This window comes from Carassius carassius, chromosome 19 (genome assembly GCF_963082965.1).
Source record: "Carassius carassius chromosome 19, fCarCar2.1, whole genome shotgun sequence".
Classification (NCBI taxonomy): Eukaryota; Metazoa; Chordata; class Actinopteri; order Cypriniformes; family Cyprinidae; genus Carassius; species Carassius carassius.
The window spans coordinates 1,896,306-1,968,394 of record NC_081773.1 but is presented as its reverse complement, the minus strand read 5'-3'; the positions used below and the strand labels follow the sequence as shown (position 1 = coordinate 1,968,394).

At 39.0% G+C, this 72,089-nt stretch overlaps 3 protein-coding genes across 4 annotated transcripts; 2 read left to right on the top strand and 1 right to left on the bottom strand.

Annotated features, from left to right (window-relative positions):
• The first annotated feature begins 9,552 nt into the window (after nt 1-9,552).
• LOC132094851 (homeobox protein Dlx1a) lies at nt 9,553-11,728 on the top strand. Its single transcript, XM_059499483.1, has 3 exons — nt 9,553-10,285; nt 10,542-10,741; nt 11,008-11,728. Exons 1-3 carry the CDS (start codon nt 9,973-9,975, stop codon nt 11,251-11,253), a joined length of 759 nt encoding a protein of 252 aa, XP_059355466.1. The 5' UTR covers nt 9,553-9,972; the 3' UTR covers nt 11,254-11,728.
• Nucleotides 11,729-17,178: 5,450 nt separating this feature from the next.
• Nucleotides 17,179-19,567, bottom strand: LOC132094635 (homeobox protein Dlx2a-like). The gene is made up of 3 exons (XM_059499309.1): nt 19,103-19,567; nt 18,526-18,710; nt 17,179-18,191 (listed from the first exon to the last, which is right to left on the bottom strand). The coding sequence occupies exons 1-3, from the start codon at nt 19,422-19,424 to the stop codon at nt 17,910-17,912; spliced, it is 789 nt and encodes a 262-aa protein (XP_059355292.1). The 5' UTR covers nt 19,425-19,567; the 3' UTR covers nt 17,179-17,909.
• Nucleotides 19,568-42,068: 22,501 nt separating this feature from the next.
• Nucleotides 42,069-66,721, top strand: LOC132094850 (integrin alpha-6-like). Of its 2 annotated transcripts, XM_059499482.1 has the most exons (26): nt 42,069-42,354; nt 53,712-53,839; nt 53,953-54,032; nt 54,129-54,390; nt 55,985-56,116; nt 56,193-56,406; nt 57,626-57,819; nt 57,913-58,007; nt 58,951-59,078; nt 59,167-59,256; nt 59,340-59,401; nt 59,715-59,884; nt 61,202-61,345; nt 61,455-61,570; nt 61,816-61,966; nt 62,211-62,294; nt 62,363-62,442; nt 62,524-62,601; nt 63,676-63,778; nt 63,865-64,044; nt 64,144-64,245; nt 64,344-64,454; nt 64,547-64,645; nt 64,759-64,884; nt 65,713-65,828; nt 66,105-66,233. In XM_059499482.1, the coding sequence occupies exons 1-25, from the start codon at nt 42,173-42,175 to the stop codon at nt 65,812-65,814; spliced, it is 3,213 nt and encodes a 1,070-aa protein (XP_059355465.1). In that variant the 5' UTR covers nt 42,069-42,172; the 3' UTR covers nt 65,815-65,828; nt 66,105-66,233. The 2 variants fall into 2 exon arrangements, with proteins under 2 accessions (XP_059355465.1, XP_059355464.1); XM_059499481.1 differs by lacking the exon at nt 65,713-65,828 and having other exon boundaries at nt 66,105-66,721.
• Nucleotides 66,722-72,089: the final 5,368 nt, after the last annotated feature.

The window sequence follows — 72,089 nt, the reverse complement described above, 5'->3', positions numbered from 1 at the left end:
GGGGGGGAAATCACAGATTTTCTATGTGCCTTTTGCCCTCACTGTATGCAGACTTTTGATATCTTTTGATGGGGCTAGTTTTATTTTTATTTTTTTTGCATGACCGGTATTGCCAGGAAAAACAGAGTGAGAATGAGGAATGTGTGTTGTTTGCTCTGGCAGCTGGTTAGTAACTCCCGTCTCGTTTTATTTCACCTCTCTCGTTATTCTGTCCTTCCTTCCCTACGTTTCTCAAATCCCACTGCCCCCAGGCGCGCTCCCATCAGCCCAGCGAGCGTCGTGGACAGAGAGAAATGGAGAAAGAAGCAGGAATGGAGGGAGAGATATACGTGAGCAGTGTGACTCTGCCGAGGAGTGTTAATAGTTATTGATCCGCTGTGTTTTTAATGTGCAGCGTGGGCTGACTGCCACAGCGAGGCGAGGGAGGCAGACACGATCACGGGAAAGCTAACACACAGAGAGCCGGTGTAATAGAAATCTCGCTCCCCTGTTTTTTGCGCCACGTTCCTCCCCTCTCTTCCATCTCTCTCTCTATCTCAGGCTGTAGATTGATCTTCCTCTTCCTGCTGTTTGGGGCTCTGTCATTACCCTCTCTGTCATTAGAGAGGAGTCAGCAGCCGGGCCGCCCTACCTGCATCAGTCTACACAGACAGCTCGACTCATCCCTCACACTGACTCTACATTTATAACAGCAGCTGACACACACACACACACACACACATGCATCCAGACCAGAGGATCTCGAACCCTTCACTTGTGCTCCAGGGGTCTGAGGGTTTTACCAACACACTGACAGCACTGTGATCTTCAAAACACAGATGAACTAAAGACACACCTATTGATTTTTTTCTTTAACATCTACATTTTGCACGCTTGCTTTAACAGTATTCACCAACCTTGCTGTCTAAAAACTAGTATCAGTTCTCATGAGATTTGCTTCATTAAAAATATTATCCCAGTGCTTTTTGTTTGACATGGTAGACCTGCTACAGTTATTGGCAATACCATTATATTTATTTCAATGAATACAGCATTATTTATTTTTTTTATTTTTTTTTAAATATGGCACTTCATTTAGTAAAATAACTTCCACTGATGGGAAGTAATAGTTTTGATTTCACATAAAGCATTTTAGCCTTCCTGAAAAAAACAAAATATACATTTATATTAAAGTAATACAATAGTAGCACAGCATCTTTTTGTTTAGGATGCAGATATACTGTGTTATACAAAGATTCAACAGCCATCCAGTCTGATAATATTTGAACACTATTTAATATTTGTTTCAATTGGTGGTTTTTATTGTGCATAATGGCTGCATATTGGTACATATAACACAGTAATGCCTTATTCTGCATGATCATGTTATAGATGTCTTAATCCTGCCTAAATTTTACAAACCATTAATAAGCAGTAAGGGAACACTCTTAGTTAATACCTTAGTTTCCATTTTACATTTTAATGATTTAATTATTTGTTAGCTTTCATAAACTCAGAAACCCACTGAAGCTCCCTCATGTTCAACCCATTATGGCCTCCATTTCTGGCAAATGTGAAAACATATAATACTGCATTCAGTAAGATCCACCGTCCAATCAAATACAATGTTTGTACCTTTTTTCATTATGTACTGTATGATTTCCATTATGCAAATCTGTTTGAGTTGATTTCTAACTTGAATGCTTTTTGACCCCAGTTAAGAGTATTGATTTTTCATTTTTTTAATCCTTCTCAAGGCAATGTTATAAATCTCATAAACAGACCGTCTGCAGCGCAGGAACATAATCAGCATTAAATACAGGGTACTGTGTTTTTTATTGAGCACTTTGGCACATAAAATATGGCTCTTTAGAAATGCCAGTAAATCAAACATTTGATTAATGCTCTGTTCATTTATTCATACATTTAAGGCTATATTTGCAGGTGTTTTGTGCTGTTGTGTCTGCTTTTGTTATGCTTATTAAGGTCTTTATTAAGCTGACACATGCAATGCAAATGAAGTTATTACTTATCATAATTGTTGTTTTGTTGTTGTTAGCGGCTGAAGGGCAGTGATATCTGTCTGTTCTTTTCTTTCTGACGGAGATGTTAAATGTTCCAGATGAAAACACATTCAGGGTCTTAGGAACCATTCTGGCAATGACAACTGGTCGGTCATTACTAGTAGCAGTGTATTTCACATCTGATGGGAATCTGAAGTCCATCGACTGATTCTGATCTGAATGCTTGAGCTCCCAGTGGCCTTGATTTCTGTGGGCCCCCACACCGGGGGTCAAACCCCCTACATGTGGGAGCAGTTTGGGGAAGAAGTAAGAGGACACCTGAGGATGCATTGCGTGGTTTGCGTGGAAGCCATCAAGGAGCAAATCTTGAGGGCCAGACACATATGACCGCTTTATTTGTTTGAACAAGAGGGTTCAACAGATCTCAGTCTGTGTACATTTCCTCTTTAGAAGCGTAAATATTTGACTACTTTCACTTTGCCCCCGTAAGAAGCAAATTTCATCGCAGAATATTAAAATGGAATGTCAGGTTATGAATATGAATCGCTTGGCATTTACATGTATCATTTGTGAAATGACGCAGAATGATTTTTTCTTCGCAGTGAGCGAGACAAATTACAGGCTGAGCTCTTTGAATATCCTTAAGCATTGTGAGGAAATGTTTAATCTGTCTCCCGCTGGGAAACAGAAACCTAATGTAGTATCTCAGTACCTCTGCTGTCCGGCCGCAGAATGCCGGAGACATTTTAATGCATTTCAGAGTTCTTCTCTAGGTACGAGATGATGGACGGAGGAACCTTATATTTGCGAACACCCAGGGTTTAATGCACTCAGCGCCGCTCGCGCCTTGTCTTCCAGCCAACAAAACATGTTCCGTGGAATAAAAGAAAAAGCAGAGCACAAAATTATTCTCCCTGCCTTCTATCAAGCTCCTGCATTCAGCAGCGCGTCTGAAGGGCGCGTCAGTCCGCCTGCTCTCTCAGAGAGGTAATTATCCTTTTTCCTGTCACAGGGCTCCAAATGATCTCTAACCACTGGGGAGCTTTTTTAGGGGCTCAGCTTTGTCAATAGGAAGTCGAAAGAGCTTTAATTTTCAGACAGCTGCACATGGACTTTCATCTCGGCATTATTCCCCTGTAGCGGTCATCCATCCGAGAGCGCGCGCGCGCGCTCCTTTTGTTTGTGACGTGGGGCCGAGCGCGTGTGCACGGCCTCGCTGCATTAACATATTTATTTATAGACTTACACTTTTCTTACAGTCATTTTTGTGTAACGATTTTCACACTCGACATTGTCTGTGTAATTTCCCTTTCAGTGTCTCTCTGTTTTCTCCTCTCTTTCCTTCCCTTTCAGAAAGAGCCATGAATGGATGGAAAATTATCACAATTACTCACATAATTGAGTCGTCTTTGTGGCAAGTGCGGCTCGAGGAGCCCTTTTTCCATCAGCCAAAATGGTTTCATTATAGGGGTTTTCATATTCCCTGACACAGGGCACGGGGGGGGGGGGTGGGGGGTGCTGAAGTCGATGGGGGAGAAGGGCGGATCGTTAAGGTCACAGTGGGGATAATTATCTTGACTATGGAAAGAGCATCCAGCACCTTTTCCCTCTTCGCCACCAAAAAAGCACCGTCCCTGGCCTTTCGGCACAAAGAACTTTGAAATAAATGGCGCTTCCACCTACAACTTGTTCACAAAGAGAGAGAGACGTGTATCAACATGACAATTTTCCATTATTAAGACTAATGGCGGTCTGCCTTGGGAGATCAAGGGGAGAGGGGAACGTGTTCAGGTGTGCTGGAGGACTGACCTCTCCCCCGTCTCTGTTTGGGACTTAACTCCGAACAAAACCCCGAAAGGGGATGGAGAACCCCCTCCGCCGCGCCTCATTATTTAATTACAGAATTTGCATGTTGCCAGTCTTTGTGGGGTCATTAATTGGACAATGGGAAGTGTATTTGCGACGGTGTAATCAAACCTGGTTTCAACACGCGTAAGGGAGCAGTCTAAATGACGCAACGCTGCACGTGATGAAGACGCAGCTGTGAAATCATCATCCACAGGCCTCGGCGGCTCCGAGAGCTTCTGCTTTGCCAGGCTATGACTTTTATTGAATTTAATTTGCTGCGTAGTTTGAAGATTTGATGACTGCCTGTCTCGAGCCTGGAGACACAACAAGCAGAAATACCACACGAGTCGTGACAATTCCGCAGTCGTTTCTTTTCCTCCTCATCGATGCGTTAAGTAGGCCTAACCGTCCCAGTAGCACCTAACTCGGGTAATTGGTCATTTTTGGAGGGCAATTTTGGGGCAGGTGTGGGGATGCTGGGCAGACTGTTCTGACCCCTGCTGCTGTGGTAATGATGGGGAGGCTGGCGGGCTCTGCTCACCCTCACCTGCGGCCCAGGTGAGTGATGGGTGTAGCAGAGGATTCCGAGCTCATCCCGTACAGGCGCCCACAAACTGCTGCCGAATCACAGCCGTGTGTTTTGGTAATCGCGTGACACGCACACCTGTCATTTGCTGCTACATTTCATATTTTAGAAAATGAATGGTCTTTTAAAGGCCCCGTGATCTTTCACTAAATGAAGCCTGCTCAGAAACCATAATGATGGGTAGATTTAACACAGCAGTTTGTTTATTTCAGCAAACATGACATCAAAATGATTCAAAGGTTTGTATGTTATTTAATATCAATGCGGGCTAATATTATATTTACTGTCCATAAAATAGCAGAGACCTGCAAACAGAACCCGTGTGATAATGTGTGCATGCCCCAAAACAGAACAAGAGGCGATGACACCCATCAGCTGAAGCCAAAAAAAAGGACTGAAAATAATCGAAGGAATCCGTGAGCTTAATACATATGGTATGCAAAAACAGGTGAAATATCTAAAAAAAATCTATTTTAAAGTTTAAACCAAAATTCGACTGAATCTGGTCTGAATTTATCTATGTTATATATGCTCTTTCAAAGGTTATTTTTAGAAATGTACACACACTAATAATGGTTAAGAGCACAAAATTCTAAAGGGTTTGAATTACAAAGTAATTATTTTTAGATTTTTTAAACAGAAAAAAAAACCTGTCCCAGAACTGTGAAATTCTGAGAATATCAGAACAGTTGTGCATTTATTGTTTACAAATATGGTAACACTTTATTTTAAGGTGTCCATGTTACATGTAATTACTATTATAATATCAATAAATTATGCATAATTACATGCAAATAACCCTAATCCCAACCCTTATGTATTAAGTACATGTATTTCATTAATATTACTCATTACTTAAATGTATAATTACACTGTAACAAGGACACCTTAAAAATAAAGTGTTGCCCAAAACTATTAAATTCACAATTCAGAAAAAAAGGAATTGGTTTAATTTTGCCCAAAACCTCTCAGTCTTTGATGTTCTAGTGGAAACAAAATGTTACAAACCCTGCAACTGCATTATTTTAACAGCACACCTAACTTTTCCACACTGATTGACACAGTAATCTGTGGTTACACCTCAGTGTCCTCTCTCTCTCTCTCTCTCTCTCTCTCTCTCTCTCTCTCTCTCACACACACACACACACACACACACACGTTGCTCTTGGTCTCAACAAATACTCTCACAGTGTCTCTTTGTCCATTGGAATTCAGTGGAGCAGCAAATTGAAGGTGCTGCCTGCTTAAAACCCTCCAAGAGAAAACCCACAGCTGTTTTACCATCATCAGGATTGATCATATTCTCTGAAATGGGATCATTACATCTGATCGAATCTGGCGCTGTGTGTCTTTGCTGCTGAAGGAAAGCACAGGGGTGAATTCATATGAGCGGGTGTAAACAAGCTGTAATTGTAAGTCCCTGGGTAAAGACTGGGCCAATATACATCCCCAAACACAGAGCACAGACGCATTCGGCTGAGATGTCAATGTTAATGCTCTCTTAATAACATTTTAAACAGCTCCACTTAAACCTGATTTGTTTAGTCCAAATATGTGGTGGAGGAAATTTAAACTGAGTCTAGGGCTTTTTTACACTGTCATTTTCAGTGGGAATATGTGTGTGTGTTATTCTAATATGATAATGGGATCAAATTCTGTTTCATAAGTGTTGTGTCTCTTTAATTTGAAATAGCCCTCCATCATAATGCAGGGTCTGTCAGAAGGATGCACTCTCACATGAGGCAAACACATGAAGTGTAGACTGAATTAGAGATTATATAGTGCAATACAACTTATTTCAGACATAACTTATCTACTGCAAAGCACACCCAATGCAAAATTAAGCTTGAAAGCTAATGCAAACAAATTGAGTTCACATTTGATTCCATTAAACAGCTGTATCTAGATTTACCCTAGAAAGCCAGAACATGTAGACCATGAGTGTTATTAACAGATCCAAACCCAAAACTGTGCTCTTCTGACAATAAATAAACGTGCATTTACACATTCTGTAATATCTCATTACACCATGAAACTCTACCAATTTCATTGTGATTGATTCTCAGTTCCATTGTGATGTTGTCTTACAATCTGTTAGCAATTTTTTAAATAATTAGACATCTGTCCGGATTTGGGCTTTGGTTCTCAGGAACACTTTATCAACGGGATGTCTCATGGGTCACACTGACCAGAGAGCTGGTACGAGAGCTTCATATTGAAACAATTAAAAAAGAATCCTGTGCCACCAAAAACAGAAACTAATCAGAGACTTCGCTTTCAATTTTCTCCGGACGCAAACTCGGAAGTCCCTTTACAGTTGAGAATCAGACCCTGCTGAAAGGACGGATGAGGCCATAAACCCAAATGTCTCTATTTGAAGCAGTTTGTCAGCTCATGTCTGGATCAGAAGCACACACACACACACACACACACACACACACACACACACACACTGAGTGGCCCTGAACTGGTGTGGTGCACTAAATCAGGGCAGCATAGCAGGTGTTTGACTCTCATTCTTGATGATCCTCTTCTGTGGAAAGTGCTCTAACTCATCATCTCACATGCTGCTTTATTTGCTGTGGTTTCATCCTGACACGGTGGGCAGTGGGACTTAGCTGTGTAATTATGATGGGACTGACCACATGGACAGTAAGAAACTGTTCTGTGATGTCAATATTTCATTTAAGAGAGACAATGGTGTTCGGTCGTCCTTTTAAATTAAAACCACTCTTGTTCTAAAAGGGTTCTAAATAAATCAGATTTGGTTTTTAAGTTGTAAGACTAGCAAAATTGAAAAAAAAAAGATTTAAGAGAAATTTAAGCCTAGAAATTTAAGCCTAGTGCAAGAGAAAAAAAACTATTCTAAAGTTAACTTTTATTCATATCTTTAAATAATTTGCAAGAGAAACTTTCTTTTTAGAGTTTTATTAAACGACAATTTTGATGATTTCTCACAGGGATTTTTTTTGTTTTTACTTTAGATCTGGATATTTAACTAATAAATGTATTATTGGTGCTGTGCTAAAATGTTACAAATCGATTATATTCAATAATAATAATAATAATGACATTGCATTATTATAAAGCATTGATATACAATGAGAGCATTTGCTAAATAAATAATTTTACACGTGTAATTGTAAAAATTGAAGCCAGTCTTGTTACATGAAATTTGCTGTCCTTATAAGACTTTATATATGTGTATCTCATAAATTCAGAATAATCAAGACAATAAACACGTGTAACTTGTTCAGTTTGTTCTGAATGGTGATAATTATTGGCATTATTTTCGCTAATTATGAGGATCCTCGAGGTTGATTGCGAATGTCATCTGAAATACAAATTGCTTTAAATTGGACCATTTTGAGGATGGTGGCTATCTAACAGGTATTTGTCAGATGTGGTCTTCAGTCCATATCATCTGGACTGGGCATCGTGTTAGTTCCAGTGACATTTCTGTGCAATATTCAGGAGTTTTTTTTCTCGTTCGAGGTTTTTCTGATTTCACTGTATTTTATTATGACGGAATGTAAGCGAACACATGTGGAGATTATGACAGTTTCGAGGAGGACTGCGACGGAGAGCTAGAAATGAGAGGAGGATGTGGAGGTGTGATCCGCGCTGGGACGAGCAGTCCTGTGAAAATCAGAGGTGTTATTTTTCTCTTCTCTTGGCATGTTAGTTATCTTGAAAACGGATATATCCCCAGCTCGCGATGTTATCGAATATCTCAACAAAACGTTTGATTGAATTGCTGTGTCTTTCATGAAACGTGTTTCTGAAGAGCTACACACGGAGGAAAAAAATGTTACAATCGTTTAGAGAAACTTCATGCGTCGCCGTTTATAATTTTACACCAATATTTTAATGTCACAGTTATCCAAACCGTATAACAAAATGCTGAAAATATTTTACAGATTATAGTAAATGAGTGATAGGCCTACTATTTAAATAATGAAATCCGTGAGCAAAGAGTAAGGCCCATGCTCAGTTTACTTGCAGACAGAACGAGATAATTCTGCGCCACAATTCGACTGATGGTCAAATTTATTTCAATTCATTTCCAATAATAAATAATAATAACATGAATACGATCGCATGATTTTTAACTTGGGTGGTTTCGGATATTGCTTCCTTAATCTCAGATGCAGAGATATTTACAAACATACGATTTATTTATTTAAAAAAATATATTTAGAAACAAATAAATAAACAATTAAAGTTTTTTACGGATCAGTAAGTAGATAAATATAGCTGCAAGCGTGTGCATTTTTTTGTGATAATAGCTAAGGTGGTGCTGTGTGAACTTATAAATATAGGTAGCAATATATTGCTCTGGTGTAGATGTTTTATTTGTTGATTTGTTTTGATGTGTTTTTTTTTTATTTAACTTTTCCTGCATTATTGGGTCTGCCACATGTGGACGGATCGCATCTTAAAACTAAAACCTGCAGATAATTTTAAAATAGCTGTACAATAAAAACCAAAACACTGCGACGTCAACCGAATCTGACAGGAGTGAGCCAGATAACAGGAGCTGTTACCGACACCGACCCGTTTCTCTGATCCTCACGCGCAATGATTCAACCCACGCGCGCGTGCACAACGTCGCAAGTGTTAAATACATAGCTAATTATGCGTATGAAATTTAAACAACAGTGTTATGCTAATTTAGCTGGATTCAGCTGTGTCTTCAAGCACTCGAGACTAGCATTTTAACCAAATGAATCATCAAAGTAATTCATCTTTGCGTGGAGACCCACATTTATACCTGTACTTAATCATATCTGTTAGGTGTTAAATGCTTTGCTCACGAAGCCGTGACCAGCAGAAAATTCAAGAGCATGCTAAAATTGTTCATCTGATCAAACTTTTTTTTTCTATTGTTAGGTCAAATAATTTTGTTTGCTGTTGTTATTACTTAGGCTATGTATATTCAATTTGCACTTTAATAAAATAATAGCATTACGCACTGATCATGTGAAAAATTGTTTTTTGAAAGAACATGTTGATTATTCGTTTTAATGTGTAGTATTATGTGTTAGGGAACACGGTTTGAAACCAAATCTCAAATATCAAAACCAAACATCAAAATCTGATGATATTTTACGTTGTGTGTGGTAAATGTTGTGGCTCTGCGGAAAGGTGTTTGAGCCCTCCACACACGGCCTATGCGTCTCGGTCCATTCCCTAAATTTCTACATTAGCATTGCACAATAGAGTCACAGGTTGGTCTTGTTTCTTGAGTTTATCAGGTCCGTCGGACCCGACCCTCGGATTACCAATCCGCGTCGCTCTTGGAGGGAGTGGACCAATCAGAGAGCACCTTGGATAAATATTCATAATTCCCTGATTCAAACCTTTGAGCGAGTTTGTGTGGATCCACAGCATCGTACCTAGACTTTTCACAGAGACAAACTACATTTTCTTATGAATGGAAAGTGAAAAAATCAGTTGCGCTTAAATTGGGCTCCATCCTTCACTCGGATCATAGAAGAAAACAAAAAAGCAGGTAGAGAGAGAGCGAGAGACATGACCATGTCTACAATACCAGAGAGTCTTAACAGCCCAGTCTCAGGAAAGAGCGTGTTCATGGAATTTGGGCCACCAAGTCAGCAAATGTCGCCTTCATCTATGAGCCACGGACATTATTCAATGCACTGTTTACACTCGTCCGGACACCCGCAGCACGACAGCGCGTACAGCCCGGCTCCGTCCTTCCCCAGATCTCTGCCTTATGCATACGTCAACTCGGTCGGTAGCCATTCCTCCAGTCCGTACCTCAGCACCGTGCAGACTTACCCAAACAACTCGGCTTTGACGCAGACGAGGCTGGAGGACCCAGGTAAGAAACACTGCGTGCATGTCTTTGGTCTTCCCTGGTCGATGCGTTTGTCGGCGCACTGCGAGAATGTTGGACTGGAGTAGCCCAGATGTGTTGTTATTAGGCTTGGTAATTATTTATTGCGTAATGCTATAAACAATGTATGCAATTAAGGGTAATTATACCTAAAGTGCCGCCTGTAAAACTTGTGCACAGTGATGTGAGCCGCGCTGCATGAACAGTCGGTGAGACAGCTTCTTTTCTCTCTCCCTCCCAGCGCCGGAGTCAGAGAAAAACACTGTGGTGGAGGGAGGAGAGGTTCGTTTCAACGGGAAAGGCAAAAAGATCCGCAAACCCCGGACCATCTACTCCAGCCTCCAGCTGCAGGCTCTGAACAGGAGGTTCCAGCAGACTCAGTATCTGGCTCTACCGGAGAGAGCCGAGCTCGCCGCGTCCCTGGGGCTCACGCAGACACAGGCATGTGCTCAGCCTTTACGCGTTTTCTATAAACCAATTCGATTTTGTGCACGAATTTATACAACCATTCAATGCTTTAGTAATTGCATCTTCTCATGTTTGTTTTGAATTCTCGGGCCTGTATAGCTAATCAAGGGTTGCGATTGTTTGGGGGACATTTTTAAAGAGAATTAAAATCATGCGTAAAACCATTCGATTGCATGCGATATAGATAACAGAAACAGATGCTGTCGCTCGTTCTGACTTCCCTACCCCTTTTTTTCTAGGTGAAGATCTGGTTTCAGAATAAACGCTCCAAGTTTAAGAAACTGATGAAGCAAGGCGGAGGAACAATAGACACGAACGCTTTGGCAAACGGGCGCGGACTGTCCACCGGGTCTCCATCCGTAGCGACCGTCTGGAACTCAACAGCCAGCGTCAAAACATCCACACCGACCTCGTATATTCCCAGTTACACCTCGTGGTATCCCACAGCACACCAGGACACTATGCAGCAGCCGCAGCTCATGTGAACCAGCACTGCTGACACAACCCCGCCCCTCTCTCCACCAGTGGCCCAGATCAGGGGACCCAGCACGGGCCACTCACCCTGCGGCCTTACACACACACTGGCCCTCCGCAGCCCAGACCAGATGCGAGCCGGAGACGCTCTCTGAAAGACACCTGCTGACACACCGGCCAGCGTGGACTGAGCGAGGCTCGTCTGCACCGGAGAGGAAACACATCTCTTTTTTTTAATTGAATGCCGGGAAAGTGGGTTAAATCAAAGCTACTGCTCTCCCCCTTTCCGTGACTTTTTTGATGTGTAAAAAAAAAAAACGATGAAACTGTACCTAGTCAGAAATGTATTTCATTTTCTTCAAATCTGTAATTTTCCGTAAGATATTTGGAATTACCGGTTTGTCCATCCACAACAAAGTGCTGGGCTGTGAGTGCGCGAGAGCGACATGAACATCACACAGACACGCGCTTGTTCCAGAAGCTCATACAGTCGCTGCAGGGTTCGCCGTTTCGCGGTGAATGTGTAAAAACTGGGATAAATCACACCGTGAGAAAGTATGAACGTCTCAAGATTTTCCCCATTTTAAAGGGTACAAAGAAACCTTCAAACAAACGTGTTTTCTATGTATGGCGTTTTGTGTTTATTTAAATATAACTTATTTAGAACTTTGTTTTTTTGTTTGTTTTTTATCTGTTTGTATGTTTTATTTAAAATAAATGTTCTTTAAATTATGACGTGAGGCTGCATTTGAAAAATAGACGCATTCCCTCGGATCTGACCCCAGTTTGTAAAGCTGAGTGTTTTTGGATCCTTCGAAGAGAAGCGGAGTGCAGATAAACTCGTCTCCATCACCGAGAGATGAGAAGTGTTGACAGATCTAATGTACAGAAATAGTCGTTTTCGTTGTGTGCTGAATAATTTGTGCAAAAGGATCTAAACATGATTGTGTTGATTAAAATCCATGTGTCTTTCCGTTCTGAGAAATAGTTACCGGTCACATTAATTTATTGTTTTTGTTTCATGGAGTCTTGTATAATGTGTAAACTCGAACAGTAAACATCTGCTTATGAAAGAAGTTACAAAATGTCATCGCAACGTTTATTGCTTTACCAACAACAAAACATAATAATACTAATAATATAATAATGTAACGATTTGTATTGTAAAAAGCGCTATACAAAATAAACGTAAACTTAAACTTAATAATAATATTAATAATGAAACTCAGGTACTGATGACACAACTGAACTAATGCAAAAATCAAACTTGCTTTGTAAATAAATACGCCTGTCTCAAGACTTCGCCAACTTGCTTCAATATCCAAAATGATTTGTTTTTTTGCAGATACCGTGCTTTTCAAACTAAATAAAAAAGCATTTTGATCATTAGCCAGTACAGATATTAAATTAGCAGACATTAATTTACAAAAACGTCATATTTTTCTCACTCATTTTTGTCTTTTTATTTTTTTAACGACACCTCTGGCTGTTCATTGCAATCTGAACCACCGATTAATCTTGTGGTGGTTTCTGTAACACAGTAATTCCTCCGACAATAAAGGCACTTGTTTCTTTTCACTTTCGTTTAGCCGCTATGAGCTCTTTTCTGCTCTTGTGTGGTTGCTTTTGAAGGCCGTGTGTTAAGTGAATAATCGGGCAGGTGCCGCTCATAGAGGGGCAGCCGAAGAAAGACTGGGGCTGGGAGGGGGGGCAGATGCAGAAAGGTAAAGAATGACATGTTCAAAGGGTCTTTGTTTGGGGCTGATGGTTTAACTGCGCATTTTAAGGAAATTCTGATGCAGAATAATAATAGAAGAATATAATATCCAGTTAGCTATTATAGTGTCCTGTCGTGGACATATTCGTTCGATTCTATTCTTAATAGCTGAATTGACTTGTTTAATTATTATTATTTATTAAATTAATAATGATTAAAAAAAATGCAGGGTCTAAAATTGGATTTGGACAATAAGATTTCAATGCATCTGCATCCTAAAATAAAGAGAAGCTAAGATAGCCTATTAGAAATACTGTGAATTGAGTGTTGAGTTCTTACCATTGCAGTGGGTGCTGGGGGTGCAGCGATTATTGTGACAGATTTTGACACTCTTCATGTGTGGTCTTTAAAAATGTCCTGGTCAAACCAGGAAATGGCCCCGCGCGCTCTGATCACGAGCTCAGTGCTCCAGCAGTTCTCTCCAGATTAATACGTAGAGGCCTAAATATGTGCGCGTGTGTTATTGTTGTTTAAACAATGTAGTAGTCATATTATTATTATTATTTGCGGTCTAATAGCACTAATTAATGCTTATTAATTAGTTTTATGATTTTGATGCTGCGTCCATTTTACCGGTTTCCAGAGAAAATTGCACTCATTTTTTATTTATTTATCTTCTCTCGGGAATTTCCAGCCGTCTAGCTAATTTTCAGAATAGGCCTACGGGTAAATAACACCTATAGCTATATTTTCTCGAACATTTGTTAAAGATTGGCTAATACTGATATGAATCAATGCAGCAACTTGTAGGCTACCGCATATTTGACGAGTGTTTCAGAAATATAAATGTGAAATAGCCCCCCCTCCCCCCCAAATAAAAAAATATATTCCAAGCACAACTCTTGGGAAGGAATCAAAGAAGAAGCAGCGTTGTTCTGTCTCTTTCTCCGACATGCAGCTGTGGAGAAGAGAGGGTCAGCGTTATTTCACTCTATTCTCCTCTTGATTACGCGCAGGGCCCATCAAACCAGACATAATTACAGTCATTCCCTCCTTGCTTATTCTAATGCAGCTTCCCATCCACGGGATAATTATGAGCAATTTTTTTCGCACGTGGAATCTTTTGTTAACAAAAGAGATAGCGCACTGAAAGAAAATTTGCTGTGCGATGGGGGGAAAAGAAAGGGGAAAAAGCGAGTGAAATAGGTGCGCAGCGGTAGTTATAAGTAAGGCTGGCAAATTGCTTGCAGGTGTATACCAAGAGATTTGTCAATGGGAAGAGGGATCGAAATGAGCACAATGTCGGAGTGATGAAGGCAGAGGTGAAATTATAGAACAAGGGCTGCTTTATTTTCGACTGGATTCTATAGGCTAGACAAAATATCTCGCAATTTCAGACAGCTTTATTAATGAGGTAGACCACTCTAGTCTGATTCAAAGCATGCAGCAAATGGTGTAGCTACTATATGTTATTTTCTCCAAATAACTGAATAAGACTTTCCAGCTAAAAAAAATAATAAAAATTAATTTAGCCGCCAAATTCGTTCAAATTAGCCAACAGTAGCTATTATTCGCTTAGTGACGACGTTTTTATTATTGTTACTTTTCGAAGAATGCTCCGGCGATATTTATATGTCTTCAGTGCTCCAGTTTAATGCTCGTAACAACATTTCTAAATAGCTACTATTTTGCTCAGAGGCTTTCGATGCAAAGCGCATTTCAAACCACGTCGTTTGACTCGTCATAATTATAATACCTCATAATAACGAGTGCAAAAAATAATAAATAAAAATAAATAAATAAATAAATAAAATGTTTAAAATGAATGCGCATCCTTCTTACCTTAATATGCAATAAACGCGAACACAAAGAGTGGCAGACAGTCTAGCTATAAGGTTCCTGTCAGTGTTGAGAGAAGCAGAAGAACAGGAGAAGAGCATCCAGCAGTCATGGCATAGCCTCGGCTCCTCGGCTCCTCGGCTCCTCTAGCTGGGCTCAGAGCTGACACACGCTCTCCGAGCAGGAATGAAAAATCCTGCTTTATTTTCCCTCTTTATAGCTGATGGAAAAAAATTGCTGATTATTAGCATAAATGTTTACTCCTCATTACGCTGATGACATTGTGCACTCGAGATCTTGGTAATCTTTGGGAAAATTATGAGTAATTTTTAAAAATTTAAAGCAGCAGTTACCATGCAATTCAGGATAATTTTGCGTTGGCTCCAAACGGATATAATTATCGCGGAGTCAAGATGTTATGCTAAAAACTATGCATTGATAGTACCATTTATTATGTACATACAACTTTGACAATGTTGATGCTTGAAATAGCTGGAAATTGTCTTGCGCAAAAATTACAGTCCATATTAGGACATCTAAAATTGCGAAGAATTATATAGTAATTGCAGGCTTTCAGATCGGGGAGCCAGAATGCTCAACTGGAGCAATTGTGGATAAAATTACAGATCAGAGTATAAATTAGGGATGGGGTATGGCATTTTTCAAGTTGTCTACAGGATTCCGGAAGTGTCTAAAACCACAGCATTGCTAATCTTTCAGAGAGAAAGACAGGCAGCGCGTGCGCTTGCAGACAGCTCCAATACAGTTTTACATTCGTTTGCATTTGCAAGGTGTGACACTTGTCTACGTAGAACCACCTGAGTTAATAGACTTAGCCTAATCCATGGCCATGTTTGCCAGATACACCGAGACAGCAAAAATACAGGCTGACAGAACCGGCGCAAAACCCGCTGGTGCGTGTGGTTAAGCGTCTGGTTTGCTCTGCGTGTGGAATTTGGGTTAACATGATCCGGTTTGCTCGGAGGGCTTGTGGGCTGCTGCACTTGATGTGATAGGCCTATTTCATAGTTCTTGATCGCGTTAAACCTTCCCAAGAGCTCGTCTCAAGGGACGCGCGGCGTGGGTAAACCGTTCTGCGTGGCCCCAGTTACTGGGGCCTTTAGCGCTATTGGTTAAACACGGCATTCTCGTTTCCCGTCGTGTTTATACTGTTGAACGGATAAAGTCTGGACCTTGTGGATCTCTGCGGGGCACATTTCAATACGGGCGTAGTCTCAGCCCGGGGCGACACTATAACATCTTGTAATGTGGCAATCACCGACAGGATACATCCTCATTACATGGTCTGCTTTATTGCTCATGAATCCTCAAATAAACTGATTCATGCGACACCAAAAGGAACCAGTGTTACTTGTATCATTTCAAAAGGAACAAGGGATATTAAGCCACAAGCTATGACACTTGTCATACATAATTAATAATAGCACATTCCTGCTCTGTAATAAACGAGCTCATGGTTATGTTATTATAACGTAAAAAAAAAAATAAAAAAATATATTTTTTAAAGTTGTACATGCTTTTGTTTTGACAACGCGTTTGATTTTATTTAAAGAATTAACAATTTTAGTTTTGTCGCTTATTCGTTTGTTTGAAGTGATGGATTGCTTGTGCATGCGTCGGTTTCAGCATGACGCATGACGCATGACTCAAATTCCCCTGCACATAACTCGGCATTTTATTTTCCACTAAATTAACAAGTTTTTTCTTTGTTACGCGGCGTGGAAAATTAACGTAGGCTACACGACAGTCAAGTCCCTGTTACAAAGGCCTCGCATTGTGCGTGGGCTGGTGGAAGTTGTGAGAAATGTTTCCACGTTGTTTAGCTCGGGGCATTTGTGAGCCTGCCTTTTTGGCTGCTCTGACTTCATAAAACGTCTGGAGCGCAGAGCTCTGACTCCAGAGAGTCTGAACCCAGCAGAACGCCTTCATGCCGGGGCGTGTTTGCGCGCTCATTCCCAGCCCGAGGCGCTTCTGTCGGGCTCCTCCAGCCTTTGTCCTCAACTTTTATGAATCCGAAAATGTATGAAAATAGTCAGACTATAGTGCCTATAGTGAGTTTAAAGAAGAACCTTATTTATGCTATTCTCTTGACATACTTATTACATAGTAACCTGGACACACCTGTCACGTTAGTCAACAAAAGGTAGCCTAAATTTGTGGGTTTTGTGGGAAACATTTACAAGAAGTTGCATCGCGTCTCGAGCCAGACTTATTAAAGACTAGAGACTCAACTGGCGCCGAAGCAAAAAGAAGAAGGCGTGGACAGTTCTGCGAAAAAAAAACCTACCAACAGGGAACCAAAGAGAGAGAAAACAAACTACATTCGTAATCCCCAAAAAATAGACGCATATAAAATGCATTAAAATGGAAGGTTTCATTTTATTTAAATAAGTCTGAATCATTATAGTGTCAGAAAGGTTCATTCGGTTTTCAAAATAAATAGCCTAAACAAAGTAGCTACTCCAGAGAAAATACCCCTTTACATGTGAACATGACTTTAGGACAATCAGTAGCTTACGAGTGTTTTTCATTAGTGTTTTGTCCTTATTATTTAAATCCGTGAGAACCTTATGTGATATACGAATGACAATATTGTTAAATAGACGTACAGAGGCGGACACCAGATTTTCAACTTACTTTACGCACTAAATATAAAACGAACAAACAGACTAAAAACAAATCAAAGACAGGCGCATGAAACACATTTACTGTGGAGAGGGACAGATAAGTTATTTTCAGAAGGCACCGAACAGCTTCAGGTTGTGCTACATGTGCTATTACACCCTGCTGCAATATTCACTCCGTTAATGTCCGCTTGAGCTCTCTAGGCTTTGGATAATAGTAGTTCACCGAACAACTGGTTTTAATCACATAGAACAAAATAAATAAATACAAAAATAATTGTAGCCTATATGTTTGATTATTTAGTGTCTGCTTGTTGACAACATAGCATGAAAAGAAACAGTGTTACGCCCAAAACGCACTGGCAATGATCAACGTGGCAATGGTCCTACTGGAAAACAGGCCTAAAAGTCATCTGATGCAAGTTCGCAAAATGAAGTCCCCAGTTTTTATTTAGAGTCTGTCGAGTCAAAAAATGGTCCCGGCGCTGACAGGTGTGTTGTGGTGAAGTGGCGGCTGTAGATGGCTCGTGGAGGAGTACCAGGGGTAGTTAGTCAGAAAGGAAGCGGTGGTTGTGCTCGGGGGGCTGCTGCTCTGGGACAAACCCGTGTGAAAGTCCCAGGACGCGCCGAGAGGCGGCGAAGCCTGAGCTGGAGACCCGCTGGAGGCCACGTGCTGCTCGGCCGGGATTTCTCCACTTTTCCACAACTTCTTAAACTTCGAACGACGATTCTGGAACCAGATTTTAACCTGAAAAAACAACGACAACTCAGTATCTCGAGCAGCATTGTAAGGAACTGCTGTTAATAATATTTTACAAAATACGATTTTATTATTATTATTATTATTATTATTATTATTATTATTACCTCCGCGTATTTAGTTACAATTTCAAATGTTGTAACAGTTTTGATCAGATCACTGTTTGCTATAAAATTAAAGGACGGGAATAAGGTGTCTGCCATTATTATTATTATTATTTTTATTGTTATTATTGTTAAACCATATTTTCTTAGGTCAGAAATTAATTAGCATTTTACTATATCTAAAGAAATTGTCTGGAGGAAGATTTAGGAAGCTGTACCTGTGTCTGTGTGAGGCCCAGAGAAGCGGCCAGCTCGGCTCTCTCCGGCAGGGCCAGATACTGAGTCTTCTGAAACCTCCTCAGCAGGGCCGCCATCTGGAAACTCGAGTAGATAGTACGAGGTTTTCTGACTTTCTTTGGTTTTCCATTAACCATTCGAATTTCAGGTTCACTTTCCTCTTTTTCTGGGGGAGAAAACACACAAACGTAGTTGTAAATACGCCTGAAATGACCGGTGTTGTCCCAAACTAGTCTCAAACTAATATTTTAAAATTGTAATAACTTCAGGAGGCGTTCAGTCTTGCAGAGTGACACTTAATTTTCATTCTACACCAAAAATAACAAATGTATCATAATTTCAAACCAATATTTGAGGTTGCAGATGCTATTATTAATAATCACAACAGAATGCGCAATTAAAGGAATCTCGTCAAAATTAGGATTAATGCATTGCATTAAACGTCGCTCTACTGTTTACTGTTGCTCAGTAATTATGCACACACATAGGCTAACATTACAGGCCAGTTGTGACCATAAGTTAAAACGCAAAGTGAGCACGAGAGGGAGAGATATTTACCAGCATCCGCAGGAGCTGCTGAAGAGCAGCAGCCGAACGTGCCGTAGGAACCAAACGCGTTGCTGAAGCCCAGCTCATATGACTTGGTGTTGTACTGGACGCTGTTCATGCTGTTGTTCTGGTACTGGTAAGAGCTGATCTGGCCGTATGGAGAGCCTGCGCACTGCCCGGCCTGCTGGTTATTGTTATAGTAGCTGCTGTCGGTGGCGGTGGACACCGGAAGAGTCGGGGATTCCTGGGATTTGTGCAGACTGTGGTAACTGCTGGAGGTAATCTGGTTTGCATGCATATCTGTACTGAGGTTGTCAAAAACTCCAGTCATGTTTTTCGTAAAGCAAAAATACTTCAATGCAAGTCCAACGAATGAGCGAACCCATAAAATCTCTCCTAACGCGCAAAACTAAATAAGGTTTCTGAGTTGTGTTGCATTCCACTTTGGAGGGATGCAAACGCAGACGCGACGCAAAGCAGAACTGTGATTGTCTGTCAGCAGAGATGCGGGAGGACGGACATTTATCGCGCGTCACCGGGGAGGATGAACTTGTGCGCGTGAAGCAGCCAATGAATGCAGGATACACACTGCTCACAGATGCACGCTCACGGTGATGGTTAACTGCAATACTCTGTGCTGCATGAAAACACACTTAGAGCTTTCTTAAAAAAAATTAAACATTGATTCATATTTCACGCATAAGTCTATATTCTGAATACATGCACTTCTTATGTATCCCCATAACGTTTGTTTTTTTGTTATCAATCGTTCAAACCAACGCGCACAGTTGGCTGCGTTTGAATTACTAGGTTACCTTTAAAATAGGTTACCAAATTGCCGCATGCCTGGAAAGCAAATACAATGGATTCAATGTTAAATACAACGCTTCTTCTTAAAATAGAGAGATGATTTCAACCCAGCAATTAGAATTTAGACTTGGGGTTTGTTTAGGTCTTAAACAACAGTAAGGCACAGCTCTTTTCTGCATGTCCTGACCTGAGCGACACCTGTCGGTGAGAGTTTAATGCTGTCGTCCTGTTAAAACTCATTCTAAAAATAAAGTATCTTATCATTTTAGACAAATGCTTTTGACATCGATTATCTGGCTAAATAAAGTGTGTCCAGATAGCGTCGACAGAAGTAGAATAATATATATCGACTGTAAAATAAAGGGCAGTCCATTCTGCATAAAATAATCAAAAAATATCTTTAATTTTGGGGTTTAATAGATTTCAACAATAAGCCAAGTAAAAGTTATAGTATGTTACTTTGAATCTTTATGTTGCATGTGTCATTAATTATACACAAGTGTTTTCGACAGCACATTTAATAGGCTCCACGTCTAATATTTATTGAAAATACTTTTTGTATTTAAGAAAACATTTAAGAACATCAAAATAAAAAAGCATAGCCCTGAATAAAATGAGAAATGGAAATCAAATTATATGTCCAATAATCAGAAGAAAGCTGTCTCTTTGACACATGCACATATTTCCGATCGGACACAATATGCAGTGATTCTTTATAAATACCTTTTAACCAGATCAGTATGTCCAAAGCAACAGATCAGAGTCTGAATTCTCTTTGAAAGCCGTGAGTTATTCTGTTTACCCACTCATCACAGCAACAGATTGACAAAGGTCATTTAAATAGCAACAGCGCCTCTACTGACAGTGTGCAGGATCACATCAGTGCAGTGACCACCAGAGGAAGCCAAATTGTGCCTCTAATCCTGAGGCTCATGAATATGAATGCGATTATATGACTGTCTCCCTGTAGGTTTGTGTCCAGTGTCAAACTGGAAAATCAGATAAACTTTAATTCCTAAAAAACGCCATTATTTTATTTGAAAAAGTTAATCATTTTAGATTGAAAACGTATACGCTGTAATAATGAAGCGAAACATTTGTAGGCCTACTAGACGTGTGAAAATACACTCAGAATCAGAATCAGAATCAGAATCAGAAAGAGCTTTATTGCCAAGTATGCTTGCGCATACAAGGAATTTGTTTTAATGACATAAGCTTCCAGTAAACGGAGACAACAACACACAGACAAAAAAAAAAAAAAAAACTTTACAGGAGATTAACAAATTGGCAAATAAATAAGTGTATAAACAATTGTGCTATAAATGATAATGGAATAGGATTGAGTGAGATGCAGGAATGTTCTAGGATGGAGGGGTAACAAATAAATAAGGATATTGCACATTTTTGCATAAGCATACGTTTAAGTGGGAAACATTTAACTGTTCATGAGGTAGATTGCCTGGGGGAAGAAACTATTCTTGTGCCTTGCTGTTCTTGTATTTGCGGCTCTGAGGCGCCGGCCAGATGGCAAAAGTTCAAAGATGGGGTGACTTGGATGTGAGGGATCCAGAGTGATTTTCTGAGTCCTTTTCCTCACTCTGGATGTGTACAGTTCTTGGAGGGTGGGCAGGGGAGCACCAATAATCCTTTCAGCAGTCCGAACAGTTCTCTGTAGTCTTCTGATATCTGATTTTGTAGCTGAACTCTGAGCCCCTTACAGAACTGAGAAAGTCAAAAAGGGTTAGGTTGTGCCCTACTCAGCCTCAGCTACGAAACTGTCGCATTCTACTACAGCAAAGGCTAAGCTCATTAATACTATTAGCTTCTGCGAATTAAGCAACGCCAGAATGACCTAATGAAAATGCATAACACACTAAGATTAAAAGATGTACTTGGACCCTGGCAGCAGTTACAGCAGCGAGCCCGCAGGTGGCTCTGCTCCCCGCGCAATCAAAACAACAGCAGCTCGTTTTTTTCTTCTTCTCGTTTGTAGGCCTAATGCACCGACTTACAGTTAGCACGATTTACAAACCTTTTGTCTGCGTAGTCTAATATGCATAAGTACAAGCTAAATGTTATTACATGTTATATGGCATGATATCTGAATATCTTTGTCAAACTAAATGTTTTGATCTGCACAACAGTCAGTCACATATGAATAGAAAGTAGAATGGATATAACAACAATAATAATTCGGTTCAAAAAATATGAATAATGGAATAAAATCTGGTTTACAGTGATGGCAATAAATGGGGGCATAAAATCCTTACTGTTTCAAAAGCATAACCACAAGAGATAAACAATATGATTGCATGGTTTAGTGTGAGGAAATCATTTACTAACCTTTTCTGAGTGAATTTATATCCAAATGTAGCCAACAACTTTGCTGCCTTCTTGACAATGTAATGGCATAAACCACAAAACAACGATTTAAACAGATTTCCATTTCAAATAATCACTGAGTTTTAAGAGATTAATTAAAGTGCTTTTATTAAATTATAAGTTTTACATTTCTGCCCTTAAAAAAACTTCCATTGTAAGTTTCACATTAAGCTGCTGTAAGGAACACGGAGCAGTGGATAAACATAAGAGTCTTTAATAGTATCCAACACAGAGGGTAAATCCAACACAGGGAACAGGAGGTAGACACATGTACATCACTGGTAGACCAGACAAACACCAATTGAACAGACTGGAGCTTATAAACGTAGGATAACGAGGGACAAAATCACCCAGATCCAGTACGTATCCAGCCCAGATAGTGGATCAGCACCTAGAAAGGACCTCTACATCCCTGAAAGACAGCGGAAACCAGGACAACTAGAGCCCCAGATACAGATCCCCTGTAAATACCTTGTCAAAGAGAACCACCAGGACAAGACCACAGGAAACAGATGATTCTTCTGCACAATCTGTCTTTGCTGCAGCCTGGAATTGAACTACTGTACCGCTGTCAGTCTCTGTTTCCCTGGGTGTCCACTAGTGGGCTCACTTCCCCTTAGGCACTTCACCATAGGCACTATAATTCCTCTAGTCTGGCCCTGTCTTCACAGTAATTGCACTCCAGTTAATTGCACCAGGTGCAGGTAATCTATTGTCATTAGCCACCTTATAAATACCTGTCTTTCCCTGTTGTTTGTATGGAGTCCTTACCTTTCGTGTTATTCAGCCTTCTCGTTCCCCAAGATTCATCCCTGCCTTCTCGTCCTCCGAGTTCCCGTTCCGTTCCGTTCCGTTCCCTTTCCTTTCCTTTCCTTTCCTTTCCTTTCCTTTCCTTTCCTTTCCTTTCCTTTCCTTTCCTTTCCTTGTTTTTGTTCTGGACTGATTGTTGGTTTTGACCTTGGATTGTTTGACCTCGATTTTGGATTATCCCTCAATAAAAGCATACCTGCTTTTGGATCTCGCTCTCCCTGTGTCTCTCTGGACACACGAGCGTTACAGAAGGACTCCATCCAAAGAGATCCAGCGGTATGTCTGCTCCAATTTCCTCCCCAGCCATCAAGCGGGAGAGGAATGGCTTTGAGGGTACTCGCCTGGTAGTGTTCCGTGGAACCAGGGGAGGTCGCTCAGGAGTGAGTAATCGAGAGGAGGTCCGGCAGCGATCTCCACTGAGGCCTCCCGTTGACCCGGGGTTCGGATGGGAGCCGCTGTTTCCCCATTATGGACAGAGAGGGGAGAGGAGGCACAAATCGGCGGAGCCAGCGCCAGTGCCGCTGCACAAGATGGCCGCCAAACCAACGCCGCTGCGCAGCATGGCCGCCAACCCAGCACCATGAGGCAAGATGGAAGCCAGCCCCACAGCACAAGATGGTCACGTCTGCTGAGCCAGTACCATAGTACAAGATGGCCACCAACCCAACAACACTGCACAAGATGGCCGCCAGCCCGGAGCCACGGCAGAGGATGGCAACTACAGTGGACCTTCCAGAGTCGAGTCAGGTGCCCGTCGACTTTCCAGAGTTAGGTCAGGTTCCGGTTGACCCTCCAGAGTCGAGTCAGGTGTTCATTGACACTCCAGAGTCAGGGTTAGTCACCGTCGACCTTCCAGATTCAGGGTTAGTTACCGTTGACCTTCCAGAGTCAGGGCTAGTTCCTGTCGACCTTCCAGAGTCGAGTCAAATTCCCGTTGACCATCCAGAGTCGAGTCACGTTCCAGTTGATCCTCCAGAATCAAGTAAGATTCCTGTTGACCTTCCAGAGTCAGGATTAGTTACCGTTGACCCTCCAGAGTCAGGGCTAGTTCCTGTGGACCTTCCAGAGTCGAGTCAGGTGACTGTTGAATTTTCAGAGTTTAGTCAGGTTCCGGTTGAACCTCCAGAGTCTAGTCAGGTGCTCGTGGACCCTCCAGAGTCAGGGTTAGTCACCGTTGACCTTCCGGAGTCAGGGTTAGTCACCATTGACCTTCCAGAGTCAGGGTTAGTCACCTTTGACCTTCCAGAGTCAAAGTTAGTCACCTTTGACCTTCCAGAGACAAGGCTAGTCACCGTTGACCTTTCAGAGTCAAGTCAAGTCACTGGTGATCTTCAAGGAGAGAGTCAAGTCACTGGTGATCTTCAAGGACAGAGTCAAGTCACCGGTGATCTTCAAGGACTGAGTCAAGCCACCGGTGATCTTCATGAACAAATGCAAGTCACCAATAATCTTCATGAGCAGAGTCAAGTCAGCACCGATCTTCTGGAATCCAGTAGAAACACCATAGGATTACCAGAGTTTCGTCCTCCCGTTGGTCTGGCCGCACGGATGTGGTGGTCTTCTGCTCTGCCCTGGGGCCTTTCGGCCTCGACCACAAGGATGTGGTGGTCTTCTGCTCTGCCCTGGGGGGCTTCCGCCCTGACCACACGGTTGTGGTGGTCTTCTGCTCCGCCCTGGGGGACTCCTGCCTCGACCACAAGGATGTGGTGGTCTTCTGCTCTGCCATGGGGGGTTTCCGCCCTGACCACACGGTTGTGGTGGCCTTCTGCTCCGCCCTGGGGGTCTCCGGCCTTGACCACAAGGACGTGGTGGTCTTCTGTTCCGCCCTGGGGGGCATTCATCCAGACCACACGGAGGTGGTGGTCTTCTGCTACACCCTGGGGGGCTTCCGCCCTGACCACGTGGTTGTGGTGGTCTTCTGCTCCGCCCCGGGGGGCTTCCGCCCTGACCCCACGGTTGGGGTGGTCTTCTGCTCCGCCCTGGGGGACTCCGGCCTCGACCACAAGGACGTGGTGGTCTTCTGCTCTGCCCCGGGGGGCTTCCGCCCTGACCACACGGTTGTGGTGGTCTTCTGCTCTGCCCTGGTGGGCGTCACGTGATGTCCTTTATGGACTTATGTTTTTGTGTTTTTGTTTTCTTTTGTTTTTTCTGTCTGTTTCCTCCTTTGGACCTGGCCCTCCGTCCCTTCCCCTGATCCTCCGCCGGTCCACCTCCCTCCTGGGGTTGTAGTCTGTGTCTGTCGTTCCATTTCCCTCTAGGACCTGGCCCTCCGTCCCTCCCCCTGATCCTCCGCCAGTCCACCACCCTCCTGGACTCCTTGTTTTGTGTTGCACTTCTCTTGTCTCTGTCTCCCCATTTTACCTGGTTGTCTTGTCTCTGTCTTCCCATTTTACCTGGTTGTCTTGTCTCTGTCTCCCCATTCTACCTGGTCCTCTTGTCTCTATTTTACCATGTTATCTGGTCCTCCGTCCCTCCCCCTAGTCCTCCACCGCTCCACCTCCCTCCTAGTCTCTTTTTCTGTTGGTTTTCCCTTGGTTTTGGGTGGAGCATCTGGCAGCTGCTCCGTGGAGGAGGGGGTAATGTCACGCTGTCAGTCTCTGTTTCCCTGGGTGTCCACTAGTGGGCTCACTTCCCCTTAGGCACTTCACCATAGGCACTATAATTCCTCTAGTCTGGTCCTGTCTTCACAGTAATTGCACTCCAGTTAATTGCACCAGGTGCAGGCAATCTATTGTCATTAGCCTGCTTATAAATACCTGTCTTTCCTTGTTGTTTGTATGGAGTCCTTACCTTTCGTGTTATTCAGCCTTCTCGTTCCCCGAGATTCATCCCTGCCTTCTCATCCTCCGAGTTCCCGTTTCATTCCGTTCCTTTCCCTTTCCTTTCCTTTGTTTGTTTTTGTTCTGGACTGATTGTTGGTTTTGACCTTGGATTGTTTGACCTCAATTTTGGATTATCCCTCAATAAAAGCATACCTGCTTTTGGATCTCGCTCTCCCTGTGTCTCTCTGGATACACGAGCGTTACAACTACTGGTTTCGTCTGGTCAGAGGAGAACTGCCTCCCGACTGAGCCTGGTTTCTCCCAAGGTTTTTTTCTCCATTCTGTCACCGATGGAGTTTCGGTTCCTTGCCGCTGTCGCCTCTGGCTTGCTCAGTTGGGGTCAATTCATCTACAGCGATATCGTTGATTTGATTGCAAATAAATGCACAGACACTATTTAAACTGAACAGAGATGACATCACTGAATTCAATGATGAACTGCCTTTAACTGTCATTTTACATTATTGACACACTGTTTTCCTAATGAATGTTGTTCAGTTGCTTTGACGCAATGTATTTTGTTTAAAGCACTATATAAATTAAGGTGACTTGACTTGACTTGACAAAATAGACACAGCTTGAATGAAAAAAACACAATTAACATTAGGAGAAATTGGGTCACGTGGAGCAAAACACACACAGACAGTCCAGAACCCTGATATATCACCCCCTCCCGGAAGGCGCGATCTTGCACCGTAGAAACTACATGGGGAGGGGCGAGTGGGTACTTGGGAGGAGGTTCTGGAGGAGTACGGACACCCGGGAGGGGGCCTTTAGACAGAGTCCAGAGAGGAGACAGGAGGGACCCGAAGCAGGAGGAGCCCAGCTGGACTCAGGCTACAGCTATAATATCGACCTACGGTAGAGCTGATGGAGGGAGGAGCCATGGAGGACGAATGGCTGTGGATTCCAGAGGGTTGACCAATGGTGGTGGAGGAGCCTGGGGCGGATAGCCAATGAGCCAAGGGGATGCCGAGGCGAGGGAGCTAGGAGCCATGTTGGAGCCTCTGGATCTACTTGCCGAGGCAGAATCCAGGCTTTAGAGGCTGGAGGTGGAGTCAAGGAAAATCCAGCCATGGTGTCTCTGGAGGATGGCAGACCCTCGCACCATATTGATGGTGGGCTGAGTGTGAGCAGAGGGACTGCCAGACAACAGCGGTGGAGGAGGCAGGAGTGGGTGGGAGGGTGAGCATTTGTGGGCCTCCAGGCATTCAGGGCTAAACTCTATATCGGGAGCCCCCTCTGGGCTGAACACAGGAACAGGATGGCACTCTGGAGGAGCGGACACTTGAGGGCACTTTCTAGGAGCAGGCACTGGAGGGTGCTCTGGACTGGATTCGGGGAGCCAGGATGCCGAGGTCACACCTCTACTCTTTTCGAAAGACTTCCTGGGATTTTAAATGACCACAGAGAGTCAGGACCTCGGTTTAACGTCTCATCTGAAGGACGGTGCTTGTTGACAGTACACCGGGGCGCTAGGCCCCACACAGACCACAGGGTGAGCACCCCCTGCTTGCCTCACTAGCACCTCTTCCAGCAGCAACCTAGTTTTCTCAGGAGGTCTCCCATCCAGGTACTGACCAGGCTCAGCCCTGCTTAGCTTCAGTGGGAAACCGGTCTTGGGCTCCAGGGTGATATGGCTGCCGGCCATATCACCTAAGGGGTCCAGAGCACCCCCTGCTTGCCTCACTAGAACCTCTTCCAGCAGCAACCTAGTTTTCTCAGGAGGTTTCCCATCCAGGTACTGACCAGGCTCAGCCCTGCTTAGCTTCAGTGGGAAACCGGTCTTGGGCTCCAGGGAGATATGGCTGCCGGCCATATCACCTAAGGGGTCCTAAGGGGTCCAGAGCACCCCCACGCGCTTTCCGGGAGGGGGGAGCAATGTCAGACTGTTTTCCTGTCTTGTGTTGTGTTTTCCTCCCCCAAGTTTCCCCTAGTGTTTCCTTATGCCCATTTTTGGTTATGTTTCTGTCCTCATTGTCTCATTATGTGTTAATTTGGTTCCTCCTGTGTTTGATTAATTATCTAGTTTTCTCCCCTTAATTAAGCCATGTGTTGTTTTTTATCTAGCATCCGGTATTGAACGCCCATGCTGAGTTGCCTGTGTGTCACTGCCTACCTTGTTTAACCCCGTTTTTGAACTATTAAAGACTGTTACTTTGAGTTTACCACACGTCTCCTTGTTCCTCGTTTCACCACAGAAGGCAACCATGACAGTAAGTGATGTAAAATAAAAACAGTGATGAGTCAAAGTTATTATTATTATTATTTAGTGTTAGTGTATTAGTGTGCAACAAATGCTGTCGATTGAGATGAATTTGTCATTGGAACCCAGAATATTTCTTTGAGTGTATACATTTGCTCATACAGATGGATTGAGGTTAGATTCTGCTAAAGAGCAAGCATGTTTTTCCTGTGTAATCCAGTCTGCTGATAGCCCTTGATGTGTTTGCAAGGACTTGATCAATCACTTAGATGCTGTAGTTATCTGTCAGCTTTAAACTGACTGTAGTGTCACAGTTGACTCATGTCTGAGAGTGCGTTCTTTTCTGAAATGCTGAGGTCAGCATCTGTATCAGCAAGGATAAAAGCTGGAAATGAGCCAGTGGTTTGATATCTTGTCTTCTCACAAGGTGATACTAGCATCAACAGCAGTGTCATTGTGGTATCTGTTGACTTTCTCAAGATGTATGAATATCCAGAAATGTGATCAAGTTTCAGTAAGGGAATCTATTTTCAATAGACAAGGAGGAAGAAGATGCATTAGTAGGCTGAGAACACTGTAAAAATATCCTGTTGAATTTATGGTAAAAAAATATGGCAGCTGTGGTTGCCAGCATTATGGGATATGTTTTACAGCATATTTCACTAAGTGATATAATGCAAATTATATATAGCCTCAAATTTAACATCCTTTTACTGTTTTTCACAGAAAAATTTATGGTAACACAGTACATTAACAGATTATAACTATTACAGTCTCATCTGTAAACATAATAAACATCTTTTTTCTTTGTTTACTACAGTTTTAATAGAAATGTGTAATTGAAGCACACTCTTGTTCCATTTCATGCTGGTTGACAGTGTTGTTAGCAGTGTTGGGATGTAGTCATCAAATACTCAGCTGCTGAATTGTCATATTCATATTCATATAGCAAATGTGTAACAAGACCTTGTTTTGATAGTGTTTTCACAGACCCCTAATTGTGGTTAATGGGTATTTTCTGTTTAAGAAGTTTAACAAGTTGCAGAATGAGAACAAATCATTTACCAAGAGTACTCTGTTCAGAGGCTGTTTGTCAGGACAGACAGCGTATGTATGATGAGTAAATATTCAAACAAAGGGTTGTGAGGTGAGCTATTTATATACAGAGAGGAGGGTGTTCACATGCAGTTGAAGAACTACATTAAAGAACAGTCTCAGTGAGTGTGACTTTAATTTTTTTAACTTAACATCACAGTTTGGGCAGTTTTTATTTGGCAGGCACTTGTTATGGGTTCCTATGAGTAACTGGTGGAGCATGAAGCTAGTCATGGGTTTAATTTTTAAAAAGTGTGTGTGTGTGTGTGTGTTTGTGCACAGTCGGAAAAATAAATTTTTTATGTGTTTCCTCAGAATTAATTTCATGACCCACCATGCTTACCTAAGATTAATCTATAAATAAAATCATATATGTGACAATTTCTATTGACAGCACTTTATGGGGTTAACTCACATACTGTTTTCAATCCATGCAACTGCAAACTGAGTTTGTCAGTCACATAACAGTTTTGTGAGATCTGTTTCTCCAGACAGTGCAGGCCAGCTGACACATTGTTCAGTCAGATGCAAATAACAAGATGAGGCAGGGAGCAGGTGGCATACCGGCTGATGTCAAAGCTGCGCATATTTATGGTTGAGTTAGCAGAATATGATCCTTTAAACCATGTTGTCATAAAATCGACACTCTCTGTTGCATTACGCTTTCAGGACTATTCATGCTGATTCCACACAAGACTGGCGTCCATCCACAGCAGATCATTCACAGCTGTTTGAGGATATTGGGACACTGCTGGTTTTAAAAAGTCAGCAGAATTTAAAAAAAATGCTTTGTTTTTATTTTTAATATTCAATCTTAGTTTAATGTGAAAGGATTCAGAGAAACAAAAGTGTGACTAATGAAGACAAGTAATGGTAGTGGTCACTTCATCTGGACACAAATTCATCTGTTTGGAAATCCTGCAATGGACTGACCTCATCGTAAATGTTTTATCAATCATACAAAAGCTCATGAATTATTTCACACACTCTCAAATGGCTTTGACTCTGATGTGTCTTTTAGAGAGTTGTTAGTTTGAAAAGACAAGAGACAGATATGAATGAGATTGGATTCTGTTCTTTGTGACTTTATGCATTCTAGTCACAACAATCAAGAACAGTGACCTCGTTCTCTATTCACACTCTTCCCTCTTCAGCTCAAAAACACCGAGAGGAAATGCATTATACTCTTTCAGTTTAGGAAAACTAATTGCTATACTGTTTTTTAGCCTCTTTTATTAGAACTTCACTGTGTATGTGTGTGTGTGTGCTTTGTTGTTTGTTTCTGGTTGTCTTTTTGGAGAGGGATTTGATTTTTTTGTTTGAATTATTATTTGAATTTAAATCTATGATTTATATGAAGTTTGCCAATCTGTCTACCATCATGTATGTTCTTGCCTGCCTACTTGGTTCAGCATTTTTGCTCTGCTCTCCACCTCTGATTAATAAAACTGACTGAAGCTATGAATATAATCCCATGTACGTTTTGTGTGTTCAAACTAAGTCAAAACTGAGCTACACTGGAGTGTAAAGAAGAATGACATCTATAACTTTACAAATAATTAAAGAGGACTTTTGTGGTTTTGTGTGGAATGCATTAATACATGCTTAATAAACATTAAAAAATGCATTTAAAGTTCTTCATTAGGTATTCATTAGTCACCAGGGGTGAATACTGTAGTGAGGGGTCAAAGGTGAACACCACTCTTACAGTCATCATCAATCACAGGCAGCAAATAAAGCGTACAGGATATACAAAACTACACAAGAGACTCTACAAGCTATTGTGAATTGTCTTTAATCAGTGGGATAACCTCACAGTCTTCCCAGCATGCTCTCTTTTCTAGAACTGTTGAGAATTTCTACTTTTTTTTCCATCATTGGAGCACCAAGCCTAAATATCCTAGGATCGATAACAAGTGGGGGAGGTGCAAGAGTCTGCCAAGCGAAATCCGGCCCGGGTTCACATTAATGGCTCCAGAGAGCAGAGCATGTGATGAATAAATCAAGTCCAGCACGGCCCTGTTCCTCCTCCAGTAGCTGCCTTAACACACAGTTAAAAGAGCACACAACAGCACATGCACATCTTAATTTTTACACCACACAATTCGACTCCACCATTAAGGAAACAATCACATATTTCACCTTTAGTGATCTTGATGATGGTCAAATGCATCAACAGAAACTCAGCATCTGTAGGCTACTAATTAAAGATTTAGGACTACATTTAAGATGTATGCATTGATTGCAAGTTTCAGTAACACTTTATTTTGAGGACGAGTTATTACAGAGTTGCTTATTAGCATGTAAATATTAGCTGTATATTAGTACTTACAAAGCACATATTGATACTTTATTCAGCACGACCATATTCTAGATCCCTTAATGCACCCCATACCTAAACATAACTATTACCTTAACTATTAATAAGCAGCAAATTAAGAGTTTATTGAGGCAAAGGACAGAGTTAATAGTTAGTTAATAGTGAGAATCTGACCTTAAAATAAAGTTTGTCCAAAATGTCCATCCATTTGGATTACACCGTTTTACTATAAATAAACGAATAAACCTAATATTTGTCAGTCATACATAAACAAAACAGGTAACATTAATTATTAATTTTATTATGTATTTTTAAATGTAATTTAAATAATCATATTTTTAAAATGCACATTGCATAGAATCAGCATAAATCTGTCAACTGTCCATATGAATTTAGGCCGAAATATTTATTTAGAGTGTTTTATGGATGTCTGATGCAATGTCATCGTCAAAATCCTCACCAGTTTTCAACCTTGACATCCATCGTTCTGTATAAGTTTATCAGTGTGTTTGTTCAGCATCAGAGACGGACAGAGCTAGAATGTCTATGCATGACATCTTAATGCAGATTAATGGACACAATGCACTCAGGGGTATTACAATTATTCACAACCCCCAACATGAGGGTGCCATTTATTATCTTTAAATAGATTCAAAAGTACTAAGGCTGTTCGTGACTGATTTGCATAAGCAGCGTATGTCAATTTGCAAAACTTTTGTAAGATCCACATTTGCTTCTGTTGCATTTGGAATACAAGAAGGTTTAGGTAGAATTAATAGTTGTCTTAGGGTTAGAGTACCAGCAACAGTGTACGTAATTACAGATGCAATTACCTGCATGCATTTCCAATGTAAGAACAATCTAAAAACATACAACACTTCATGGTTACACTTTATTTTAAGGTGTCCTTGTTACAGTGTAATTACACATTTAAGTACTGAGTAATATGAATTACCTATATGTACTTACTTTATGATTAAGGTTCCTTGCATGTGCATAGTAAGTACATGCAACATGTAACAAGGACACCTTAAAATAAAGTGCTACCCACTCGTTTTACAGTGTCCTTGTTACACGTGTGACATGTAATTACTACAGTAATAAACTAAGAATAATTACATAATTACTTAATAATGCTAAACTAAAACCTAATTTTAACCCCAACCTTATCCTACGTAAACATTGGTAAATATTCAGTACTTAGTACTTAAATGTATTAATGGACAAATAAAAACATTTAAAATAAAAAAAGTCTATCAGTATAGTAGTTATTAGGGATGGTAAGATAAACCGATTTGCAGCGGTGCATCTGTAGAAAAGTTAACAATGTGATGCATCGATTTAAAGAAAAGTGTGCAATTGTATTGTGATGCATTGCTTGCATCAATATAAAACTAGTTATTTATGTATACTTATTAGTTGATGGGCTATACTTTTATTGTTTAGAAAGTGACTAATAATCTGTGACCTGTATTTTAGAGTGATTTCTCCTCTCTGAATGTGTTTCACAAGCGTGTTCTCTAATCACCGCTGCTGCTACGTGAATGAATGATCAGAAAAACTTATCGGAAAAATGACAAATATCAGCTGATATATCAGCCTCAGCAGGGACGTGCACAGACATTTTGAGGGGCAGGGGCTGAAGTGAAATAAAGGGCACTTCTCATAATTAGTTTTTTTTTTTTTTTAAACAAAAAAGTATATATATATATATATATTAACGCAACTCTGACTTCCTTTTAAAAAAAAATAATCTAAAAAGTTAATGAATTTTATCTTCCTCAAACTCACGCAATTGTTTCATTTTCAAAAGATCAGTTCACAGAAACCATGGTCTCCTTAGTATTCACTAGGTTTATAGAGCAGCAAAGGAAACCATTCCACAATGTGCATGTTTTGAACACATTTTCTATGCTGCTAGTTTCAAGTATATATGAAGAGTTCAGATGCAAAAGCCTCTAAGTGCCATCTGAAATTTTCTTATGAGCTTTTTTTTTCAAGCTCGTATTTAAGTTCAGTAATTTAACTTAAATGACAATTAATAGGTAGTTTTCATTGCCAGTAATGTGAAATAAGTGAACATAAACATACAAGCTTGATAAAAATGATCATTATTGAAGGAAATTTCAGATGGCACAAATAACTGCATCAAACAGAGGGGCGTGTTTTACTAATCATTTGTTTATTTTTGCACAATGCACTACAACGTTTTAATTATTTTGGTGTTATCAGAATACATAACACTTTAAAATTAAACTTACCAAAATAATTGAGTAAAAATTCAATAAAAGCCAATGTCATGTATGTATTTGTGGTGGTATGGAATACTATTTTATAAAGGTTTCGAGGAAATAAAAAAAGTTAAGTTACTTAAATAGTTAATTTATAAATATTGTTATTTTTAAAGTTTAATGTTAACTTATTTCTACTCAGTTTTATTTATTAATGTACCAGATGCAGTTACTCAGATTTACTACATTTTTTAGAGTGTATCCTCCATCTGTTTGCATCTGTAGATTTCTTCTAAATTCACCAATTTAGATTTCTAAATTTCAGGGGGAAAGACTCTTGATGTAAGTCAATAACTTGGGACGTTCTGTATGTAGTTAAAATGCGCACATTTGCATCTAATTGACAGGGAAATGCAGGTAAATAGGATAAACAAAATAACTAAAGCATATCACCTGGTTGTGATATATGCTTATTTTAACTTATTTTATTACATGGCTTGGTTGAATTCTAATGTAGAATGCAGTCTGTTATAACCAACAGACCGCTGTGCGGAGTATAACAGACCGTTGCCATGAAAAACAGAGCGTTGCTATGGACTCACAGGATTCTAACCGTAGAGACGGAGCGGACTATTTTCTTTAGCGGAAGCAATACATTCGGGAGAGGGAGCGCTTCAGAACTCCTGACCTGATATTTAGATACTATATTTCAATAAATATATTTGTTTGACAGGGAAGCTGTGTGCAAACAGAAATATATATTATTTTTCAAAAATAAAAAAAAGCATCCCAGAAAAAAGGGCACTTTCTCTCCAGGAATAAAAAGGGCAGGTGCTCAAGCCCCCTTTCATGTCTATGTGTGCACATGCCTGGGCTTTAGCAATATATCAGTCGACCACTGATTGAGACGCATTGTGTTAAATTCAAATCGGATCACACTACATCCCTAGTAGTTCTAGACTAAATACATTGTTTGTTTTTTTGTTTTTAAACTGTTTTCAAAGCTCCACATGTGTCTTGGCCCCTCTCAATATCTAACGTCTTTCATTTCTTGGTCTTATACTTACAGGCTTTTTCTGGACACCTGTAGATGTGAAGATATACAGTTGTAATGAGCAGCAGGGTGAAAGTCTAGGATGTGACTTGTGTGCATCAGTAATGAGCTGTGATCCGTCTGTCAGGCCCCGATCCCTCCTGCAGACCAACACTCAACACAAGGACAACACAACACAAGATGGGGCCTTGCAAATCTAATCTAGTCATATAGCAGTCTCTGCTTGTAAGACAATTCCCCATGCATCAGTTTCTATAAATAACATTTCATTTATGTGTTACAAACACATTTAAGACTGCTAAACAAACAGGGGAAAGTAGGGATGTTTGCCACTTTAACCAGTTATAAATGTACTAGGGCGTTGAAATCAAGATTATACATGAGCACCATTTTCTTGAGCTGACAGTAGAAGTGTGTATGCAAATATTAAGGAAAGATAAAGGTTATTTATTGGCATTGATGGTTCCATGAAGAACCCTGAACATCCATGGAACCCTTCAAATGCAGAAAAGTTCCTTTATAGACAAAAAAAGGTTCTTTAGATTTTTAAAATGTTCTTCAAATCGTTCATTTAAGATCTGTTCACTGAAAGGTTCTCTGGGCAAACAAAATGTTTCTTCTATTTCATCACTGCAAAAATACTCCTTTGGAGACTTTATTTTTAAGAGTGTATATATATATTATATATATATATTCTGAGGTAAAACTAAAACAAAACATTTTACATCTAGTTGAGAACTGCAGTCATGCCAATGGTTGTTAATTAACAAAATGTGTATTTTCTGAATCAGACTTCTGTGTTTAATTGGTAACACTTTAGTTCAGTGTTAACTAATCATACATACAGTGTTCCTGTGGCTCAGTGGTAGAGAATTGCGTAAGGTCGTGGGTTCGATTCCCAGGGAATTATGCTAGTAAAAAACATGTATAGCCTGAATGCACTGTAAGTCGCTTTGGATAAAAGCATCTGCTAAATGCATAAATGTAAAAACAGTTTTCCCTCACACTCCTAATTTTTCACTTCTATTTTATGATTTGATTTGTGTTAATGTCAGTTGATCTTAAATGACAATACATGGATTTGTATACATATAATAGATAATTATGTAAATGTGTGTGTGTGTGTGTACATTTCCAATATACCTACAAGATTCACAAAGGTACTACAGATTCTGCTGCTTTTTAATTGTTAGTATGCCCTATAAGTATTTGTTAATTTTACATTGTTTGTTAATAATGAGTGGTTCTGCATTACAAATGCTCTGAAATGTTTTATCATTATCCAAAGCAAACCTTACATTTTGTCATGAACTGGCTCATATTCTTGTGTTTGGACTTGTGCTACTTCCTGTCTAGAGTCATTTGTAGTCAACTTATAATCCTATTGTTTCATTGTTCTTTTTGATTGCTTTCACGGGTGTTTCTTGTTACCTGTCATCCTGTTAACTTCTCTGTGTATAAATTCATCTTTGTCAGTCGTTGTCCTTGCTAATATTGTTTCTGTTTCCGGGTTCCACTGATTGCATTTGGCTCCTACCTCGGCTCCTCTTTGCATTTCACATTTTGTCTTTATTTTCATTTGCAGGACATGTCATCTGTGGCATAATGTTGACTACAAAACATTTATCTGCTTTTCACATGCCTCATAAACATTGTGGTAAATTCCACGTGATTAGCACAAGAATACAAGAAAATCAGTTCAGTACCATAGTGGAAAATAAAAATATACGAAAATGGATTTGAAATGCATTTATTTCCTGCTAAGTATGCTACCAATACATTTACATATTTATGTACCTAAGAAAAATAACCTGCAATTGTACTTTTAGTATACTAAACCGGTGAATTTAAAGTCTGCTGAACGTGCTCAATGCACATTAATTGTGTGAAAGTGCTGAAGTTCAAATAAAGATATACTGACGTATGTGTGATTGTGCTAAAGTGGAACTAATGCAAGTATACTTCAGGTACATTTTAAATGTCTTGCATTTAAAGAGCATGCAATCTTCATCAACAGTGACATTAAAACACATTTTAGACTTAAACTTAAGAAATGTGCATTGTGCACATGTAGTACACCAAATAAAGTTTAATTATAATTTTTTTAATCAGTAAGTCTTGAACAATTTTTACATTTTAAATAAACTACTTTTTTACTAGGGTAGTTAAAAAACAAAAAAACAAACAAAAAAAAAACACATAAATCAAATAATAATATATCAACCTATTTTAAGAATTGATGCACTTTATTGAAAGCTTCATGTTTCTGTTTTTAAACTAACATGATTGCAAAAAAGAGGGACGTGTCTAGATTATTTTATGTGTTAATCAACAGTATGTCACGCACGCCTTCGATTGAGCTTAACCTGTATTAAACTGAACATTCCATTAACACAAGCTCTTCCATCAGAATGCATGGAATCTTGGGAACAGAGGCAGATATGAAGCCCATGGTCACATGAGAAAACTATTCGGACAGAGTTCAGTGCATGGTACACTAAAGAGTGTCTGCACACATTTATCCAGCAGATAGTGCTGCTTTCCTTTCAGCTCCTTTCCTTTTGACCTCAAGAGTGACCTCGCTTTACCACCCTGCAATCACATCAATGGGGATCCCCCACAATTCCCTGCGTCACTGGCAGGAGCGGTCTGAGAAGGAATGTGGTGATGTCCCAATGTTCTGGCATCCTCATTGTTCTGCACCCCCACCCCCATCACTTGTGAACCAGAGCTGAGCTTTTGTGCTGCAGGAGCTGTAGATTTACAGCGATGCACGCTTCACAAAAACCCTTGCTCTCTGTCACAACACTGGCTGATCAGGAAGCTCTCACTGAGATTGAACTCAGCACTTTACCAAGCCACTGATGCAAGGAAAACGTCTTTTCCCTGGGCTCAAATCACATGCTTTAAGCTTTACGCTTACGCTTTAATTATCAATCTAATACCAGGAGGAGCTTTTCTGGTTTGGAAAAAGTCTGGTTACTTCTAGAAGCTCTAGAATGAAGTATAAAGTGTTAAATAATTGTTAGATTTCTAATGTTTGAGAAGACATGGGAATGCGAAACTAGTTTTAGTTTAATGAAATGACCCACGAGCACCTGCAGTTTTACACATACTTTTAAAGCATCAGGTGAAACACCATGATGTTACTGAAGTTAAACCAGAGCGGAGGTGTCTAGGGACAGCTTTGTTATTCTGTCAGAGGATTCTCTGTTTCCTCGTCCTGATCTGATACATATGGAAATGAGTCAAGACTGTGTGCATCACAATGATGAAATCAATCTGTATGGTGAGCGCATACCGCTTGGTCCTTATGGAGATGAAAGCCTAATTTCCTCATCCTCATTTCTTATTAGTCTAAGTGAATGGGGGAAAGAGTGAGAGAGTCCAACTCCCGTCCTCTAAAAGCTCTTTAACCATAACCCATAACATCTAAAAGCATTTAAAGAGGAATATGGTCGTTTTTGTTTCTGACGGATGGATTGATGTCAGATGTTCCTCAGTGTGACAGTGGGTTATTTCCATGTACATGCATGTTTTGGTTCAGAAACCCCCAAAATGAGTGTTTAACTATCAACAGCTGACACCTGCTAGAGGACAGTGTATCTGTGGGGGGTTTAAAGACAGCAGTGACTGATGCACACACTGTGATGTATCAATAGGTATCTATATCAAATACATTTACATATAAAAATACCCTGCAATTGTACTTTTAGTATACTAAAGAATACTGCTAAGTTGGAACAACTAATATTGTGCTTAATGCATTTTAATTGTGCGAAAGCAGTGTTACTAAAGATATGCTGAAGTATATCTGATTGTATTCAAAGTGGAACTTTTGCAAGGATACTTCAGATACACTTGAAATATCTTGCATTTAAAGACTGGTATCATTCAAATATCATACAGTCCTCATCAATAGTGACATTAAAACATATTTTAGGTTTAATATTAAGAAATGTGCATTGTGCACAAGTAGTACTCCTAATAAAGTTTAGTAATATGTTTTTACATCAGTACTGTAAGTCTCAAGTGATATGTCAGTAAATATGAACTATAAAATGTGTGCCATAATTAGTTTTTTTTTCAACTGCTTAAACACATTTTCAAAACTTTACCTTTTTATTTCAATTGAGGAACTGCACGCACAAAATGCCGCACATCTCTTGCAAAATGAAGCACTGCATTCAGAACATTTAAAGCAACTATTTGCAAACACCTTTGCTGTAATATTAATTCCTGTTAGATTTTGTGTGTAAGCAGTTGAAAAAAACTGTAGTATGAAATGAATGTCCTTTAAATATATTACTTTTTTACTATGGTGTTTATCATTAAACTTTTTGTCATTAAACGTCATATTTCAATTATAAACAATCACACAAGATTTATGACTGTGTCCCGAATGGCCTCACAAAGCACTGGTTAACAAACCAACTATTATGCGTCTTTAATAATTATCTCCAAGTTAAAGTTGAAGGTTTAGTGAATGTAGATCATCATAAGTAATATCTAATCCTCTTTTGAAATATGTTATTAAGGATTATGGACATTTTGTGTTCCCATGTAGGCCTACCAACAGTTCTTAGGCACTATTTGATACTATCAAGAAAGGTATATAGAAAACAAACCTCCTGTGTTTGCTGCACAATGCACTGATGATCCCGCCACATCTACTGGCAGGGTCAAATTCCCTGCAGAGGTCACACTTGTGGTCTCCAGTCTTTTGTCATGTTGAGAGACTGTAAGTGGCCATGCAGTGAATCAGCGGTGCTCACACAACAGTGCCATTCACATTCTTCCTGCTTCCTGAGCTGTCATTGAGTGTGGGCTGATGAGTCGCTGCCCTGCCGCTCAAGACTCAGATGACTCTGCTCTGACTTTCATCTGCACAACTTTCTGTTTTTCTGCTGTCAGATTCATGAAGCATTAGATCATTTGGCATTCCTTAAAGCAGTGTGTTTCAGACAGATACGGGCTGGCAGCGAATTGTTTTTCCACTTTAAGGTGGTGCCAAGGCACAAAAATGTCATGATCTGAGAACAGGAAGGATGCAAAATCCTTGCACCCTTAACCGAACAGATCATAATTCACAGCCTTTCTGTACTGATGGTTCTGGCTTTGATCATTATCTTACAAATGATTCTGATACATTGGATTCGATATTCCTGCACCTCAGAGATTGCCAGTGTAAGGGTGAATGCAAAGAAGACCACACAGGCCACACTTGAACTCTTCCATCATCCAGCAAACCACATGTCTAAACCGCAGGAGGATCCTAACATATTGATCCGCAGAGGTGAAGCCATTGTTTTCTGTCATGGATGACGGTTATTAATTTTCTGAAAGAGAGCATTTACGGTAACACTCTTTGTGGCAAAATGATGATGATGATGCACTTTATGCACCAGCCCAGATGAGAACTGATGACTATATTCGGTCTGAGTGTGTGTGTGTGTGTGTGTGTGTGTGTGTGAGAGAGAGAGAGATATCGTGTTGTTTCATTTCCAGGAAGAGTATTTCCAAATAAAAATATTGTAATCTGCACAGGTTAAGTGCAGCATCACAGACTAATGGGATTTTAGTGGTGGACAAGAAAATACATTGAAACAATAATTAATTTATTATGTACTCCCTGCCAATATGTTTACAGATATAAAGCAAATTTGGTGGATTCAATTGCTTTCTTTTTCAATTATATGCTGCATCTAGAATGGTCTCCCTATGACTTTAGATAATAAGTATATATATATATATATATATATATATATATATTTAAGGAAGTTTCTTTTACCAACCAAGCCTGCCTTCATTTGATCAAAAATACCATAAAAGCAGTAATACTGAGAAATTTTATTACAATACAACAATACAACTGTTTTCTATGTGAATATGTTCAAATGTAAAAGCATTAATTTGAAATAGAAAAAAATGTTGATGTCATTTTGTTCAATTTAATGTGACCCTGCTTAATAAAAATATGAATAAAAAACATATGTTGTGTACATTTTTTAGGTTTATTAGGTTAATTATAATATGTTCATTGTTTTTGCAATTGGATATAGGTTATTATTGTTGCATTTTGCATTCCTTTAACAAAAAGCAAAACAAAGATGTATTTTTGACCTGTCCACTGTATGTCACTAATGTCACAGTTGTTGACCATCAGTTCTGGTTAAACAGGATCACACTTCATCGACTGACCGTCCATATGGACAGCACAGGATCAGAGCTCCTCTCGGCCTGACACAAGCACATATCAGTGACCACTGTTTCCTTACATCTAAACATCATTCAGATGCAGTGGCTAACAGCCTGGAGTGGACAGCTCAACACAACACACCACGAATGCTCTCGTTAGCCTGTCGATGCATGCACACCTCGTAGTCCTCTTACAAGTCCACACTTTCAAAAAGGCCCCGACCCAAATGGAACCCTAAGCCTTTTCGGTCTTCCTCCAGCTTTAAGCTTTAGTGATGTAATGCTGCTTTTACTATCAATAAGAGATGCTGCTTCAGTTTGGGCTTGAGAGAACTGCACATTGAGAATGATGTTCAGGAGTACCCTTCTAAAAACTCAAATGACAAAAGGGACACCCTACAGCCTAGAGGACACATCCAAGTGACCACTGCAAGTCTGCAAGGCCACAAGTGCACAAGCGTGCCATTTGGAAAAGGGTAACTCAAGATCTATAGGTGACGGCTGCATATACATGTAAGGTTTAGACTAGTCCTACAAGTTAGATTTTAGTTAGTTTTTAGACTGGTCATATATTTGAATTTGATTATATAAAAACATAGATTAGTATAAATTGAACCCCTTGCCTTAATTACTGTCTTCTTAACATAGAGGCTTATGCAACTGGCCTCAGGTATGCCAGAGACCATATGATACACACACACACCGACACACACACACATATACACATATATATTTATATGCATGCATTACTATATTTTTAATTTCATCATGTCATTTTGTAATTCTTAAGATGTAGCGAGATCTAAATGAATAGACCCAGAATGTGTAAGTACACACATTTTACTTTGAATATTATATTGACAATAAATCCAAGCACCTTGAGGACACAGTGTACATCAATCACAGATGGGGTGAGACCGGGTGAGACTCGTCTATCTCTCAGTAGTGATGACGTGAGCGCTGAGGGGACAGGAGAGAGAGAGAGGAGGGGCGACGCGACGCGACGGGTCTCTCTCTCTCTCTCTCTCTCTCTCTCTGCCTCTCTCTCACTGAGCGCAGTGCAGTGCGGATTACAGCTTCTGTCCTCTCAGTGCTACGGGAACTACCCCAAAACAAGGGCTAGATTCATACAACCGCATTAATTACAGGCAATGGGGCTCTTTGACGAGGGGTTCTCTCTGAACCTGTGCATTTTTTCGTTGCTCTTATGGACTTCTACAAGTGCATTTAACCTGGACACGCAAAACGTCCTGAGGAAGAACGGTCAGCCGGGCAGCCTCTTCGGATTCTCTCTCGCCTTGCACCGGCAGCTCCAGCCGTATGATAAACGAATGTGAGTAGAATCAGATGTTGTATATCGATGCTGATCATTGACGGACCGGGAGTCTGATCAGACGCGCGCGCTTTAGGCGCTCCAGACCCCCTTCATCTTTCGTTCATCCTGCACCTGTGCCGTGCACCTTCTGTCTCCTCTACTGGGACAAGAAACGATGCGTTCAGTAGTCCAACAGTTCGTTAAGAATAAACTCTTTCTGAATGCTGAGATGTTAGTGATTGTATGTCGGAATGGTGATTAGGGCATCAGTCTGCATGTGGGGGAAGGCAAGCTTACAGACAACTTAACAATCCCCAACGTGATGCGACAAGTCACCAATGGACAATGGCTTTTCACACTCAAAGAATTCAAAGAGCAGTATCACAAAGTCTGATCTTAAAGGAAAAGATCTTCAGGGGTTATTTACAGCATTTTATATTAAGCAACGAATCTACACTACATTATATATATATATATATATATATATATATATATATATATATATATATATATATATATATATATATACATTTTTTCTTTTTCCTTTTTCTTTATTGGCTGAATATGGGTTTTCAGTTGATTATAATGTTATTTGTAGATTTAAAAAGTTGTAAAAAGTTACAAAAACCTATTTTGAAATTTGTAGTTGGTGCTGTTTTGTCTAAACCACATCCAGTGGTGCCACAGAAGAACCAGTTTGGGTTCATTTTAGGATCAGCTCTTAAAATAACTTTCCCATCCCTTATCATGAAGACATTTTAGACATTTTATTTTGGATGCTAAAGGTACCACATGGAATCATTGATTCCAATAGAGAATCATTATTTTAAAGAGTGTATCTGCCAGAAGTCATTAATAATATTGATTTATCATGCATACCAGCTTGTCTTTTACCTTTGTTTAGTTTTTTATAGTCAGATTGTTCATTTGGTTTTCAGTTCAGTTCTTTAAACCTCTTTCAGTAAAGGTTTGGATACTATGGTCAGAGGCTGTAAAACATCTGTCATGATGGGGCACTAAAAGAATAACTCGGGGCTCCTTTTTGAACAAGTCTGAAATGTAAATTGGCAACTGGGTGGCTACTTCATATGAATTTGTACCATCTCATTTATACTAAATTTAGACACCATTTCTCTGCACAGCTTAAAAGATTTGAGATTTGCAAGTAAACAGAAAGGCTGAATGATTTACTTAAGAGTCCGAGTGTGCGGAGGTCACTCAGGCATTTCTGCATGTGTCTGTTTGTTCATTTGTGAGTGTGTTTAAACAGTTGTGTGAAATGAACAAGTGTGAGTTTTCTTTTGTGTGTGGTGAAAGACACCTGTTTACAGCATCTATGTGTAGCACTTTCTGTCTGTTTGCCTTTCTATTTATGTGCATGTCTAGGCCTTTTCATATTTATTCCCATCTCATGTGGATTTGTTGATTCTTGCAGGGTTAGTTGATTGTGTGAATAATGTATGTGAATCAGTTTCTGCTGGGGCTCAGTCATTGGGTCTCTGCCAGACTGCTGCTAGCAGCACAATGGTCCACACAGGTCGTTTACAGGGTGAAAGCAGTATCTGATACACTTCATGCACTGTTTCTCTCAGATCACTACACATTATTAATACCCATGTGAGACTGAGAGTGTGACGAGTGTATAAGAAGTACATTTGCAGTTGGTGCTGTTATGTCTAAACCATATCCAGTGAGAAAAATGGTGGGTTCCTCAAATAACTTCATGATCTGAGTTCTTAAAAGAACCATTGTTCAGTGTTTTCATCAAGACATCGGCTGCTTGGGATTCTACAGCAGTTTGCCGGTATTTTCTCTGTTTACCCCAAAAGAGGATCAGTTCTGTGAGGTTAAGGTTAGGTACATAGTAGCAAGGAAAGGAAATATGTTTCAGACAGTCTTATTGCTTCAGTTACAATGTACAATTTTGTACTGTGCCTCGTTCTGTGTAGCGCTCTCATGTGTGTGAACAGAGCTGAAGGCTGGTGGTACGAGTGCAGTGGGCTCTGGGTGTTGAAAGCCCATTTGTGCTGCATGACTGCATTTCCCTTAGTCAGTGCTAGAGCAGTTTTCACACTGAGAAACTGCTTTTTTGCTATCTTAAGTGTGAAAATGGAAACTTAGTGCCACACAAAAGCTCTTCCTTCCTCTCATTCATGCAGCTTCCTGGGGTGTGCGGATGACCAGTGTTCATCTGCTCTTATAATATATTAGAGAAAGCCAATTTCCGAAAACAAAACTAATGAACAAAAAGAAAAAGCAAAAGACATCTCTGATGCTGTGAGAATCCAGAGCGGTGGATGAACAGGTTGGCATTTGTCTACACTGGAGCAGGAGAAATCAGGGAATATGTACACCAGGCCATCTGTGCTCATGTAACTTGAGAGATAGATCGCTAGAGGCCCCTTTTCTTCCTTTTCTTTTCTTTTTGTGAGAATGATGGCTACTAGTTCTGTGAATGTGTTGGTCTCCTCAGGTGTGTGTAGATTTGTAGCCCAAGAGATTTTAGTGATTTTATTTTTGTAACAGTACCCAACTGTTTCCTGGTTTACACTACTCTACAGATGAATAATAATAATAAAAAAGTGTTTATTTAAGTGTTTATAAAAGTGTTTTTTTTTGTGGTTTTATCAAAATGAAAATTTTAGGCTAAAACTGAAGCTGGTTCAATGAGGCTATAACTGGTGATTTTTACATAATGCAATCACAGATGTAGCTTAAAATTATGGGATGCTAATTAGGCTCTCAATAAAGGCAAGTGCATCTATGCAACCTATGCAATAATGGGAAAATAACTGTACATATCAAATTAGGAAATCCAAATCCAGATGGAACTTGTAAACGTTTGAATGTTGACTTAGAAAATACTTCAAGGAGATGTTTTTTCCACTTGTATTAGATCACACATCTGATGTGTCTCATCAACCACAAACACCTGCAATGTAGGTGTGAAAGATCAGGCAAGGTACCACAGTCATGATATTGCATTAAATATCATGTGTTCAAAAATAGCATATAAAAATATTTAAAAATACATTTCGCCAAGTATCTTGAGAGATGTTTCCATTTGAGAAATGTTTTATCTGTCACACTCATTTTCTGTGTCTTTATGTAATCCCAAATGAACTTGATGATCTTGAGATCATATTTCTGTGTGGACCATATCACCTAATGTCAACTGCTTATAAAAATCACATCAGATTATTTCAATTAATAGCAAAACTGATGATTGGATTTGGAAATGTAAACTGGGTTTTCCTGCTGGCATACCAAAGCAAAGGATAAATGTTTTAATTCTTTGGTGAACAAATTTGGGTATAGGTTATATATAGTATATTATGTAGAAAAGCGATTTCACTATTCGATTAAGGGCTGCACGATTAAGGAAAAAATCTAATTGTGATCAAATTTGTAATTGTGACAATGGGCGTAGCCAGCTATGAGGTCACCGTGGTCCGGGCCTTGGTAAATTTTTCATGTTCGAAAATAAAATGTGTTCTCTGATTGACTAATTTGCTGCTAGACTCCTCATATGAATGTTTGCATGTATAATTCAGAATGTTTAGTGTCCGTGGTACGAAAATGATCGCTGCGAGACGCTTCCGAAGTGAACGAGTCTTCAGAGAGTTGTGAGCGAGAGCACGAGATCTAGCCTCTTTGTTGCCAGATCCAGCTATTGTATGCATTTTTGACTTGTTTTTCCACTAAATTTAACACTTTAGGAAGCTAATAAAGTAGGAAGTTGCGGTAACGATAACCTTATCTAATTTCCCAAAAAATTTTTAGAAAAAAATTTATTTTATTTATTTATAGGTTTTTGTTTATTTTAATATCAACATCTGGCAACACTGCATCACCAGCATTAGTAGACACTAAGTGCAAATATCTGCTATTTATACTACTTACTGCAAATAGTGGCAATTATCTGCACCTCAGTATTGTAGTATATTATAAAACAGTATGCAATAATAACTAATTGAGTCTAATTAAATGGATGTCACCTTATTGGGACAATAAAGCCCACCCTACACCTACCTTTAGCTTTTTGATTATTTACTTAATTTTCATTGAAAATAAATGCTTTTCTGATGTGAAAAAATTTAGCCAAATGGCGAATTCGAACCCGGGTCAAACATGTCAAATTATGTGTGACTCAAGCTTTACTTTCTATGCCACTGAAGCTGGTTGTCTAATATTGTCTTTTGTAATATTGACTATCCGAAAACAACACGTTTGGTGGACAGTATGTATGTTTGCATGAATAATAAAACAACTGATAAAATTATCCATTCCATAAATATAGTATTAACAAACTTTGATGCAATAAATAGGGTATGATTTAAAAATGATCATCCCTCCAAAAACATTTACATTTCTGTCTCTTTTCAAGTGTTGGTGTATATAATTAGTTGTATTTATAGGGGTTATTATAGCACAGTTCTATAATAAGGGGGTTATTATAGAAACCCCCTGGACCTCACTAATTTTCAAAGCCTGGCTACGGCCATGATTGTGACTTAAATGCAATTAAAAAATCCATGTCTGATGGGATTGTTTGTAGGGCTGTGCAATGAAAGAACACAGTGCTTCACTCTGAAACACCCAGTGCATATATTTATTTAATTAAATCACAGCTTGATGTTGTTATTGCACTGAGCCATAATTTCATTTTTTCTTTTTTTGTTATTGCACAACCCTAAGCCAATTAGTTAGTTGTTGCTTAGCCAATTAGTTGAGTATAGTTGTCATTTTCTCCTTCTGGAGTGCTAATGAGCTCCTCTAAAGGTCACTCCATCGCATTCCTTTGACACTTATTCCAGACTCCATTTCCCATAACCCCTGCCTAGGAACTGATTACCCACACCTGTTTCCAATCAGGAGGACTATGGACAATAAAGCTGGACACTTTCGCACACTCATCGCTGAGTATTGTTTGGATGTCTATTGCCTGTAACGTTTTCTAGTTTGTGTGTTTTTCTGCTGCTGGTACCTTGCATTGCCTTTGTGTTTTTATGATTGTTTCGCTGCCTGTCCTGACCCTTGCCTGTTTACGGATTACTCTTTTGTCTTCGTCTGGATATTACTGCTTGCTGATTCTGCAACCTTCTTGTCTACAATAAAGCCCAAATTTGGATCCATAATTGCATTTTTCACACTTGACATCCTTTAACATTTTAATAGTGACCCATTCCTACCTTAACACCCAACATAATACAACAAAGACGTAACATCTCACAAGACAGTTCAGTTTAACTAACCACAGCCATCACAATGCAGCACACACATCACACTACAGCGCAAAACCCAACACAAGAAGTCAGTATTGATCATCTCAGACAACTGCAGCGATTGCGCTGCTGGATCATTTTGAAAAAGACAAATTTGTAAAACAGTTGCGCAGCTCGTGATTGTGAGCTCTCTTTGAGCAGTGTTTGGGACACACAGCAGCTGCTGCAGCTTTGGCACGGATGCTTTTGGACTGTGTGTAACAGTTTGAGAATTAGTGAAAGGTTATGGCTGTGGTATATTTTCTAATGGAAAGATGGAAAGGTCTGCATGACTAAAGTGATGAGCAGAGACAGCTGAGTCTGGGCATCTCTCCCCTTCAGTGATGAAGCAGCGGTCTGAAACAGGTATTAGCTGAATCACTGGATAAGAGTGCGCGGGATGAATATATTTACAGTGAGACTGTAGAAATGTGACAGCTGGGAGAGATTCTACAGCAGTAGTTGAATCATTTCAATCTGTTTTTACACTGATGTCAAAACTGACTCATTTGTTACTGAGTTTGCTTAAGTCTTTTTTATTCAATTGCTAATGAAAACTTTTTACACCACAGAAAGAGCAAAATTAAGTATTGCTTGGTAATTGTTTAACCGAAAATGGTATTATCTAATTGTTTACTTAAATTTAAAAGCTATCAGCTTTCAACCTAATTCATTGCAAACCTTTCTATCAAAGTTATCTGACATTATCAAGATATATATATATATATATAGGAAAGAATGCCAGTTTTTATAATACACAATATTACTTTGATATATAATTGTTCGTACTGTGCTTGCTATAAAGAACTTTGGTCAAACTCTCCATCCTTACACTGGAGTGTTAGCAAGTTTAGTGGCAAAAAAAGTTTTCCTGCCGAGGTGAAGCAACTGTAGGGCATGTAAGCGACAGATTGCAGCCAGCTGCAGCCAGCTGTGAGTATAAAGAATAAAACACACACACTGACCACTGTCAGTTTACTCTTGTTAATCATAACTGCTGCAGTTTGTCTGCATATGTCAACTCACACACAAAGACAGACGTTAAGTCAAATTACATCTACTGAAAATAAAATAAACAATAAAGAACTTGTAAAATAAAATATGAAGAAAGAAGAGTTTTGTAGATTGTATTATTGTCTAGTTTAACAACTGCATGAATTTCAAACACAGATTTGGAATTAGAATGTTTTCTATTACAAATAAATCTGTTTAGATGATGGAGTAAAGATAATCATGGATATGCATTGAGGACATTCAGACAAAGCTATCGAGAAGTCATTGTTTATAAGGGAATTTTGCTCAGTCAGACTATAAACTTGGTGACCCTGATTAAATAAACCCTTACTGCCAAGAATGACATGCTTAGACTAATTAAACTCAACATTTTCTCAAAACAATGAACTGCAATTCATGCCTGAAAATAAGACAGGGTAACATTCTGTGTCTTTTTTAGTTAAATGCTGTTGTTTTAGTTAAATGAGATCTTTTGTCCTTCCTTCTATTGGTTGAAAACAGGGAGTGTCAGGTTGACTAGCCACATTCTCCACATTCATCTTTAATGATTTGTCTCAGTCATTAGTCGTTCAGTCCAATAATCACCCAAGGCCAGTCTCCTCAAACATTTCTGTGATTTTGAAGATTAATAGACAGGAACCCAATGACAATAACAAAACAATAGCATGCTGACATCATTAAATCCCTCAGCAAGCATAAACACAACCAACAAATGATCCTATTCAATCCCAAGAAAGAAGAACCTTTTACCATGGTTCAATACATTTCCAGAATAACTACAGTTATTTATTTATTTATTTTACTCCTGTAAAACCATAATTGACAGACACACATTTTAAAGCTAAAATAGTGTATAGGACAACATGCATCATCTTCATGGATGCACATGAATGAAGACCACAAGACTTAAGTGTGCCATTTGTTTTCAGTCATTTCTTTTTTAGGGGATGGTGGTCACATTGGGGAAAGTAACTTTTAAAAGTAATGCATTACAATATTGCACTCCCTAAAATGTCTAACTAATCTTGTCACCTAGTAACAAAGTACTATGTTACATTACTTTTACATTACTTTTGCATTTTGGCAAATGTAAAAAGCCTTTTAAAACCAAACCTGAAATGAATAAGCCACAGGCTGAAGGAAATGTAAATTCAAATGTTTATTGTAATGGGGAAAAATGTTTTCTTGTAAATTAAAAAGTAAGGTTTTACTAGTTTCTTGAAAAAGTAACCTGATTACGTAACTTGCATTATTTGTAATGCGTTACTCCCAACACTGATGGTGGGTAAAAGCACAGTTTATTGTGGTAAACTTAAATTTTCATCTCATGTTTTTGTTGTGGACATTCATAATAGAAAAATATGAGTGACAATGCCTATTATCCTGTGAATACAAGGACACATTTCATTCGTCCCAGTATAGTAAGCCTCTGGTGGTCTACATGCTGATCTGAATAGACTCACCATGGAAAGTAGATTAAGGGGCATGGGTGCACAGATGAAATGCTGATGAAACCTCTCAACACCATAATGGCTGGTCTGTTTCCCATCCAGAGAGCATAGTGTTGAGTACTGAAACTCCAGCGCTGGCATGTCATTCCTAGTGTTGTCCATCAGATATGTGTTGAATTTCCCAACCATGATTGAGAGGAGCTTTCCAAACATCCACCTGCCGCATCTTCGTGGGAATGGACTCCATTTGCTGTAATGTTTTAGCAAGACTTACAAGTAAGCTAACGTAATAATTTATTTATTCAAAATGTTATGTTCATTTATGCAACATAGCCTCATTGGAAAAAAATGTAACTGTACATACAAATCACTGCAGTTTCCAGTTGAAATGAACACTAGTGGCAGTAAAACACATAAAACTTCTATTTCTTTTCACACAAATAATAATAATAACAATAGTTACCCAATAGCTATTATTAACTATTAACAATAGTTAATAGTTAATAATAGTTTCTGGCACAATACAATGTTATTATTACAAAACCCTTTTTTGTGCAACTTTTGTGAACTAATGCATCAAGGTCATTAAATAAATGCATATACTTCTTTTGTAATGAATAATTATTATGATGTTTTAGGATTAAGCTGGCCCTAGTTTTTTTTTTAAATAAAATTCACCAAAATACACTCTATGAAAAATAGTAAATAGCAAACAGATTAACGCAGTATTACAACTAAATTATGACTTTACAAAAACAGTGCAAAAATAAAACAATAAATATGAGAACATATGATAAATACAGCTATTTAGCAAAATTTTAAAATTTAAAATTTAAAATTTTCACAAATTGTTAGTACAGTAATTACTTTCCAGATGATAATTTACATTTATGCTTTTGGAAATGGATTGTTAAGGAACATACAAACAGTGTTGCTTTAACGTGAATCGCTAGTACACGACTACCTTGAAACTGATAACAATGTCTCTTTTGATAATTGATGACAATAGTGCTTTGCTCTAGTCCCGGTTCGGTTCTCTGTGGCTGAAGAAGCAGTGCGTGACCAAATTATCTGTGTAGCTCGCAGCTCTCTGCTGGTGAAAATAATCACTTCACTATTGCAGAACTCTATTGTTGTGCTTTTTAAAATGTAGTTGCAGGTTGTTTTGAACATGCTGTAAAACAGGACATTTCCAAGGACAGGACAACAAAATCAAGGACTCTTCTCAGAAAACAGGGACGTCTGGTCACCCTATCTTGACATGAGCATCAATTAACTGGTGTAGTAAACTTGCTCGGTAGCTCACCTGGTACAACACAGCACTTGCATAGTCCTGTGACACACAAGTCAGGATAAAAGAGCTCATAGACTTACGGGAGCAATCTAAAATGGCATGGTTGTTAAGAATGTGTGTTTATTGTACGTTTGTTTTTGTTAATACTATCAGTTAGCTTTATAGTAGGTGGTATTATTATTAAATGTGTTACAGCATGAACTATTTAGCGCCATTTAGTTTTGAATTACCTAGATACAAACAGCAACCAATGCAATAAAATGTTGTTGACTGGACATTTCACTTTGAATGTGTCACCAAACAAGAAAGAGGCAACAATATAATTTAGCAGAAATGGACCATTAAACTGATTCCTGTCTAGAAAAAAATAAAAAAATAAAACGGTGCCCACATCTTGTTTTTTTTTATTGGTTAGTCTTAAAATATGTTCCCTGTGTTGACTGTGAGTCTGACAGAGCCCAGTTTTTCATGTGTTTTTCATGTATTCAGTGAAGTGCCCAGAATAGTTGATTCATAAAGGCTATCAAATAAGAAGAATGTTCTGGAAACGTTTCATCAGAATAACAGTTGCTGAGCCAGCTGTTCTGCACCGCTGTGTGTGAAGTGAAGCAAACAGCCACTGTGTGTGCCTCAGTGCTGAGTTATGTCTAGTAAATAAAATAATAATAATAATAAAACAAAAAAAAACACTATAGTTGTGGTAGAAGGCAGTGAAAGAATTGTCCTTCTCTTAGGAAAGGTGTGTCTGGAATGAATTATGGAAAAAGGGATTGGTTACACAGCAGATGGCTATAGGTCATAAGTCTTTAAGTAGTGTAGTGAGACCATGCAGATTTTTGGGTAAGCCGGTTATTGATTTAATGTACAGTTTTTTCTTCTCTTAAGTTCGGACTGCACAAGCACTATTTATGCTTTGATAAACAGTCATTAAAATGCAACATCACTTGGGTGACTCATGAGTTCTCAGAAACCCTGTAGTGGCCATTGCTTCATTTATCAGCTCCCATTGAATTCTTTTTAACATTGATTCAAAAAAGACACATGATTAGGGTTTCTCTCTCCCCAAATCTTCACCTATGTGTGTCTTCTGTTCTGGTGTGATGATAGCAGTGTGTGTGTAAATAATTGATTTGGCACAGCTGGCCGATGTGTGTTGGAAACAGGAAGACGCCCGCTGATGAAATAATCTGTCAGATCCTCTTCATCAAGCACCAGTCTCATTTATGAAGGACTGATACGTCATAATTACTATGCACTACACTAGCAAATAGTGCTTGTGATGTGCGAGAGACTCAACTCAAGCAGGTGGTCATACTACACTTTTCCATTGACTTCCATTCATTCAAATGCTGGAGACCAGAAGCACAAGCTCACAGGAATTTCACTCAGTTGAAGATTGGAGAACTCTGTTCTTTGAATTTGTATCATGTGAAGACATCAGACCAAAAGAAGAAAAATGGCAGACGACTTCTTAGCTATAACAATGCAAATATTAAATCTGCAGGATTGCTTTGCAGTAAAATTAAGTGCATATGTTTATGTTTTCTACACATTGTGTTTTTAAAAACATGCCTCAGAGTATATAACATTTTATTACAGTTGCATTATCTGTAGAAATTGTGTGTACTCCAAGTTTAGTGTGACTGTGGCTTAATGCTCATAGATTATTTATCAGATTTCCACTACATGATTATTCTGGCCAAACAAATTCATGATAATTATATCATTGAAATTAATAATAATAATAACAACAACAATAATAATAATAATAATAAAAATAATAATGGTATCTGTCAAATACACCTTTAACTGTTTTTTCCTTTACTTTTTGGCACTCAAAACAGTAGAAAGGTAACCATATCTATACAAAGATGAACAAAACGACTTCCTGCAGACTGCAGTCTAACACTTTTTTAAATGTGGGAAGAGTGTCTGTGACTTTTGTCTGTCATTTAGTGTGTAACATAAATGTACACAGCAGTAGTAGCTACACACTGCTTCTTCTTCCTCTTTATTTATTCATTTAAGTAGTTCGTTACTGTAGTTTCGTTGTATGATGACTGGCAACCGGCAAAGTGCAATACCTCCATCATGTTGGAGGGTCAATCAGATAGTAACTAGCACCAGATTATTTGTGATATCAATATGTGTAGTATCAACATGATTTATCGACATGATAGTCTCATATGGAGTATTTTTATGGGTGTTGTCAACATCTTGTCACAGTGAATTCTGGGATTGCCTTTTAAAACATAGGATTTTTGCATTGCTGGTGAAAAATCGGCCATTGTTGGAAGTTACTGAAGAAAAAAAAAGTGATTCATAAATTTTTTTACTCATTTCTCCACACAGATTGTTGATCGGTGCTCCCAAAGCCACGGCTCTATCCAATCAGGGAGCAAACATCACGGGTGGGCTGTACAGCTGTGACATCACCACCCATCCTGATGACTGCACTCGAGTGGACTTTGACAATGATGGTACGCAGAAAGACAGGAGTCTCACAGATTTAAAGATGCTTGAACTGGAGATTTGGTTCATTGGTTTCCATGCTTAATCATGACTTGGTTTCTGTTCATGGTGACTCTCACAGTTGATGCTCGTGTGGAGAATAAGGAGAACCAGTGGATGGGTGTAACTGTTCAGAGCCAAGGACCTGGAGGCAAGATTGTGGTACGTCAAGAACACAGTCTCCATTAACTGATTTATTATTTATCACACAATGTCAATATCAGCAGCGCAGAACTAGCTTCTTTCTTTGTGTCTCAGACATGTGCCCATCGCTACCAGCGCCTGCTGTTCCCCAACACCCCCCAAGAGGCGCGTGACATCACGGGACGCTGCTACATGCTCAGCCAGGACCTGAGCATCGACAGCCAGTCAGACGAGGATGGAGGGAACTGGAAATTCTGCGATGGTCGCACCAGGGGTCACGAGAGATTCGGGGCCTGTCAGCAGGGCTTGGCTGCCACCTTCACTAAAGACTACCATTATGTCATCTTTGGAGCACCAGGGGCATACAACTGGAAAGGTAGAATGACTTTGATGTGAAAAATAAAAACACACACACACAGAGACACATACACACCTATTGGACACGATTCTGTGGTAACTGTGAGGTGCAGAAGATAGAAAGTTACGTCATTTGACCAGACTGGTTCATTCTGAAACTTTTAGCAGAAATATGCTTTGACTCACAGGTCACTGTTTTGACATTTGGCAAGGTCTTAGACACCTCATACTGCTATCATTGATTTACAATGATGGACTAATCCATAAGAATAGCCAGTATTTTTACTTACTGTACATGTTTTATATGTATTGTGACCCCCACTGGTGAGGAGGAGCACTGCAACATCTCTTATTCAATATATTCGTAATTCACACAAATATATTCCCTTGTAGAAAAAAAGGTACATAGTTTTTAAAGCATACTTTTACAGAAATGATATACTTAATATAGATATACTATAAAAGAATATACTTAAGTACAAATTGGATGTAAAGTTTTCAGACACTTAATTGTGTGTTAATTGCAATGAAATTAAAATGTATTATAGTTTAAATGTATATTAAATTTAGAGGGCTCTTTGACACACTTAAGTAGGACTTATGCTCATCTTAATATGTAATTTCATAATTACTTCTATTGTCTTTGAAATATGTTTAAAGTGTACTGCTGAATGTACTGACAAGCACTTGTGGTTAACAAATTTACTTGAAAATAATATGTCATTTTTAAATATATTCATAATTAAACATTTCTCATGATAAAACTTTAATTATGAATATGTAAATATGTAATTGCAATCAAGAATGCAACATGCATTTTAGTATAACATCAAAATAAGTTTACTTCTTTGAAGCATGACAAAAGATGGTTTAACACAATGATTTAAAACGTACTTTAAAGTGAAACTATTAATTTGACACTTTTCAAAAAATGTACTTAAGTGAGTTAAGAAGCAGTCATGAAAGTGTGCTCGCTTTAGTTGCCTTTTATTTAATTCATATATGTGATCCTGGTCTTAAGTCGCTAGGGTATGTTTGTAGCAATATCCAATTGTATTGGTCAAAATTATTGATTTTTCTTTTATGCCAAAAATCATTAGTAAAAAAACAATCATATTAAGTAAAGATCATGTTCCATTAAGATATTTTGGAAATGTCCTACTGTAAATAAATCTAAACTTAATGTTTGATTAGTAATATGCATTGCTAAGAACTTCATCTGGACCTTTTAAGGTGATTTTCTTAATATTATTATTATTATATATAGATTTTTTTTGCACCCTCAGATTCCAGATTTTCAAATAGTTGTATCTCAGCCAAATATTGTCCTAACATACCATACATCAATGGAAAGCTTATTTATTCAGCTTTCAGATGCTGTATAAATCTTAATTTCGAAAAATACCCTTATGACTGATTTTGTGGTCCATATTTTCCATGCAATTTAAAAACTATACTGTATACTTTAAAGGTTTGAAGTACACTACAAGTGCACATTCAAAACAATCAACCACACTTCTTTTTTGCACAAATAACCATTTCTCGATCATTAGTTTTCCTGTACCAGCATAATCTAGTTGTTCAGCGCTCATCCCATCACTTCTGTTGCATAGGTATAGTGCGTGTGGAGCAGAAAAACAACACTCTTCTGGAAATGGGCTTGTTTGATGACGGCCCGTATGAGGTCGGGGATGAAAACCGCCTGGATCCAAATCTAGTGCCTGTCCCAGCCAACAGCTACTTAGGTGAGTGTTAGAACCATGTGTTGTGTGTGCTGTGGTCAGCGCTTGCATTGTGACGTTGACTCTCGCACATGCACAGGATTCTCTCTAGATTCTGGACACAGCATCACAGAGAAAGGCCGACTCGTCATAGTGTCCGGAGCGCCGAGAGCCAATCACAGCGGTGCAGTGGTGTTTCTGCGGACGGAGGGAGAAGTGTCCACCACGCTCACACCTGAACACATCCTGGAAGGACCGGGACTCGCATCCTCCTTTGGATATGATGTCTCTGTGGTCGACCTGAATGGAGATGGGTGGGTGACACGCAGTGTTGGGATGCAACTAAATTGCACCATTTAAATACAAAATAAGGTAACACTTTATTTTAAGGTGACCTTGTTATACATATTACATGCACTTACTATTGTAAAAATAAACAAAAGCAAAAAACAAAAAGGATTGCATCAAAGCAACTGAACAACATTCATTAGGAAAACAGTGTCAATAATGTAAAATGATTGTTAAAGGCAGTTCATCATTGAATTCAGTGATGCCATCTCTGTTCAGTTTAAATAGTGTCTGTGCATTTATTTGCAATCAAGTCAACGATATCGCTGTAGATGAAGTGACCCCAACTAAGCAAGCCAGAGTTAATTAATATTACTCAGTACTTAAATATATAATTACACTGTAACAAGGACAATCAGTTATAGCTATTGAGAATTTTTATTTATTTATTATTAAATTACATTTACTTATGAAAATGTTAATGATTACAAAGGGTGTTACATCTGATTTAATACAAACAGATGTAATTGACTTCTTTCGTAAATTGCAGTGACTGCTTTAATATATCAGACGTCAATGTTTCAGGAGTTCATTAGGACACAGAATAGGACACATGCTTATTAGATAACTGTTTTATTTCCTATTTGGGTTTATGTATATATACTTTATTTCTTTTAATTAACTGTCCACCCCCCCCCCCCCCAAGTCATTGTTAGATGCCAGTGATTCCTGTCATCGCTATGCAAAGATTTGATTTCAAAACAGTATCATAGCGACTAATCTATTTTGTTTTATGGTTTTAAATCAGAATTTAACCTCAGAATGGTTTCAGAGTAAGTCTGTTTTTTTTTTTTGCATTGTAAGTTGCAAAAGTTTGCATTGGCTGTGCTTTAGAATTTAGTGCATTGGTGAGAATGTAATTATTACAATCTCAATTCAAGTGATAAAGGATTGTAAAAGTGATAGTAATCAGTGCTGAGTTCTACTGTAAGGTTAGCACTGCCTGGTTCACATAATGAAAATGATTAACAGTTTAGAAATGTTGAATCAAAACATAATCAAATGTAATCAGTTACATTAATAAAGTAATTGAAAGAGTTACACTACTTATTACATTTTAGATAGAGTAACGTGTAATCTGTAACCTATAACATTTCCCAACACTGGCGACGCAAGATCTGCAGCAAATAAAGGAACGCTTGAAAACGAGTGGCTGGAGTGTGAATGTGATGTTTGTGTCTCCAGCTGGCAGGACGTTGTGGTTGGTGCTCCTCAGTTCTTCCAGAGAGATGAGGAAGTGGGAGGAGCCGTGTTCGTTTACATCAATAAAGCTGGAAGGTGGAAGGACGTCGCTCCCACTCGCCTGAATGGAACGAAAGACTCCATGTTCGGACTGGCTGTGGAGAACATTGGAGACATCAATCTGGATTCTTTTCAAGGTTGAACGCAGAAGTCGGCTTTTAGTTTTGGATGCAAAATAATGACTTCTTTTGCGAAGTTTATGTTTACTATTCTTGCTGCTTGTGTCTCAGATATTGCAGTAGGTGCTCCATACACAGACTCGGGGTCTGGTAGCGTGTACATCTACCACGGATCTGCTGACGGCATCAATACCACACCAGCTCAGGTTAGACACTTACTGTCTGGCTCTCGGTTTGCTCTTCTGTCTGCAGTTTCAATATCAGTGAGAAATTACTAAGATCAAATACTGGTGCAACTGAAAGGAATAAATGGCTCTGTGAGACTTCCTTTTCCAATGTTATCCAGTTTAAAAGGTTTTCCTTTTTCAGCATGAAACACTGGCAAAAAAAAACAAACAAAAAAACAGATACCTACTTGTTTTTATGCATTAGATATTTCATTGTATATCTAATTTGGTTTTGATTTTACTTTGCTTTTGTCTTATATTACTTTGTACTCTTTCTGTTGTGAATATAGATATATAGATAGATAGATAGATAGATAGATAGATAGATAGATAGATAGATAGATAGATAGATAGATAGATAGATAGAGCCGGCAATAGTGTGTGTATTTAGTCTTTAAGTATGTATGTATATATGCGTGTATATATATGACCCTGGACCACAAAAAGAGTCATAGGGGTAAACTGAATTTGAAATTGACACTCATAAATAAACTGAATAAATAAGCTCTCCATTGTTGTATGTTTTGTTAGGAGGACAATATTAGTCTGAGATACAACTGTTTAAAAATCAGGAATCTGAGGTTGCAAAAAATAATCTAACTAAATATTGAGAAAATCATCTTTAAAGTTGACACATGAAGTTCTTAGCAATGCATATTACAGTAGGAAATTTACAAAGTATCTTCATGGAACATGAGCTTTACTTAATATCCTAATGATTTTTGGCATAAAAAAAATCTATAATTTTAAATAATGTTTTTTTTGGCTATTGCTATACCCCAGAGACTTAAGACTGGTTTTGTGCTCCAGGGTCGTGTGTGTGTGTATTATATATAATTATATAGTCTTCTTTTTCTTTCTTTTTTTTTTAGTCTTTGCCGTTAAACAATTAATAGAGTCTTACCGTTCCATGATCTTGTAGATTCTGGAGGGTAGACAGCACAACATTAAGATGTTTGGCTATTGTCTGGCTGGAAACATGGACCTGGATCAGAACTCGTACCCTGACCTCGCCGTGGGCTCGCTCTCCGACACAGTCTTCATATACAGGTGCTGGTAGCTCACTTCTCATGTAAAGGCATTACCTGGAGCTGTTTTGAGATGCTATAGCGTTACATAACACCCCTCTCGTGCGCAGGTCCAAAAATGTTATAAGCATCAAGAAAGATATCAAGGTGACACCAAAGGAGATCGACTTGATGAAGAAAACATGTGGCAACAGCGTATGGTGAGATACTAACATCACTTATAAATACGCTTGGTATTTTGAACACTAATGTTTATGTGTGTTTAATGTTGAATCCTTTTCAGCTTGACCGTAGAAGCGTGTTTCTCATATAAAGCAAAGCCCTCCACCTACAACCCTAAACTCAGTAAGTCTGTTCATGCTCTTATACTGACAAACAATCATTATCTATAATAATTGTTTTTTTTTTCGTCTAAAAGCCTGACTTTAAAGAGATTGAGTCGACATAGTGGCAGCATAAGCTTATAATAAACAGAAGTTATTATACCATGTGGATGCTTTTATAGTTATCGTTATTGTTATCCTCATAGTTATTGTTCTTAATGTGAACAAGATGTAGTTAAAATGTTATTAATGCTCACAGAAGGCAAAATGTTTTGTTGTAAATGAGGTCTGAAGCTCTCGTATGGTAAATGTTTTGTTTGTTGGTTGGTTTGCAGCCGTCTCGTGTACACTTGAGGCCGAGTGGTACCGCAGGAAGCTGGGTCTTCCATCCAGGGTTGTGTTTCTGGAGAAGAGCGCCATGGATCAGGACTTCCAGTCGACCGGCTCTCTGGAGCTACGAGGACAGAACAAGAAAGCCTGTTACAAGACCAAACTCAGACTACAAGTAAATACAGCTTTAAAGTTGGGATGAAACAGAAGCAGCCGCTGATCTTTTCTTCCATATTGTGATGCACATCTGACTTTGATTGATTATCGAAAGAGAAAACATGCAGGGTGGGAACTTGGTTCGATGAATCTGTTGTTGATTGGCTTGTGAGATGTGGGCGTGGCACTCAAATATGAACACACAGGGGGAGGTTTAAGCCGGTTAAAAGATTGGAAAAGTTCTGCATATAGCGCCAATTCAAACGTTTGGGATCAGTCAGATTGTTCGTGTTATGCTCAACAAGGCTGCATTTATTTGATCAAAAAGTACAGAAAAACAGTAATATTGTGAAATATTATTGCAATTTTTAATATTGAATTCCTCTTTTGAAATACTTTAAAATATAATTTAATTCTGTAATGCAAAGCTGTATTTTCAGCAGCATTCCTCCAGTCTTCAGTGTCACATGATCTTCAGAAATCATTCAGATATGATGATTTATTATGAGTGCTGGAAACGGTTGCTTAATATTTTCGGAACCTGTGATACTTTTTTCTTTGCTTAACTTTTTTTTTTTATTTACCAAAGAATCCTGAAAAAGTACTGCAGGTCCCAAAAAATATTAAGCAGCAAACTGTTTCCAGCACTGAATTTAAATCATCATATCTGAATGATTTCTGAAGGATCATGTGACAATGAAGAATGGAGTAATGCTGCTGAAAATACAGCTTTTTTAGTATTAAAACTGAAATTATAAATTGCAACAATATTTCATAAAATGTTTTTTTTTTCTGTATTTTTGATCAAATAAATGCAGCCTTGATGAGCAGAAGAAACATCTTTAATAAAACATTTAAAAAAAAAAAAACTGATTCCAAACTTTTGACTTGTCCTGTATGTTACCAATGAAAAGTCTGTCTTTTTTACTAGAAGACTGAGTTATTACATTTTGAATAAACATGATGATTTAAAAAAAAAAATAATAATAATAATTAATGGATGCATGGACTAGTTGTTCACAATAAGAACTATTGCATGCATTTACAAAACACTATTGGTGAGGAAAGGACCAACGTGAAAAAATTAATCACTTAACTTGGTCACTTTATGACTTTATCAGATAATCCGTTTTTGTTTACAAGAAGAATCATACATCTGCAGTTTTATCATGCAGTGCATTAGTGAGATTTGTTATTTCTGGGTGCACTATTCCTATAATTCTCAGTTTGGAATTAGGAACTGTGGAATTCTGATGACATTCCAACAGCCTCTGTTTATTAACCTCTGTTCTCACTGCATGTTGACTGAGTGGGATCTGTCATGTGCTGGTTTCAGGAAGGCATCAGGGATAAGCTCAGAGCGATTCCTATCGAGGTGTCTGTGGCCATTCAGAGCGCTAAGAGAGGCAAACGGCACAGCTCTCTGCCACAACTAACTCCAATACTAGACTCCACTGTGCCCAACAAGACCATCACCGAGGTATGCTCTTAACATAACTTACCTACATAATCTTATGAGCAGTCAATACATCTTAAGCTCTGTTAAAAAAAAAGTCTTAAGCTTTGATTTGCCATCTCTCCTGGCCTAGGTGAACTTCCTGAAGGAGGGATGTGGCACAGACAGCATCTGTCAGAGTAACCTACACCTGCAGTACAGGTTCTGCTACAGAGAGTCCAAACAAGAAGTGTTTCCTCCTCTACCACTGTGTGTATCAGCAATACATCTCATACTAGAAGCATGCAACACCGACGCTAATATAGCTCTGTTTACACCTGCTGTTCACATCTAATACATATGAGCTGATCGCAACTGAAAAATGATGCATTAATAACATATGTGTAGCTGATGATCTTGTATATAATACTACTATTATATGCCCTGATACTCTTTTGGATGATAGGTTGCATGTTTAAATTTGTTGGTGCTATTTTTTCAAACCGATCTCTCAGGGAGAACGGTGTGCCGGTGATTTCTCTGAGTGATCAGAAGGACATCGCTCTGGAGGTCACAGTCAGGAACAGGAATGGAGATGATGCTCATGAAGCCAGATTGGTTGGGCATTTTGATGAATCCCTCTCATATTCAGGACTCAGATCTACTGTAAGCGGATCACAAGTCTGGGTCTAATTCTTCTCTATTTCATTTGATCACGTTTTTATGTTTTCATTCATTATTTCATAAAAAAATCGATGTTTCTGTATTCTTTTGTTACTTCAATTAGTTATATATTACCAATGCTTTACAGTGAAGTCCTCACAATGAGATAATAGCAAACCGTAAAGCCTTAAATACAACTATTACCAGTGCTATGATGTTGTGTAACCAAACCCCGCTCGTCCTGTAGGATAAACATGTGATCTGTGCTGCCAATCAGAATGGCTCCCAGGCAGACTGCGAGCTGGGAAACCCTTTTAAACGAGACTCAGAGGTCAGTCATAATTCAAAGATGCAATTTTACTCATGAATCGCCATTTAAATACAAATGTGTTTTTGTAGGTAACATTCTATATCATTTTGAGCACTGGCAAGATATCACTTGACACCAAAGAGGTTGAGATCAACCTCCAGCTGGAAACGTATGTCTGAAATCACTGTTGATTTAAACATGTTTGACAGTTTTAAGATGAATGTATACTGATATTTGTGTTCTCATACAGAACGAGTTTACAGCAAGGCCTGGGCAAAGTGAAAGCCAAAGCCAAAGTGGTGATTGAACTACTTCTTTCTGTGCAAGGGTAAGTATTATCATTTATTTAAGCATGCATGTGCTCTCCATCGAAAACCATTGCTGTCTAGGACAGAAAACAGAGACATTTTCTGACTTTCATTACATATTACAGTAACATTATGCAAGCTATGCTGTTATATTCAGTTAATGTGCAGTGTATGCTGTAGTATGGGACTCTTATGTGTCAAATAAGACTTCACTTAAGTCATTCAAGTGTCAAAACTTCTAAAGTAAAGTCCTGAATTAATATGCTGCTGCCACCTCTGTACTCTTGAGTAAAGCACTTAACCTTAGGTTAAAAGCAACTGTTAATATCTACTAATGTACTCTAATTCTGCCATCACTTACGTACCAGTTGTGAAAAAGAAGTACACTTTAGCATACTTTATAGTACCTGTTGCTGAAAAAATACACCTAAAAAGAATATACTTAAGTGTGAATTGAATGTTTTTGGAAACATGATGAGTGCAATTAAATGAAAAAAATATATTACATTCAATTAGCAGAATTTTAAAGTGCTTTTGACCTATTTTAAAGTGCTATTTGTTTGTATTGTCTTTGAAATATAGTTAATGTGCACTGCACAAGCATTGTACTTACAAGCATTTACGATAAACTAAATTTAATTTTAAATTAAAGCAGTATGTCACGTTTTTAAATATATTTGTAATTGAATTTTAAATTTAGTATATTTCAAATATAATAACTTGTTACATAACACAATGAAGTTAAAATTGTAATCAAGTAGCCTACTTTAAAGCAAAAGTTTATTAAAACAGTAATTTTAAAATGTACTTTACAGAAACACTTTTAATTTGATATCATTATAATGTGCATATATCAAAAGTGTTTATGCATATATTCAAACACACACATTGCCTTTTATTTCATCAGTAATGCATCTGCAAGTACCGTTTTTAATATATAGTTTTAAGATTTTAAATGCAATCTTTTAAATCATTTGTACAAGTGCACATTCAATATACAGTTATTTACTTCCATGCATTTCTTTTTTACTGTGATCTATATAGACTTACTTGTGCTTTGTCTAGTCACATTGTGTTTTCTTGCTGTTCGTCAGGGCTGCCAAGCCGTCTCAGGTCTATTTTGGAGGTGAAGTCAGAGGCATGAGTGCTATGAAGACAGAGGAAGAAGTCGGCAGCTTGGTCGAATATGAATTCAGAGTAAATGCCAAATATGTTTTAAAGACTCTACCTTATCACTCGAAAAGCTCTGTTTTAAACTTAAGATTTGATTTTTTTTTTTGCAGGTGATTAATTTAGGAAGGCCTCTGAAGTCTTTTGGGACTGCATCCCTGAGCATCCAGTGGCCTAAAGAAAGCTCTGTGGGGAAATGGCTGCTGTATCTGATGAAGATCAACACCAGGAACCTGCAGTTAGTCACCTGTTCATCTGAGAGAGAGATCAACCCTCTCCGACTTCAGAGTCAGGTACCAAATCCTCCTAATGCTGTCGGATGTTTTAAACTGGTAGATCTGGACAACATTTGTAAGATTGGACAAAGAGTAAACACATCTGTCATACTTTAGGAGTCAACATCAACCAGGAGAAAGCGTGAGCTTGAGGAGCGGAAACCAGCTGAAGGCAGTAAAACATCCCTCATCCTTGACAAACGCAAGCACAAGATTCTGGTAACGAGGCAACGTTATTTCTATCTGTGGTGAAGTTTCATTTCTGCCAGTGCTATAGCACCAAAACAATGCTTGTAATGAACGTTTTGTCCTCGCAGTCTTGCAGTGGAGATGCCAGATGTGTGGAGATCAAATGCCCCCTAGAGGGCTTGGACAGCACTGCGGTCATCATGCTGAAATCCCGGCTGTGGAATTCCACTTTCCTTGAAGTAAAGACAATAAAAACATGTGCTTATTGTGTGCCTTTGAAAGAAGGTCTCGGGTTGTTAAAGCATTCTGTTTTGTGTCCTCTCTAAAACAGGATTATGGGTCCTACAGCTACCTCGATATAATAGTGAAAGCCTCCATAAGTCTGGATGCTTCTGCCAAGAACATTGTCCTTAAAAATTCTGAGACCCAGGTAAGACTTTCCTATTCAAGCGTAACACGGTTAAATCTGTCACACTAATAGATGTAGATGAAATATGGTGTGGGTCGTCCAGACAGCTGGACTCACTGTAGATGTGATGGCAGGTGAGGCTGACCGTGTTCCCGGAGACGGCCGTGACTCCGTTCGGAGGCGTTCCCTGGTGGATCATTCTGGTGGCTGTTTTAGCTGGAGTTCTGATGCTGGCTCTTCTAGTTCTGTTACTCTGGAAGGTAATAAAACACTCACATGCGCATACAGATAGTAAATTAGCCACAAAAAGTTCCTGGTTAAAAGCTATTTGGATATTTCAATTCTAATTTCTCTCTTGATATTCTGTTGCTGTCAAACGATTAATCCAAAATAAAAGTTTTTGTTTACATAATCTATGCATGTGTACTGTGTTTATTATTATGTAGGCTATATATAAATACACAGAGTATATATTTAGAAAACATTTACATGTATATACATTTATATTCTTATATTTTATATAAATGTAATATCTGATAAACAGCAGCTAAAATGATAATCAAGTGCTTTACATGTGCTTTAGTTTGTTAGTCAACACATCAAAACAAGTGTACTTCGTGTACTCTAAAAAAAAAAGATCATATTATTTAAAATGACATTATGACATTAAAGTGACAATATTATGAAGTGCAATTTTTAAAAGTCGACTTAAGTATTATAAGAAACAGTCATAAAAGTGTGCTAGCCTACTTAAGTGGTATTTTACTTTATTCATTATACATTATGTGCAAGTAATTTATATATATATATATATATATATATATATATATATATATATATATATATATATATACTTTTAGGATTTGAAGTACACTACAAGTGCACATTCAATAGAATTATTGAGAAGAACACACTTCATAAATACACTTAAAATCACCACCTAATTAAGAAAAAAAAATCAGCAAAATCTGCATGACATTTTTACTGTCCAAATACCAGCAGATATATCACATGAGAAGATGTGCTAGTGGAATTCCAGTCTTTAGTACAAATGTTTGCAATGACCCCTGAATTTGCCCCGTTTGTAGTGCGGTTTCTTCAAGCGGGCCCAGAAGGACGAGTACGATGCCGCTTTTCACAAAGCGGAGATTCACGCTCAGCCCTCTGACAAACAGTCCACTGAGGCCTAGCTCTCGTCTCCAGGGTAAAACACGCTCGCTGCAGCAGAATGGTGTCTGCATGACGTGTGGCCTAACTCACTAACTCATACATGCTTCGTCAGAAGGAAGGGAATGACACATGCTGCACAGCGTGCTTCGCTCTTTCCATGTCAAGCTCGGTTTTGTTTTGATGGATGTGCCTCTTCATGTCCTGTTTTGTCAAGCATGTCTCCGTGTTCTCCAAAGCACATAAACGCAGAATGATTTCTAATTTGTGTCTTGAAATGATGCTTAACGTGCTTCTGTTCTTTCTCCGTCAGTGTGGATTTTTCAAACGCTCCAAATATGAGGACAGTGTTCCGAAATATCACGCGGTGAGGATTCGTAAGGAGACACGTCTCGTGAAAGATGGAAAGGACATGTTAGATCCCTTGGAGAAGAAGCAATGGATGACCACATGGGATGAGAACGAGAGCTACTCATGAGACTGTCTCTGCGTTTTCTGTGAACAATTTGCTTCCATCAGGCATCTCTAGTTGTGAAGGTTTCAGAGGAAGTCCACCTCTGCGAGTCTGTGAGCCCACTGTTAGAGAGAGACATGGAGATGCCTTTACATGTCCATAGGTTTCTGGTAACTAGAGGGTAAAGACTGACTCCTGGAAATCTCTGGGCTTTTTGTTTGCAACGCCACCCCTTATAAAAGTGTTTGTATATTTTGGGAAGATGCATGAGATGCCACATGCTTTTTTTTGTGTAAAATATTTTACAATGCAGTTTATTTATTTCGTCTTGTCATTTTTTACCAAGATGCCTACTGTGCATGAACTGCCCAAAGATAATTTTTCATGTCTTTTCGGTAACTGTAAATTAGACTGAATGTAAGATTGAGTGTCAGAAGAGAAAAAAATAAAGGAGTCAATGAGTTACTACTGAAAAATCTTGTTTGACCCAAATCGCTTTGACAACACATCTGCATAATTTGTTGTATTTGAACATGCCACATCTCTAGAATGCTCTTTGTTGCCACCCGTTGGCATTAGAGGGGCTTTCAGCAGTTCTCCAGTAGTTCTGCCCTGCTCCTGGAAAGCTATTTTCCTGCAGACTTCAGTTCCAACACACCTGCCTGTAATTATCAGCCTTGGACACTTTAATTATTAATGGTTGAGGTGTGTTCAATTGTGGTTTGGGCTGAAATCTGCAGGCTATCCATGAGAAAAGTTGGAGACCCCTGACTATGCCTTTACCTGTGTAACAAAAAAAAGCTAACTGGGTATCAGGATTTCATCTGTCACCAAATCCTTTCCTTGTACCCCTATTTACATCTGTTTTTTTTCTGCTTCTTTAACCATACAGGTGTTGATTCTCCCGTTTTCTCTGCTGGAAAAGCATGATAATAAGTGTTTTTCAAAGTGTAATTTTCACTCTTTTTGTCACCATATGCTACTAGCTTTCATACACATGCGGCAGCTAATGAGCCAATGATTGCTTGTCTTTGAAACACTGCAGGTCACGTCATTTCAACATGCAGAAATATACGTCGAGGAGGGTGCCTCGCACGATTAAAACATGTTTTATATAAAACTGTGAGTACAGTCTTTACATCTCATGTGAGTGCGTGCCATTCAGATGATGCTTCACAAAAACTTCAGCAGCAAACTATTAAATGCACTTTTAAAATATTATTGTAAGATAGCTATATTCTAAAATATGAATCATGAAATATAAGAAACATGAAATATAGGTGTGTATATACTGTATGAATATATTTTCAATGTATTTTTACAAATGCAGTACCATAACTTATCACATGCACATCTATATATTAGCCTATAAAGTGTATTACTGAATATAAAATGACATGTGATGTATAAAGTAAATATATATCGGCACACATTTTTCAATGTATGGAAAGCAGCAATTCCTTACGTATTATTCAATATATTGTAATATATTCACACAATATATTATTCTTTACAATTCCTATCTATCTGTCTGTCTATCTGTCTCTCTCTCTCTCTCTCTCTATCTATCTCCTGTGCCCTTGCAGGCTCTGCTCTATTCTTCTTTTTCTTTTGATGTTATTTTGGGCCACTTTTTGGCCACTGTGTGTGATCTTTCTGCTCTCTGTTGAAGATCATACATCAAACAAGAAAATAATTCTGTAAATACTCAATGCTAAACTTTTTCAGAGCAACCATGGTCTTTCAGGCTGATTCAGATGAGTGTTTTTGGCCAGCAGAGGGCAGATGTTTGATGAAGCAAGGATCATGTGACTGAAGTAATCATGCTAAAAATCCAGCTTTGAAATCACAGGAATAAATTACATTTTAAAATATATTCAAATAGAAAACAGTTATTTTAAGTAGTACAACTATTTCAAAATGTTACAGCTTTGGCTGTACTTTGGATCAAATAAACACAGGCTTGGTGAGCAGAAGAGACTTCTTTAAAAATCGTACCATTCAAAACCTTTTGACTGGAAGTGTATTTGGTAAATATTTGTGTAATATGCAGGATTTTGTACAGTCAGTAATGTTCAGTTCATTATCATTCAAAAAACGGACCGTAACAGAATGATCAGGACACCAAGCAGTGGCTGATTGTATATTATCCCATAAATATACAATTCTGAGATAAAGAGATGAACATCTGAAGGTTGTAATAGAAACAGTTAAGCAGGTGTGTGTGTGTTTTTGTGCTGGTGTGACTTCTCATCTGAAGCGTTTGAGCTCATCCAGGTAAATGACAAACAGAGCCCACACACATCCCAGATTTACATTAGTGAAACCCTCTGAGAATGGATAAAGATTGGGAGGGCAACATATCCTCTTCTCCATTCATATTAATGACGGCTGATCAGTCGTGTGGGAGTTTGGCTCTGTCTCCTGGTGCTTGATGCTTTTTGCTACGCAGAGACCTTCATCAAATGCCAACAGCAGCACATATTGATTAGATTGAATTACATCCATGGCATTTCTATTCCATCAATATATGCTTGATTCGGAGTAAAACTAATTCTGCTTTAAAAACTGTACCCATGAACTAATACTGTAACATTTTGTGAAGAAGTCCAAGTCAAAAGAGTCCGCCCAGAGTCTCTGTGATATCCAGGACCATGTGATTTGGACACCTCCTTCAATACAGACTACCCTTCCAAGGTTTGGGCATGTTTGTAAAAGAAATTATTTAAGCAAGGACAGCTTAAATCTATCGAATGTATCATTCATAAAGTGAAGACTAAATATTTGAAATAAAATCATGTTCTCTTGAATTTCACTGTCCCTACGGAATAGTAACCAGTTCATTGATAATAATAATACAAATATAAAATATAGAATCAGAATCAGAATGAGCTTTATTGCCAGGTATGTTTACACATACGAGGAATTTGTTTTCATGACAGAAGCTCCGCAGTACAACAGAATGACAGCGACAGAACATAAAACACATAATAAAAGAATATAAAAATACAAAAAATACAAATAAGTAGATAAGGAATAACAATATACAAATTGACAATTGTAGGCAGGTATATTACAAAAATGCAGTTATGTATGTACATGTATATTATGTGCAAAATGTAAGTGTATACTAAGTATGTGTGTTAGATAAATTAAGTGTATGTGTATATAAATATAAAGTGTAGTGTGTTCAGTGTGTTCAGTGTGTATCAGCTGTTCATAAGATGGATTGCCTGAGGGAAGAAACTGTTCCTGTGTCTGGTCGTTCTGGTGCTCAGTGCTCTGTAGAGTCGACCAGATGGCAATAGTTCAAAGAGGGAGTGTGCTGGATGTAAGGGGTCCAGAGTGATTTTAACAGCCCTTTTGCTCACTCTGGCTAAGTACAGTTCTTGAATAGATGGGAGAGTTGTACCGATGATTCGCTCAGCAGTCCGGACTACCCTCTGTAGTCTTCTGAGGTCAGATTTAGAAGCTGAGCTGAACCAGACAGTTACTGAAGTGCAGAGGATGGATTCGATGATGGTGGAGTAGAACTGTTTCAGCAGATCATGTGGCAGGTTAAACATCCTCAGCTGGCGAAGGAAGTACAACCTCTGCTGGGCCTTTTTCACAATGGAGTCAATGTGAATGTCCCACTTCAGGTCCTGAGAGATAGTGGTGCCCAGGAACCTGAATGACTCCACTGCAGTCACAGTGCTGTTCATGATGGTGAGTGGGGGGAGTGCAGGGGGGTTTCTCCTGAAGTCCACAGTCATCTCCACTGTTTTGAGCGTGTTAAGCTCCAGGTTGTTGAGAGTGCACCAGACAGCCAGCTCTTTAACCTCCTGTCTGTAAGCAGACTCGTCACCGTCCTGAATGAGGCCGATGAGTTTGGTGTCATCTGCAAACTTCAGGAGCTTGACAGAGGGGTCCTTAGATGTGCAATCGTTAGTGTACAGGGAGAAGAGCAGTGGGGAGAGAACACAGCCCTGGGGAGCTCCGGTGCTGATTGTACGGGTGCTGGATGTGTATTTTCCCAGCCTCACTAGCTGCTGCCTGTCTGTCAGGAAGCTGTTGATCCACTGACAGACGGAGGTGGGCACGGAGAGCTGAGTTAGTTTGGGCAAGAGGAGCTTTGGGATGATCGTGTTAAAAGCCGAGCTGAAGTCCACAAACAGGATCCTCACATAGGTCCCCGGTCTGTCTAGGTGTTGCAGAACATAATGCAGTCCAATGTTTACTGCATCGTCCACAGACCTGTTTGCTCTGTAGGCAAACTGAAGAGGATCCAGCAAGGGTCCAGTGATGTCCTTCAGGTGGGCCAGCACCAGTTTTTCAAACGACTTCATGACTACGGATGTTAAAGCCACAGTCCTGTAGTCATTTAGTCCTGTAATTTTGGGTTTCTTTGGGATGGGGATGATGGTGGAGCGTTTGAAGCATGAAGGGACTTCGCACAGCTCCAGCGATCTGTTGAAGATCTTTGTGAAGATGGGGGCCAGCTGGTCAGCACAGGATTTCAGACAGGCTGGTGTAACACAATCTGGACCTGGTGCTTTTTTCCTTTTCTGCTTCCGGAAGACCTGGCGCACCGCATCCTCGCTGATCTGTATTGCAGGTGTGGGGGAGAGGGGGGATGCAGGAGGTGTGAATGGTGTGAACGGTTGTTTGGAGAGGCATTCAGGGTTGGTTGCAGGAGTTGTGAATGGTGTGAATGGTTGTGTGGGGAGGTGTTCAGGGCAGGTGATTGGTGTTCTTTCAAACCTGCAGTAAAACTCGTTCAGATCGTCTGCCAGTCGTTGATTTTCCACAGTGCTGGGGGGTGGTGTCTTGTAATTGGTGATCTTCTTTAGACTTTTCCACACTGATGCTGAGTCGTTCGAAGTGAACTGAGTCCTTATTTTTTCAGAATAATTCCTCTTTGCCACTCTGATCTCCTTTTCCAGTGTGTATTTAGCCTGTTTATACAAGACATTGTCCCCCTTCCTGTAAGCATCTTCTTTGGCCTGACGGAGCTGTCTGAGTTTTGCAGTGAACCACGGTTTGTCATTGTTGTAATTTAGTTGAGACTTGGTAGGAATACACATATCCTCACAGAAACTGATATATGATGTTACGGTCTCTGTGAGTTCGTCCAGATCGGTGGAAGCAGCTTCAAAAACACTCCAATCAGTGAGGTCAAAACAAGATTGTAAATCCTGCTCTGCTTCATTAGTCCATCTTTTTACAGTCCTTAATACAGGTTTAGCTGATTTTAGTTTCTGTCTGTAGGTCGGTATAAGATGAACCAGAAGGTGATCAGAACGTCCCAAAGCTGCTCGTGGAACAGAGTGATATGCATCCTTTATTGAGGTGTAACAGTGATCCAATATATTACTGTCTCTTGTGGGACAAGTAACATGCTGTCTGTATTTTGGCAGTTCACGGGAGAGATATAACAATAATAATGTCTTTTTGAAATGTTCAAAAGAAAATAGTTGTAATAATATTTCACAATAGTACTGTTTTACTTTATTTTTAATCAATTATATGAAGCCATGGTAAGCTTAAAAGTCCTGATATATATATATATACAGTACAGACCAAAAGTTTGGACACACCTTCTCATTCAAAGAGTTTTCTTTATTTTCATGACTATGAAAATTGTAGAGTCACACTGAAGGCATCAAGGGCTGTTTGACCAAGAAGGAGAGTGATGGGGTGCTGCGCCAGATGACCTGGCCTCCACAGTCACCGGACCTGAACCCAATCGAGATGGTTTAGGGGTGAGCTGGACCGCAGACAGAAGGCAAAAGGGCCAACAAGTGCTAAGCATCTCTCGGGGAACTCCTTCAAGACTGTTGGAAGACCATTTCAGGTGACTAC

Excerpts from the sequence above, each read along its gene's own strand:
- LOC132094851 (XM_059499483.1), top strand. The coding sequence starts at position 9,973 with ATGACCATGTCTACAATACCAGAGAGTCTTAACAGCCCAGTCTCAGGA. Across the intron at positions 10,286-10,541 it reads GACGAGGCTGGAGGACCCAG|CGCCGGAGTCAGAGAAAAAC; the intron begins GTAAGAAACACT and ends TCTCCCTCCCAG. Across the intron at positions 10,742-11,007 it reads TGGGGCTCACGCAGACACAG|GTGAAGATCTGGTTTCAGAA; the intron begins GCATGTGCTCAG and ends CTTTTTTTCTAG.
- LOC132094635 (XM_059499309.1), bottom strand. The coding sequence starts at position 19,424 with ATGACTGGAGTTTTTGACAACCTCAGTACAGATATGCATGCAAACCAG. Across the intron at positions 18,711-19,102 it reads AGCAGCTCCTGCGGATGCTG|AAAAAGAGGAAAGTGAACCT; the intron begins GTAAATATCTCT and ends TTTCTCCCCCAG. Across the intron at positions 18,192-18,525 it reads TGGGCCTCACACAGACACAG|GTTAAAATCTGGTTCCAGAA; the intron begins GTACAGCTTCCT and ends TTGTTTTTTCAG.
- LOC132094850 (XM_059499481.1), top strand. The coding sequence starts at position 42,173 with ATGGGGCTCTTTGACGAGGGGTTCTCTCTGAACCTGTGCATTTTTTCG. Across the intron at positions 56,407-57,625 it reads GTCGACCTGAATGGAGATGG|CTGGCAGGACGTTGTGGTTG; the intron begins GTGGGTGACACG and ends TTGTGTCTCCAG. Across the intron at positions 59,402-59,714 it reads CACCTACAACCCTAAACTCA|CCGTCTCGTGTACACTTGAG; the intron begins GTAAGTCTGTTC and ends GTTGGTTTGCAG.